This window comes from Monodelphis domestica, chromosome 3, assembly GCF_027887165.1.
Source record: "Monodelphis domestica isolate mMonDom1 chromosome 3, mMonDom1.pri, whole genome shotgun sequence".
Classification (NCBI taxonomy): domain Eukaryota; kingdom Metazoa; phylum Chordata; class Mammalia; order Didelphimorphia; family Didelphidae; genus Monodelphis; species Monodelphis domestica.
In genome coordinates this window covers 127,860,869-127,932,957 of record NC_077229.1, presented here as the reverse complement: position 1 = coordinate 127,932,957, position 72,089 = coordinate 127,860,869, and the positions used below count along the sequence as shown (strand labels likewise).

The window sequence follows — 72,089 nt, the reverse complement described above, 5'->3', positions numbered from 1 at the left end:
GGACCCTAAGATAAATGACAATCCCCATCAGGTGGGGGCCAAGCCCAAGCCAAGTGACTCTTTAGTGCAGTAGGCAGCATGTTAGTCTCCTAAGCTGAAGATCCTGAATTCCATCCTTGAAAGGAGGGTGTGATACAGTGGAAGAGACTTCTGGAGACAAGAAGAGTTGCTTGGGCTTGGCCCCACCTGAGGAAGATTGTCTTTACCTTAGGGTCCATTATTCAGTCTGAAACTGCTAGCCTGACTCCCTTCAGGGTGGATTCTCACCGGAACAGGGAAGAAGTACAAGTTTTGGGGTCTCCAACTTACAAGCTAGTCCTAAAACTTGGGGTTCATCAGATATTACTAGGGTACAAGTTTGGGGGCTTTTAGATTCCATGTTGACAGATTCTAAGACAGAAGGTACAGCTTTATAAAAAAATCCCATCTGTGGTGTGTGTGTGTGTGTGTGTGTGTGTGTGTGTGTTTGTGTGTGTGTGTTTGTATAAATAAAATATTCTACCTGGAACCATGTCTTACCTAAACTTTTTAATGTAATCTGTCTCAGTGGCCAATGCAATATTCTGTACAGAGCAACTGCATCAAAACATTGATTGAATAGAATTCAAGGTGTTTTTAAAAGATGTTGATTTAAACTAGGTTAAGGTCTGATGTTTATATGGATTAATACTCAGGTTCTCAAAAGAGATGCAGAGACAGAGACAGAACAAGAATAAGAATAAAGGAGAAAATAAAAAGAGGGAGAAAGAGAGAGGGGGAGAGAGAGACAGAATGAGAATAAGAATAAAAGAGAAAATAAAAAGAGAGAGAAAGAGAAAGGGGGAGATAGAGACAGAATGAGAATAAGAATAAAAGAGAAAATAAAAAGAGAGAGAAAGAGAGAGGGGGGAGAGAGAGAGAATTTCTGAATATATTCTAATGAGGGACTCACTGGATAGGGATAATGAGGCATTCTCATCTCAAAAGAAAGTTTCCACAAGAGGTCTTATCAAACCAACAAAGGAATTGAAGGTACCCAGGATGGAGTGAGAAGTGGAATAGAAAAAATGGAAGTGCACCAAAGATGAAGTTTTCCTCTTCCTCCGTTTTGTTTAAGGATTTTCCTTCCTTAGTGACTCAAGGAATTGTGATCTTTCCAAAGGACCATGGTCTCAGAGTAAAAATAATAACTTACCTTTATAGAATTCTTGTAGGTTGCAATGTGCATACTATCCCTTATGCCAACCTCTTGAGGGAAATTGGGCAAGTATACTTATTTTGCTGATAAGGAAAAAAGAATCTTAGAGAGGGAATTGCTCTGTGTCAAATAGCTAATATGTGCCAGAGTGGGAATTAGAATATTAGTCTTCTGACTTTAGGTTCTGTGAGCTTTTCACTACAAGACAATGTTATATCACAGAAAACCTTCATACCTCAAAAATCTGATTTAGTGAGTGCAATATTGTTCTAATTTTGGCCTGAAGGAGGCTCCCTACCTATTAGACTTACAGCTACTTAAGGAGGCAGAGATCAGGCACCATAGTGGGGAATGAATGGGAATAGACTCAGAGAAAATAAGGGTATGGATGTTTTTAAGAACCAGACTGGTGCCAGCAACACTTTGACTTCAGAATCTGACACCTTCCATGAATGCTTGTCAGACACAATCTGTTTGCTGGCTGTTAAGTCCTAGGCTAAACAATCCTTGTAAATACATGCATCTCTTCTGAGTCTCACTATTCTGATAGATTGCATTTTTTCTAGAGAATTTTTATCATTCTCGACAGATCCATGTAGTTATTGGGATCTGAAAGTCATAACTATATACAAAGCAAAGGCAAGAGCATTTGTTAAAAAATGTAGTCTGTCATCTATTAGTTAATTCAGCCATACCCGCAGAAGTTGATTACATTTGTACATTGATCTACGAATCTATTGATCCACTCATCCATCCATTATTTTAATAATATGTTTAATGTTAAATGTTAATGTGAAATGTTAGGAATCTTAGAGATAATCTAGTCCAAATCTCTCATTTTATCAGAGAAGAAACTGAATGAAGTCTAATTCAATCCAATAGATATTTATTAAGTTCCTACTATTTTTAGAACATTCTGCTAAATTCTACAGCAGCTGCAAATTTCAGATAACACATTATCCCTGCCTTCATAGAGCCTACAGTTCATGTAGAGAATAACAACAAATAATTAGTCATAATATTCAATGTTATATTTTAAGTGCCTTAGAGAAATACAAGAAAATTTTTGAGGAAGAAAGGCATTATTAACAAAGATCATAGAACTCTTCATAGAGGAAGTGGAATTTGAGTTCTGTTTTTAAGGAAAGACAAGAATTTGACAGGTAAAGAGAGGAAGATAAATGAAGGAAAAACACATATAAAGGCACAAAAGTGATAAAGCTCACAGCTTGTTTGAGTAATAGAGAGCATCTACATTACCTGTAGCATAAAGTAAGTGGTGAATAATATCTAATAAACATTTGTTAAGTTCCTATGTGGAATGGAAAATATACAAAATTCTCAAGAAATAAGCACATGGTCTGTTACCAGGCCTGCCCTTGAAGCCTTCCTAACTTGGAAAGAGCCCCCTAAACTTGTGTTCTTTGGTGCTGACAACACAAGATTACCCCCTTCATGTGGGTAGAATTTCAGAAGCATAAAAGTAGTTTAAAGACCTGTGAGGCCTGACAAATTAAAAATCAGCTGCAAATTAGATAGTGTAAGAGGAAGAAGAGATCAGAAAAACCTTTATAGTGTAAAGATTAAATTTTAGGGAATATGGGGAGACTGAGGCAGGTAGAAATTAGTTTCTGCAAGAAGTATTATATTTTTTAGAGGTTTATTAAAGGTTAAAGATTAAAGAATATACAAATAAGAAACATGTGCCTAGGCCAGAGGCCTAGACAAAATAACCTCACATCACACACGAGACTCGCCTGCTCCAAAACGGAAGTCCAAAAGAGCCAAGAGCGAGAGACTCCCAAAAGCCTTTGAATCAGCTTAAATACCTTTTCTATCTCAGCCCAGGTGAGATTACAAGGCATTCTGGGGAAGTGGAGCAAAGGCTCGTGGGGATTGTAGTCCTGTAGTCTATTTTTTTACAATAGGGAAGATGGCATTTGCATCGGGTCTTATAGGATGAGTGGGATGTCTGTGAGTAGAAATTGGGTAGATATGTAAAGGTTCAGTTATATATGCAAATAATGGGGCAACTAAATGTCACACTTGATAAAATCATTAACAAATACAATTGTTTGAATTTAACTCATTTGTGTGATTCCCTTCCATCTCACTGATGTTTCCTGGAATCCTTAGCTTCTTTTATAATATAGCTCAGGTATCCTTTCATATATAAGTCCTTTCCTCCCATTCCTACTTATTAATGATCTGTGTCTCTCTTGAAATCACTTTACATTATTCTGCATGTGCTTTTCAGGTATTTATTTATTTACATGTTGTATCACTCCTGTAGAGTATAAACTCCATGAAATGAAAGACTATTTCCTTCCTGCTTTTAATATCCGTAGCTGCCTAGAAAAGTGAATTGTACACAGTCAATAAGTCTTTACAAAATGTCTAAGTGTCAGACTCTGCTATTTGCTGGTTTTATAAAGAAAAAGAAAATACAGTCTTGCGCTAGAGGACTTCACAACCAAGTGAGGGAGTTTATTAGGTAGAAGAATAACATGGTCTGTATTATTGTGTGAATTTAATATAAATTATACCACTTTATTCCATTTGAAAGCCCTATTTTACTCCATATCAGCCCCACCTTTTGACTGGGCACCTCATGGCTCCCTGGCTAAAAAGATGACAACAATAGAGAATGTCCCCAGAAATCAAACATCCACTTTTATGCTCTCCATCCACTTTTATTTTTCCCTTGTGCTCTTTATTTTATCTTGTTTGTAAAACTGCCAAGAAAAGAGAATTCCCACAAAAGCCCCTTGTCAATGTACCTATCAACCATTTTTATGTTAAAAACCACATAAAATGTTTAAACTGTCCATGAAATGTATAATGTATAATATCTTTGGATGCTTATGTATCTTGATGAGACAATGCTGAAGTGTATAAATATTATTTATGGAATGATTCATTGGAGAAAGTAGCTTGTTAATCTCCCAAAGATTTATAGTGGGGAGACTAACATGTTGATCTCCCAAAGAATTAGAGGGGGGATTGTGTGAATTTAAGATAAATTTATAGTTCCTTATTCTATTTGAAAATCCATTTTGGTTGGTATCAGCCTCTCCCATTGACTGGGAACCTTGTGGCTCCCTGGTGGCTCTTAATAGGCTAGTTTTAGTCTTGAGTGACTACTGGTCTCTGGAAGACCAGGCTCTGACCCAGACTGAGGTTGTTTGTACAACCAGAGAGACACAGAAAAAGTTGCATAAAGTGACTTTATAAGAGAGGGGACTGAGGAAGCAACTTATTTTTGGGGTTCTTAGTGCACTTGGGCTGGAGATTCTTGCTGGCAAGAGCTGCTTTTGGCTAGTGAATGGCCATTGATTTTCTCTTTCTCTCTAACCTTTACTAATAAATAATTTTGAACTAATATACAGTCTCCAGTGAATTTTAATCATAACATTGTCAAGAAAAAATTACTTTGTCAGATGTGTGAAGAAAGAAATGACACTTGTGGTGAGATACTTGAGGAAGGGAGACCAGGTTATTGAAATAGTTCAGAAAAAAGTTAATTAGGACCTAAATTAGGTTGGTGACTGTTTGAGTGATGAGAAGTGGGTAGATGTGACAGATTTTTCAGAAGTAGAAACAAGTTTTGACAAGATGGTGGATGTTTGACAACAAAGAAGAGGCCATACTATTCTCCCTTCTCAGAATTCCTTTAGTCTTCAGTGTCCAAAGCTGAAAAAATAGCATTTGATACTAACCTGTGTTCTGTTACTCACTAATAGTTTCATATATTAGCATGGTACAGTGGAAACAGACTTGGATCACAAGTCATGAAATCATAAAATCAAAGAATTTCAGAGGAAAACTGTAAAGGATTTCAGGGCTGAAAAAAAAAATTTCCACTGCAGCATGCTTCTTAACTGGTTAATCTATCTTTGCTTCAGTGGGTGAAAGCTCACAGCCTCCCAGGGTAATCTATTCCAATTGATCTTTGGGCAGTTCTAATTGTTAGGAAGTTTTTCAGAACATCAGGCCTTAATTGGTCTTAGCAACTTCTGCTAATTGCTTTGATTTCTGTTCCAAGTTGCTAGGTAGGACAAATTTAATCTACCTGCCACAAGACAAAAGATAACCCTCAAATACTTGAAGACAACTATTATTCCTCTCCCCACTGACCTTCCATCCTGTACTAAATGCCCCACTCCTTCAACTGATCCACTTATGGCGAGAATTCAAAACTTTTTGCTCTCCAATTTATAAATGTTTTTCTTAAAATGTTCTACCTAGAACTGAACACTATTCTCCAGATATAGTCAGATGAGGGCAGAGTACAGAAGGACATCATCTTTTTTTTCTTGAGCAGAGAGAATAAACTATACCATGCTAAAGAACAGGAAAATTCTCAGTCTCTCTCTCTCTCTCTCTCTCTCTCTCTCTCTCTCTCTCTCTCTCTCTCTCTCTCTCTCTCTCTCTCTCTCTTTCTCTCTCTCTCTCTCTCTCTCTCTCTCTCATTTATTTATCAAGTATCTATCTGTCTGTCTATCTATTTCTCTATCTCTATTTTAAAAGGGAGATTTGAACCCTGGACTTCAATCCCCAGAAGTCCTTGGTACTTCCCAGAATTCCCTATAATCTCACCTGAGTCTCCACCTGGGTGAGCTCACAATTTAGTATTTAACAGGCTCTCTGCCTCCCAAGAGCTCTTCTTCCTCTTCTATGCTCGCATGTGACTCTCTCTCTTCCTCTACTATGGTCATTGCAAGATGTAGTGAGTAAAATGTGAATGGGCTAATCAGCCCTAGGCACATGGTTTATTATTTTGTATCCTTCATTTCTAATAATCTTTAATAAACCTCATAAAATATAATATTTTTGTCAGTAGAAACTATTTTAATTTTTACACTATCAATCACCTCTCTATTAGTCTATCTGTCTGTCTGTTTGTTTGCCTAGTTGTGCTCTTTTTCTGGTGACCCAAAATTGGAAACTAAGGGTATCTTCCTATTGGGGAATAGCTGAACAAATTGTGGTATGTGGAAGTACTGAAATATTATTGTGCCATGAAAATGATGACATGGACAATTTCAGAGGAAATTTGGAAGACTTTTATGAACGGAAACAGAGCAAAGTGATCTGAATGTGAAAAAACAACTTATACAATAATATTGTAGAGAAAAACAACTTCAAAAGACTTAGGGACTTTGATAAATGCAATAATAAACCATAAGGCCAAAAGAATGAAGTTGAAATATACCATTCACCTCCTGACAGAGTTTAAAATGCAGAATGTGACAAAAAATCTAAACCCTTACCTTCTCTCTTAGAATCAATACTGTGTATTGGTTTCAAGGCAGAAGAGCAGTAAGGGATAGGCAATGGACGTTATATGACTCACCCAGGGTCACACAGTTGGAAAATATTTGAGGCTAAATTTGAACTCAGAATCTCCTATTTCTAGGCTGGGCTCTCAATCCACTTAGCCACCTAGCAGATTCTAGGTTTTTGTGCATGGCTAATTTTGGAATTTGTTTGGGTGGACTATGTAAGTATGTATCTGGAGATTTGTTTTTCAGGTTGTTTTTCTATTATATTTTGCTTAATTGGGGGGATGGTAGTGGGGGGACAGGTCAATAAAAATAATTGTGCCTTTAAAGAGATAACTAATAAATTAATAAAAAAATTAAAATAAATAATAAAAATTTAGTAAATAACAATAAAAAAGATAAAAAACTAAAAGGCTTCAAAAGCCTTGTAAATTGACAAGGCTAATAATAGGAAGTCAATATGGAAAGATCCACACACTGATAACCTAGTTGGAGTAACTGTAAACTGGTTCAAAAATTATAGAAAACAATTTGTAACTTTGATCTAGAAAAATGATAGAAATATGCTAGAAAAGTGAATAAACTATTCATACACTTTTGCTCAGTGATACAAGTACTAGTTTAGGACCTAAGGATGTCAAAATCAGAAAAGTATATTTATAGCAGTACTTTAAAATGTGATTGCAAAAAGCTGGAAATAAAGGAGGTATGTAATTGAGGAATGGCTAAGCAAATCATGGCATGGAATATGGTAATGGAACTTTTTTTTTTCTAGTACAAAACAATGTAATGGCCACAATAATGTAAATGAAAACAACAGTAAAGTATATCAGAATTCAGATAAATGTAATTATAAGTAAAATAGTGAAACATACCTTCTATTTACAGCAGAAATGTGTTTGACTACAAGATCAAAGTGTGTCTGTTTTGCTTGTAGTGTATTTTTTATAGAAAATTTGATGTGTGAGGTACTGATTATTAGGAAATGGACAGAAATGTGTAAAAAAGCTTTAATTAAGTACTTTTTAAAGTTAAAAAAAAGGAATGAAAGGAGGAAAAATTAAGAAAGAAAGGATGAATAAAAAAAGAAAAACATACTGCCTACTTCCATTGGCAGCATATTCTACTTTTGGATAACTTTCATTTTTAGACAGATTTTTCCCAACATCAAGCCCAAACTTATCTTTTTTGTAACTTCTTTCTTATGCTTGTTCTATCAAGACTAATTCTTCCCCATGACCGTCTTCAAATACACAAAGTTAGCTATCGTCTTCCTTTGAAGTCTTCTCTCTAGATTAATCATTTCTATTTTCTCCAACCAATCAGGTTAAATTAAGGATTATTTCCCTGTCCTGCTGCCTTATGTATTGCTCATGCCTTTCCTGCCCCCACCCCCAATCTACTTTTTAGTGACTAACAATCAATCTAGCATTACCTTTACTACCATGAAGGGTTTGATATATTGTCCTGTGGATCTGTGAAGAGTCATAGACTAGCTTGAAATTTCCTCCTTGAGTACTACTTTCTGTTCTCTTATAAACATCTCTACATAAGCTCTATCCTTCACATTTATCTTTTTTTGTACTTTGTTTTATTATGAGAAAGTTGCCATATACATTTCATCTTTATGTATATGTTGGTCCCCTAGGGGAACATAAGTTACTTGAGAGTGGGTACTACTGTGTTTTGTCTTTATATTTTCAGAGCTTAGAATGATGGGGTAGTAAGGAAGAGGTTTAGCAGTAATTCCTTTCCTCTCTTTTATTTATATATTTATTTAGTCATCCAACTCTCTATCTATATCTATCTGTCTGTCTGTCTGTCTATATATCTATCGATCTATCTAATCTATCTTTTTTGGACCTTTTGTAAAGAAACTCTGATTGAGGAAATTTCCTCTGTCAATGTAGATTAGTGTTCTGCAACTTTTAATTTAAGACCTTGGAACACGGAAAGGTTAAGTGATTCTTTCAGATATGCCACACAAAAAGTAGGGTGGAATAGTAGATTGACTGAATGAGTGAAACATTTTAAAAAATGCTTATTATATGCAGGGCCCTGAAGTTACAACAGAAAAGTATCAAAAAGTTGGAATTCTAATGGGGGAGACAATATGTATGAAGACTTCAGGTGCAAGTCAGATGGAAAGGTCACATGATCCTTAAGGTCCAGAGGCAAGGCAGATGACCATGTCTCCTTAATGTCATATCCATTGTATGTGTGAAAATGGGATTAGTCTCCCCAGTTGATCATTTGGGGCATTGTGAAGATGGGATTAACTCTAAAATTTAATCTAAAAGTGGGAAAGAAGCATTAATCTCATCTTCATATATGTGTGCAGGAAACAGTTTCTGAGATGAACCATTTGGCTGTGTCAGGGACTTTTATGGCAAGAACTTTATTTTCTGCATTTTCAATAGATGTGGCTGTAATCCCTGTAGGAGTAGCCATGCTACATCTCCAAGGAGGTTGTTTTTCAGAATGATGGCTGTGGAAACTGGGCTGTGTATTAAAAAAAGATAAAATAAAGAGGGGTTTTGTACCTGAGGGAAGTTTGGACTTTTGGTATAGAGAGGGGGAAAGAGAGGAGAACCCCCTTATCAAAGTGGGGTTCAGGCGAGACAGCAGATGTAACGAGTTGGCTCAGAGAGAGGAGAGGGGGTTTGAAGATATTCTCCCTTCTGCCTTCCCTCCTTAGCTAAAGCCATTCTCCCAAATTCTCTCTTGTCCCTCTTGTCCCCCCTCCACTACTCAAGACCAAAAGGTCTCCCCTTGATCCATTCACTCACACTCAGCTTGGGGAACAGATAACTTAATGTTAACTCAATCAGGTAATACAAAAGTAATAACGGGCAGGGAAGAATGGAAAAAGGAAAGTGGGGAAAGGGAGTCCCTGTCTCTATCTAAACCCTTTCCCATCCCTCCTCGAGTTTGTGGGGTACTCAGGCCTTGGCAGCCTGATCCCCCTGAGAGAAAGTCAGGTTGACTCACCCCTGGGCAACAGAAGTGTAAGGATAATTTTAGGGTTGTGACCTGATCTAAATTAATTTTGGTCACCAGGGAATATCCCAAATAAAATACCCCAGTCAGTTTGGAGATTTATGGTGGTTTAATTAATGTAGAGGGAAGGAATTAAGGAGAAGAGAGAGGGAAAAAGTATAGGATTTCTCCAGCCTGGCCTGTGCCAGTATGGTATCAAGGAAAACTCACCGCTAAACCCAGACAATAGCAGCCACCACGCCAAGATGCCGACACGCTTAGCATGCTGCCACCAGCCACCTTTCTACCGCCGAAGAGCCAGGAGAGAGGAAGTGATGCAAAATATATAGACGGTTTTTACATCACTTTCCCATGTCTCACATGTACCAATGGTAGCTTAAGCTTGACTTAGGACAGCCCAGAGGTCTGTCAGTTGTTTCTGATTTGTCATTTGCTAGCACATGTCTGTCATAGGCCATCCTCCTAAATACTTTATCCTTAAGTATGGGTGTAAACATTTCTGTTTTTGTTAGACTAAGTGGGGTAAAGTAATCTAAAGTTCACAGGAGCTGAGGTAAAGTCTGTTCAGGTTCCTCTTCAGAAGTTCTTTCAATTGGGAAGTGTTGGGGGGAAAGATTTCCAGTCACCAGCAAGAAAAATGGACAACCCTCAGGAGAAAGTCTTTTCCCCAATTTCTCTCTTCAGCTTCTCAAGACTCTGAGACCCTCACTACTCTCCTAGCCAGAGTCTTTCCCTCTTCAGGATTTTACTCCTGGGACCCCTCCCTCATTGAGGTGATCAATTTCACATACTCTTCAGTATGGCACTTTTTCTCTAGTGCCAGCCTCTGTCACAACTGGAGAGCACTGACTCCCCAAAGTCTCTGATTGAGGATGTCAGGGATGTGTCTATTGAAGTCTGAGGAAAAATGGTGGTCATGGTGGTGATGAGGCTGATGTGCCCTGCTAGGTACCTGCTGCCTCCTATCTCTCTCTTGCAATGCTTTGCTTCTTTAATTAAGTTTGCTTAAGTGATCTGAGAGTGGCATTTACTTGGTAAGTTACTGGGTGTGGCTGGTCCCTTTTTCCCAAGAGTTTCCCAAGAGTTCCTTCATTGGATGATGGTTGGGAGGAATATGCTGAAAGCAGGACACATGGTTGGGGCTGGTGCCACTTTCGGGCACCCCTGTGCCCATATTCCTACTGGTGGAAGTTGGTCAACAGTTGCTGCTGGTGGTGATGAGGAAGATGGGCCCCTTCTCCACAACTGCTTCTTCCGTCAGTGATGGTTACAGTAGGGGTTGGTCTAGTAGTAGGACTGATCATTTAAGAGGCACCACTGCTCTTAAGGTTCTTGGGTTTAGGATGTTTCCAATGAGATTTAAAGAGAGATGGTGGTTGTGGTGGGGGTGGTTTGATTTCCCTGATTCATACTGCCTTTTGAATCTCTCATAGGGCTCTTTGTTGTTTCAACTAGACAGCTAGTCTGATCAGCGGGAAATCCTGAATTCAAGTCCATAATTTAACATAAGTAAACAAAATAGAGACTCAAAAATCCTGCTTGGTGATCATAAAAGGTTCTGGGTGTCCAGCCCAGGGAAATGTCTAGGTTATCCTTGGACTGTGATAAAATGCGGCTTGAAAGGTTTTTTTTTTTTTTTAAATATATTTTATTTGATCATTTCCAAGCATTATTCGTTAAAGACATAGATCATTTTCTTTTCCTCCCCCCCCACCCCCCATAGCCGACGCGTAAGTCCACTGGGCATTAGATGTTTTCTTGATTTGAACCCATTGCTTTGTTGATAGTATTTGCATTAGAGTGTTCATTTAAAGTCTATCCTCTGTCATGTCCCCTCAACCTCTGTATTCAGGCAGTTGCTTTTTCTCGGTGTTTCCACTCCCATAGTTTATCCTTTGCTTATGAATGGTGTTGTTTTTCTCCTGGATCCCTGACAGTTGTTCAGGGACATTACACCGCCACTAATGGAGAAGTCCATTACGTTCGATGATACCACAGTGTATTAGTCTCTGTGTACAATGTTCTCCTGGTTTTGCTCCTCTCGCTCTGCATCACTTGAAAGGTTTTTAAGTGTATAGATGTTAGGTTAAACTTGGGGATTAGACTGAAGAGGATGAAAGGAGACTGAAGAATATTTTTGGAATGTGCATGGAAGAAAGGATTGGTTGGACCCAGACAGAATGAAGCTCAAAGTTTGTTTTGAAGGATGACATTATGCTGACTTAAAATAAAATCCCTTACTTTCCATCTTAGAATCAATACTGTGCATTTGTTCTAAGGCAGAAGAGCAGTAAAGGTTATACAATGGGAGTTTAAATGACTTGCCCAAGGCCACACAGCTAGGAAATATCTGAGGTTAAATTTGAACACAAGACCTCCTTTCTCTGGGTCTGGCACTGAGACACCTAGCTATCCTCTGTGCTGAGTTTTAAGAAGAGAAAATTGATATTAGGCATGCTAAAAGTTAAGTATAAAAATACAAGAAAGATAAGGGCTCTTCTACTCTTAATAAGGAAATTCCATTTGATATAAGAAGTAGGTTCTTCTTTGCTTGAAGGGCTATAATTATGGACCCTTTGGTCCAGTAATACCAGTATTGGGTCTGTATCCTAAAGAGATAATAAAACAGGAGAAAGGACCTACTTGTACAAAAATATTTATAGCAGCTCTTTTTGTAGTGGCAAAGAAGGGGAAACTGAGGGCATAGCTATCAGTTGGGGAATGGCTGAACAAATAAGAAATGATGAACAGGATGACTTCAGAAAGAGCTAGAAAGACCTAAATGAATTGATGGAGAGTGAAATAAGTAGAACCAGGAGAACATTGTACCCAGTAACAGCAATATCCTATAATGATCAGCTGTGAAAAGTTGAATATTCTTAGTCTAGGACAATTCTGAAAGACTTATGATGGGGAATTCTATATACCCCCCAAAGAAAGAACAGCTAGTATTTGGATGGATGAGAATTCAGAGCACACTATCTTTTACAGTAGCATATTTATGGTTTTATTTTGGGGATTGGGTTTTGTATGAGAGTCCTATTACTACAATGAACAATATGGAAGTGTGTTTTGCATGATAATATGTATATATATTATGGCCCAGATCAAATTCCCTTCCCTTCCCTTTTCCCTCCCTTTTCCCTCCCTTTTCCCTCCCTTTTCCCTCCCTTTTCCCTTCCCTTTCTCTCCCTTTTCCCTTCCCTTTTCCCTTCCCTTTTCCCTTCCCTTTTCCCTCCCTTTTCCCTCCCCTCCCCGCCCCTCCCCTGCCTCCCTTCTTTCCTTCCTAGTTTAAATTTCACATTTCTATTTCTAGTATAAAGGTGGGGTTAAAACCATTACATCCTTTTTAACCTTGCTATCTTAACTAGTTGAGGATATCTCATTTACACATAAACCTTACACTAAGTGCTAAAAGCCTTTCAAAATGTGAATTGCATCAAAAATATGTTCCGTTAGACCCAGGAAACTTGGCCATGCCCCAGAAATCATCTATAAATTATCAAGTGAGTTGAGAATGGATAGGTTTCCAGTAACTGGAGCAAGTCTGAAAGGCTTTCTAGGGCATCTAAGAGAAAGAAATGCCTGGGGGGGAAGGAAACATCTTGACTATAGGAGAAATTTATGGGCTTCCAGGAGTCTGAAGATGTTAAACCTCCCATCTTCCCATCAGTATCCTAGAATCATCCTCCTGAGTCAAGAACATCTCCCATCTTCCCAATGGTATTCTAGCCCTGTCCCTGGAGTGGCTGGTGAAAATGTCTGCATTGAGAGTTAAGGACATTTTATATTCAAGGCTCTACAAGAACCCAGTAAAGCTTTTAAGGGAATCTCTTGAACAGCCTACAAAGGGGAGTAAAAGACTTTCAGCAATCAGGAGTTGTGTTATTCATTTGCCATGTGCTCTCTAAATTTTGAGTCCACTTTCCCCTGGACTCCTTTTGTGCTTGTGAGACTGGGCGCCACAGATATTTGGGGGGATATTTAGAAGGAGTTGTTCTTATTAAATTTAGTAAATTTTCTTTTCTAAGAACTACTTAAGACAAGCTGACAAAACATATTTTTCAGCTGATGATCTTGAGGGGAAGCATGATGGTGTTAGATTGAACTAATGGCATCAGAGCATTGCCCCTGACTCCTTAGGGGATACAAGGGATATCCTTAGAACCTTGAGAGGGAGGACAGAGCCAAGCTCTGTGGTCCTGACTCTTTGGTGGGAGTGGGAGTCGGACTTTGGGTCCCCTAGGCTTCATTTGTCATTCTGAACTTGACAATCACCAATAAACATGAATATTTCCTTATTTCAAAACAAACAAAATTGTACATAAAACTATCTTTTATACAAGCTTCTATTTTAAAAAAGTATATAATAGATTCAACATATGACTTTCTTTTCTTACCTTTACTTAAAAAAAAAAACAAAACCAAAACTCTTACCTTCGGTTTTAGACTCAATATTATGCATTAGTTCTAAGGTAGAAGAACAGTAAGGACTAGGCAATTGAGGGTAAGTGACTTGCCCAGGATCATACAACCAGAAAGTGTCTGAGGTAAAATTTGAATCCAGGATCTCCCATCTCCAGGATAGAGATTCACTGAACCACCTAGCTCTCCCAACATATGACTTTCAAAGCTGGGCATGTCTGTTTCTCCATCTGAACTCTTTTTCTGTTCTGTTCTGTGCATTAAAGATACTTCATTGCCATTATTTTTTTCTTTTCTTTTTGGGGGAGAGTTTCACTAACCCCATCCATTCTGCTAGATCTCCCACAATCTTCCAAAATAAACATAGTCAAGCAAAATAAATCATTATATTAGCTATACCTAAAAATGGATGTCTTATTCTGCTCCTCTACTCTACCACTTTTCTATCAGGAATGGCAAATCTGCTTTATCCTTGTTCCTCTGAGAAAACTTTAACAGTGGGCAGACTGCAACGGGTTTCACCGTGCCCTGAGTCCTTCCAAGCACTTCAGGCTTCTTGCAGGTTAAAAAAAATGATTCTTTGGGGGAGGGGGAAGGAAGAGTAATTGTTTCCCCCCCAAAAGATTGCACTTACTTATCACTTGCCCAGCAACATGACTTCCCCCCCCCCCTCTGCAGCACCAGCAGTGAATATGATAACTTAAAGCTATCTAATTATAATTCTCTGATTATTAGAGATCTTGAAAATGCTTTAATATGGGTATTAACACTGTATTTCTTCTTTTTGAGTTCTGCTTGTTCATATCCTCTGATTAGTCATTGGAAAATGTATATCATTTTATAAATATGTCAGTTCCTTATAAATTCTTATGTCAGATTTTTCTCAGAAATGCTTATTGAAAAACATTTTTACCCTGAATCCATTTCTTCCTTTTTGTTCTAGATGGATTGCTTTCTGATGCACAAAATGTCTATATTTTTATATAACTTCATCCATCCACTTGATCTCATAGTTTCAGCTATTTGTCAAATAGCTAAGAATTTTTTACTTATCCACAACTGCAATACCAGCTCAACCACAACAACCATTCCCTTATCTTCTAATTGTTTTATGATGTGCTTTTTAATATGTAGATCATTGACCCATTTGGAATTTATTGTGGCATATGATGTGAGATGTGGATCTAATCTATTTTTCATCATCCTGCTAGGCAATTTTCCCAACAGTTTTTATTGAATAATGAATTTCTTCCCCAGTGATTTGTGATCTTGGCTTTGTCAATGCAGATTGAAGAAAACAGAACCAGAAGAACAATTTGCACACAGACTACAGCAATAATAGCAACAAAAGCTTGATGCAGGCATTGAGCTGAAATTCAGGAGAGGGATCACAGAAAAAGCAATACAATCTTGATACTGTTTTATTAAGATGCACATCAGAAATAAGATTATTGATTCTCAGATAGTTATATTTTTGTTTCTATATATTTCAGTGGTGATGGAATATTTTTTAAAGGAATGCTATGCCAGGCATAGATTATATTTTGTCACTTTGCCAGCCTGGCTTGTGTCAGAGATGTAATAGGTAAAGAGGCAGAAAGTAACATTTCCAACTTAGTAGAAACTAGTATATTTGAATATCCTCAGATTTTGCGACTGCATGGGAGATGATCTGACTGCCGGTTACCTCTAATTGTGGAAGTGAGAAGATGGATAGACTCGAAGTCATTTCAGCTCTTTCCCAAACACAGACAAGACTGTATTTGCATGAGCTGAGATTAGGTGTCGTGCTAGAAAGGGCCCTGCTCTGAGAGTTAGGAAATCAGAATTCTAGCTCCAATTTTACCATTAGATTGCTGTGTGACCTTGGCTACATCACTTTCCCTCTCTGGGCTTCTGTGTCCTTTGTAAAGTGAAGAAACTTAGCTTGTGATTAAAAATATATATATATATATATATATAATACATTTCAGTTCTTTCCAGATTAATGTTAATACAATTTTTTCTAATATTTTGCAATCCATGTTCTCTCTGTCCCTTCCACCCTACCTCCGCAGAAAGAAGGTAATATGATATAGATTGTACATATATTTTCTTACAATATATATTTCCCTTTTTGTCATGTTGTAAAACAAGATACATATTGCTTTCAGTAGAGAAAAATTCATGGAGGAAATAAAGAATGTTATGTTTTAATTTGTATTTGAACTCCGTCTGTTCCTTCTGTGGTGGTGGATATCCTTTTTCTGTAGAGTCTCTTGGAGTTGTCCTGGATCCTTGCCTTGCTGATAATAGTGAAGTCATTCACGGTGAGCATCATATATTATTGCAAAAAACAATATCCTAATTCTGTTCACTTTAGTTCATATGCCTGGATGTAAATCTTTTTGAGTGTGTGCGATCATCTTTTTTACCATTTATTATGGCACAATATTATTCTATTATCAGTATATACCACAATTTGTTCAGTCATTTCTCAATTGATGGGCATCCCTTTAGTTTCCACTTCTTTGCCATCACAAAAAGAGCTGCTATACATATTGTTGTGAGGGTAGATTCTTTCCCCCTATCTTTAATCTCTTTGTAATACAGATTGCCGGGTCAAAGGTTATCCACAACTTGGGCATAGTTCCAGATTGCTCTCCAGAATGGTAGTGTCAGTTATTTTCCACATCCCCTCCAACTTTTATCATTTTCCTTTTTTGACATGTTAGCCAGTCTGATGGGTCTGAGGTAGTACCTCAGAGTTGTTTTAATTTGCATTTCTCTAATCAACACTAAGAGCATTTTTTCATCTGACTAAAGATAGTCTCAATTTCTTCATCTGAGAATTGCCTATTCATATCTTTAGACTATTTGTCAGTTGCAAAATGCTTTATATTCTTATAAATTTGACTCAGTCTCTATATATCTGGGAAATGAAACCTTTATAAGAGAGACTTGCTGTAAAGATTTCCCCCCAATTTGTTATTTCCCTTTTAATCTTGATTGGATTGCTTTTGTTTGTGCAGAAACTTTTTAATTTAATGTAGTCAAAGTTATCTATTTTATATCTCATAATATTCTTTATGTTTTGTTTTGATCTAAAGTCTTCCTTTTTCCATAGGTGTGACAGGTAAACCATTTTGTGCACCCTTAATTTGTTTATGGTATCGCCCCTTATATCTAAATCATGTATCCATTTTGACTTTGGTATGTGGCATGAGGTAAGGTGTTGTCCTATACCAAATTTCTGCCATATTGTTTTCCAGTTTTCTTAGCAATTTTTATCAAATAGGAAATTCCTTTTCCAAAAATTTGAATCTTTGGGTTTATCAAACACTACTTTAATACTGTCATTTAACATTGCATGTTGGATGCCTAGTCTATTCCTTTGGTTCTCTACTCTTTTTCTTAGTCAGTACCAAATTCTTTGGAAGGTTTCTGCTTTATAATATAATTTGAGATCTAGTATAGCTAAGCCACCTTCCTTCATATATTTTCATTAATTTCCTTGATATTCTAGGTCTTTTATCCTCTTAGATGAATTTTATTATTTTTTCCTAGCTCTATGAGATAATTTTGGGTAGTGTGATTAGTATGGCACAGAAAAAACAATTAATTTAGGAAGAATTGTTATTTTTATTATATTAACTTGTGATTTCTAAGGATTCTTTTAGTATTAGCCGTCTTTATTCTTCCCACTCTTAAATACCAGGATGTTGGCATCTTTGTAAACTCATTCTACCAGTATAAAATAGCTTACATTTTTATTGTGTTTTGTGGCTATCTCTATTATTTCACTTGAATCTTGCCACAACCTGTGAGAGAAAAACCCTCATATCTTATGGAAAAATATGTTTTAGAGAGAGGAGTTGACTTGCCCAACATCACATAGGTAGCATTTCAACCAAAGTCATATGATTTTCTACTTTGTGTTTTTTTCAACCATATCATACAGCCTTCCTATCTTGTCCAGTTCTCCTTCTATAGGCTTTGTCTATAAAAGTTTACTCAAGTTGAATAGAACCCAGGTCTTGGGAGCTCCCATTCAGTGCTCTTTCTACTATACTATGAAAGGGCTAATAATGGTAACCCAACATCTGGTGAATGACACAGGCAAGCTTTTCTGGGAAGGATGTGTAGGAGGAGAATTAGAAAGAGCAAGGAACAGAAGATTTTTATGACATTTAGGTAGTATATAACTCTTGTGTTAGAAGATCTCACATTGGCCTACTTAGGGAACTTTCTTACTTAGGGACTTAGGGGAATTTCTCATCTTTTTGGATCATTGCCATCCCTCTCTCCCTATCCCCTCTTACCCTCTCCCCAAACTTGGAACCTTCCTATAAGACCACTCAGTATGTTATTACCAATCCCATCCCTTATTTCCTGTAAACATATGATTCACAAATTTAAAGAACTGTTTTACTTATAGGCAGAAGAAAAAAAAATGTAACTCACAACAGGGATTATAAAAATAATGATACCTACCTAGTAGCATACCTTCACCTATGATCTGAATGGACTCATTCATGCTACCATCAGGTATTGACTTTTTATGTTCTTTATCATCTAGTCTCTACCTAGAGCTCTTCCAATGGTATCTGTTAGTGTTGATTATTGCTGCCTCTTCCTCTGTTTCTTCTTGAGTTCTCTAGAAGTTCTGTATAAGGTAGAGCACCAGCTGAGTACAATAGCCCATGCATATTTTGTCTGGCCATTGGTCTTGAATGACTCTGGAAGTCTGATAGCTTTGTGCAACTTTGACTCATTTAAATCCAACTTACCCCAAAGTCAAGACATTACTTATGGTACCACTGGTCTTCTTTGAAAAAGAAGGGCAACTTTGATCCAGCCATACCACTGCTGCATTTGTACCCCAAAGAGATAATAAGGAAAAATCCTTGTACAAAAATATCTATAGTCACACTTTTTGTGGTGGCAAAAAATTGGAAAATGAGGGGTGTCCATCAATTAGGGAATGGCTGAACAAATTGTGGTATCCGATGGTAATGGAATATTATTATGCTGAAAGGAATGATGAACTGGAGGAATTCTGTATGAACTGTAAAGACCTCTAAGAACTGATGCAGAGTAAAAGGAGCAGAACCAGGAGAACATTGTACACAGATACTGATATATTATGGCACAATCGAAGGTAATAGACTTTTCTACTAGTAGTGCAATGATCCAGGGTGATCCAGAAGAACTTATGAGAAAGAATGCTATCCACATCCAGAGAAAGAACTGTGGGAGTAGAAACACATGACTGATCACATGGTTCAATGGGGATATGATTAGGACTTTGACTTTAAAGGATCCTTCTACTACAAACATGAATAACATGAAAATGGGTTTTGAACAATGAGCATGCATAAACCAGTGGAATTGCTTGTCAGCTCTGGGAGTGGGGAGGGAAGAGGGATGGGGAAAATCATGAATCATGTAATCATGAAAAAATATTCTAAATTAAAAAAATGGCAAACAATAAAATTACAGGGGAAGTTGAGGATGGTGAATTGTTTAAGCTTGAGAGATATAACCTAGTGTGGCATCAATAAGTTAAGTCTATTGAGGTGGGGCAGGCATCCAGCTGAAAAAAGATGAAAGGGTCTAGGTAAGGAGCCAGTAAAAGCTTGACACTATTCACTGTACCACCTAACTGCCTCATAGTGGTAAATAGACTACAGTTGTTAAGAAAAATTATCAAAGAAGTATATGATCAGAAAAGATGGGCTGGTAATATAGCAGGAGAAAGGAGAAACAATGGATAGGAGAAATTGCATGATCATCATTCAATGTCTTAAAACCATAAGAAAGTCCAGAGGATGTGAAAGATGTGTGGGAGGATGTGACCAAGAGGAAGACAGGCTGAAAACCTAGGGATAATTTGTGATTTCAGTTCTTGAGGAGAGAACCCACTTTGGTAAGATTACAGAGTCATTGAAATGATTGATGTAATGATATGCTAAGAGGTAAGCTCTATGATGGGAAGGCTTCTTACTTAAATTTTGTATTTCATCTATCATGAAAGGAGATGGACTAGGGGAAGCTATATGGTTCAATGGACAGAGAGCTAGGCTTCAAGATAAGAGGTCTTGGGTTCAGATTTGATCTCAGACCCTTCTTAGCTATGTCACCTTGGTCAAATCACTTAACCCCAGTTATCTAGCCCTTATAGCTTTTCTGCCTTGTAACCGATACATAGTATTGATTCTAAGACAGAAGGAAAGAGTTAAAAAAAAGGAGATGGACTTGTAATATAATAATAGTGAAGGAGAAACAATGGACAAAAGGCTGAAGATGATAATAATAAGTCACTTATATTGCACTTTTTGGTTTGTAGATAATCAAGGTCTGGTTATTATTGTTAGCTTAATATAGCAAATGCAGAGGATCACAGAACATTAGATCTGAAAGGGACCTTTGAGATTGTCCTGAAGGATAAAAATGACTAATGAGGCTAGTTCTTTTTTAATTCTTTCATTAGGGTCACAAGACTTCAAAGAGTTTACAATTCACAATTCTTCCACAGTATTAATTCGTAGTCTGCAAAAACAAAACAAAAAAATCTCTCCCAAATCTCCTTGAGGAATAAACTGTGCTTGCTAAAGTGACACAAATTTAGTGTGTACAAGCAGGGAATGAAATGAGAAGAATAAATTCATTTTTTCCCATGAGTGCCAAGCAATGTGGGCTATTACAAATTTCATTCTTTAGGGACCTCATAAAAGAATGTTCCTTGTCAGCAAAACATTGCTGTGTTCATTGGTTCCTTTACCTCCAGAAAGGTTGACTTATCATTGCGCCATTTTCCTTATTGAACTGTCCTCTAATCCAGCTGTCCATGTGGCATGACAGACTGTTTATTTATAGGATGGTAGCAATGGGATGGAGAGGTCTGAGGCAATATCTAGTTTCATTTTGCCCAGGAAAAAAACTAAGGTTCATCTTAATTTTGGTTTAACAAATACATATTAAGTTCCTTTCTGGGGCAGCCAGGTAGTTCAGTAGATAAAGAGCCAGGCCTGCAGCAGGGAGGACCTGGGTTCAAATATGACTTTAGACACTTCCTAGCTGTGCAAACCTGGGCAAGTCATTTAACCCCATTAGCCTAGTCCTTGCCTTTCTGGCTTAGAGTTGTTACTAAGACAGAAAGTAAGGGTTTAAAACAATTCTTAAGATGTACAAGACTTTGTGCTATAGGGATGCTACAGACACAAAGATTCAAATAAATAGATTCTTGTCTTCAATGGGCTTTTAAGAAAAAAAAAATGGGTGTTGGATCTATAGTCAGAAAGTCCTGAGTTTTGATCCTGATTTGGACCTTTACATGCTGTGTGACAGTGGGCAAGTCACTTAATCTCTCTGGCTCAGTTTCCTCATCTCTAAAGTGGGATACTAGAATAACATGTACTTCACAGGGTTGTAAGGATCAAATGAGACAATATATCTAAAGTGTCTTGAAAACAAGTATTATTTAAATATTAGCTGTCCCTATTATCATTATTGTGAGGGACATATGCCATATACACACCAAGGTAATGACAGAATATGTATAAAGTAATACAACAGACAGATTGGGGGTGCAGTAGTTTAGGACCCTGGACCTAGACTCCGGAAGACCCAATTTCAAATCTGGCCTTCTATACTCACTAGCTGGGAAAGTAAGTGATTCTGAGTAAGTCACTTAGCCTCTGAATGCCTCAGTTTCTTTATCTGTAAAATGGGGTTAAGAAGAGCATCTGCCTCACAAAATTGTTACTAGGATAAAATGAGATAATAGGTATAAAGTGCTTTGTAAAGCTTACAGCACTGTATACACGATATTTGCTAATATCATAATTTTTGAGAGGAGTTAATAGAGAGTTATGTATGGACTTTGTCCTGTGGACAAAGTCCATACAGGTCCATAATAAAAGAGAGTTAATAGAGGCATCAAGAAAGGCTTTGCTTAGGAGCAGAGCCATAACAAGGGATTTTGGCACCTGGGGCCAATTCATTTGGCTCTTAAAATTCAAGTGAATGTTCGAGGTAGACTGAAGACAGGTCAGGAGAGTTAAGAAGACTGAGAAAGTGAGGTGCCAGAATATTCCACAGACAGGGATTAGGGTGGAAAAAATACTCTGAACCAGGTGTTGTATTCACTCAAGAAAAGAGAGTGATTTAGTGGCCCATAAATGAAGACAATAAGGATCTAGACAGAATCGAGTGCCCTTTGAAGGGGGAGAAGTGGTTCTGCAAGTCTAACATTGGCACTAGGCAGAAAGGAGGAAGTCAACCCCTTCTTTCTCTATGTATCTGAGAGTGTATTAGAAAGAGGAGCAAGCTTTGGAGAAAAATGTGAGAAATCTAGTGTCTGCCAGAGGAAGTGAAGGCTCAGTGAACACCAGAAGATGGAAGATATATGAGAAGAGATGTAGGATTATGGGATCATAGATTTGCATCTGGTCAGGAGCTTGAACTTCATGCAGTTCAATCTCCTTATTTTACAGATGAAGAAATAGAGGTTCAGGGAGGTAATCAACTGGCCAAAGTCCATACAGGTAGTAAAGAGCAGAGCTGGGATTCAAACTAGGGTCCAGCCATCTTCCCATGGCCACACAGTAAAAGAGGGTTCTAAAGGGCACATTACAAAAGGAGGATGTGGGAAGGATAGAAATTGAAGAGGGCTAAGGTTGAGTTACTGTAGGTGGGTGATGGTACTCTGAGTATAGTATTGTCTCTCTTGATTCCTTGAGCTGATCCTGGATGTGGGGGGATGCTGAGAATGCCCCTTTGAGACATAAATATTTGAAAAAAAAGCCCCTTCTACTCTGGGCTAATTTTAGCTATGTTTAGAAGATGGCAGCTGAGCTGAGTCATGAATGGAGCCAAGAGTTCCATAAGTCAGGAGTGAAGAGGAAGTGCATTCTATTTTAGGGAGACCACCTGTACATAGGTAGAGAGATGAGAGATTCAACAATTCATGCAATAAATTGCTAGCAAGATGGATGTTTGGAAAGAAGAGAGACTGAAGGAGAGAAATAGGATATAGAACTAGAAAGGCAGATGGGAGCTTCATTGTGGAGGATTTGCAATTCAAGGCTAAGGATTTTTTATTTTTTCCTAAAGGCAATAGGAGAGTAGCTAGGGATAAAGTCCTGGGCTTAGATTCAGGAAGACTTGGGTTCAAATTCAGCCTCAAACACTTACTAGCTATATAATGCTGAGTAAGTCACTTAACCCTGTTTGCCTCAGTTTCTTCACTTATAAAATGAGTTTGAGAAGCAAATGACAAGTTACTTCAGTATCTTTGCCAAGAAAATCCCTAAAAAGGGTCACAAAGAGTTAGATACAACTAAAAAAGGGACTAAACAACAACAAAAAGGCAATAAAGAACCATTGGACATTTTTTAGGAGATTGACATAGATCTATATCTTCCTTCCCTGATGCCTACAAACATACTTATGAGTCATTATTTTTTAAAAAAGCTCTCACTTTAACCATGCTCACTAATTATTTTATTGCCCTTCTCCTACAATATATGGGTAAATGCCTTAAGAAAGCTTAGTCTGTGCTTCCATTTCTTTCATTCTCTTCAAAGCCCCTCTTAATACAACCCCAAATCACATTAGCTTTTTTTGGCTGCCACTCATATTACTGACTGATATTTAGCTTTCAGTCCACTAAAAATCTCATGTTTCTCAGAGCAACTGCTTTCTAACCACATCTCCACCATTTTATCCCTGTGAAATTGATTTCTTATATCAATACTCTCCTGTTATCTCTTTTTAATTTCATATTATTACATTCAGTCCAATGCTCTAGATTGGCAAGATCCTTTTGGATCCTGATTATTGCAACCGGTGCATTAGCGATCCCTCTCACCTTTGGTCATTTGTAAAATTCATAGATATGTCATCTAGGCCTTTATCCAAGTCAGTGATAAAAATGTGAAACAGCCTACTGATTGCTCTATAGCACAGAATACCACAGTCTCTAATGAATTAAAGCTTCACATGGTTATGAGTGGACGGCAACACATTACCCCAAAGGGCTTGTGTAGAAGAAACAATGCAATAGGTACGAACAAAGAAATAAGGGACTGGAAAAAGATGTTGGCTGGCCAACTAGTCAAGGATAAGCTATTGGACAACACAGAATCCCAGGATCTGAATGTCAGAAGGGACTTCAGTGACAATCTAGTTCAAGCTATACATGAAAGAAATTCTAGCTCTAACATTCCTGATAAGTGATCATCTAGCCTCTACTTCCAAATTTCCAAGAAGGAGACTCTACCAGATCTTGAGGCAGCAGATCATTCTACTCTTGAATAGCTCTGAAGATTAGTAATATTTTTCTTAGCATTGTGCCTAAATCTGCCTCCTTGAAACTTCTCCCTCTTTTTTTCTGTACCTTCCCTTTGGGCCAAGCAGAACAAGTCTAATCTCTCCTCCATTTGGCATCCATTAAATGCTATCATGGTCTCAAAATATTCAATTTGTGTTTTCCATAGTTGTTCGTACAATATCTAGAAAGCTCAAAGAAATGCTCCAGTATGTTGTTCACATGTCCTGAGGAGAATTTATGAGAGGGTCTGAACTCATGTCTCACAGGATAAGTAAATTTGAATGGGTTGTGATCTGTACTTTTGGAAGGAATGTACATGGATAGGATCCATCAAAGAATGAGTCTTTATGTGCTTGTATCTTTCTGCTTTGTAGAATGGTAGAATTTTGTCTTCCATGTTTTCCTTAATACCTCACTAACCTCAGAATGCCATTCATACAGTAATGTCTTCTGATAGTAGTGATGAGAAAGATGAGGATATCTACTCTTCAGAGCCAAGGATGTAGGCAGTCCTGCTCTCTGTTTTTTTTTTTTTAATCAGCATGCATTTTTATGCCCTCAAAAAGCAAGTTATTATAATGAATAAGGAATAACATTTTGAGTGTCATATGTAGCATTATCTAATACAATGATCTCAGACATTTCAGTCAGGACTGTCTAAGCAAGGAGACAATGAAAGAGAGAGTTCTAATCTAATACTTAGAATAGTGAACAATGTCCTAAATATTCTGGGTAGAATAGCAATCACGAGGGCAATGACAGAGTGCTCAGGCCTAATAGGTGACTTTGGCACTTCCTGGCTACCAGATGGCTCAAGTACAGGCCTCAAGGACAGGAATGATCTCAAGTGACTGATTTCTGTGTCACTGAAAGAGATTCAGGGAACAATGATGAAAGAACAAAAATGACTCATGATTGAGTCCAGTAAGATGGTGCAGATTAGATTTACAGCTTGCCACTGAGAGAATGATGATGCTATGCTGGACTCATTGGAAAGAGGGGCAGCTGAGGAGGGACAAAGGGAAGGCACATGGGTGTCAGGATCTTTCTGTGCTCAGGTAATGAACTAGAAAATTTTTGAAATCTATGCTGTAAATTAGTCTGAGAAGCAGCTTCCTACCCAATGGGCCTGAGTGAGTTAGAATTTATGATGCAGGAACATTATAAAAAAAAGAATGATCACTCATTTCATTTGAGGTGTGTCTTTTGAGATGGCAAATGGACTGGTACAGTTTTTGTATTAGTATTTTCAAAGAGCTATCAATTTTTGGTTTTGACGTCATTTGGGGAGGAATGTGACTAGAAAGGGATTCTGATGCCCCTTGGGAGCTCAGAAGCAAATCCTTTTCACAAAGTCTGTGTCAGTTTGTCATAGGGCTAAAGAAAATAGAATCTCATCAGTATGTTTAGGGAATATGGGCAGAACTATCCTAGAATTGAATGCCTTTGGGCATGTGTTTTGAAGTCTCCCTACAATATTGTTGGGGTATAAAAAGCCCTGAATATGTGATAAGAAGACCTAGACTCCAATCCTGGGTCTGACATATAACTATGATTTGGGCAAATCATTTTAGCTTCTGTGGGGCTCAGTTTCCTTATTTGTAAAACAAGGAGATAAAACTAGAGGTAGCAAGGTGGTACAGTGGATAAAGGGCTGGACTTGGGAGAGTTAAGACCTGTTTTTTTTTTTTTTTAAAGATATGATTTCTAATCTTGCTGTAGAAACTTATTAGCTATGTGACCCTGAGCAAGTAAGTCTTGGCCTGTGTTTCTACAATTATATAAAACTAGTCTTGGCCTATGTTTCTACAATTATATAAAGCTAAGGGTTCAACTCAATGACCACCAAGGTCCCTTTTAGCTCTAAATCTCCACTCTCCTGGATTATATGATTCTTTATGGCCCCTACCAGTTGCAAACTATGATCCAATGAGAAAAATAAATTCCAACTCAGTCTTACCAGGGTTTTTATTGCTTTTGTTGAGAGGTGACAAACTCAGTGCTGAATTTGAAGTCAGGAAAACCTGGGTTCAAATTCTGCCTTCAATACTTTCTGCATATGAGAAGGTCACTTAATCTCTTTGTAACTCAGGCAAATCTTTAAGACATTAAATTAGAGATGGGTAGTGTGAAGGGTTAAATTTTTGGGGTAGGAGCTGGTTCATAAAACACTAATATTCTGAGATGTTTGGATAGAAAATAGGAGAGAGGAGAGTGAGATTATCATTCTAATATCTTATAACTATGTCTAAAATTCAAATCCTATACTAAAATTTCTAAGAAACCCTAAATCTAACTGCTTTCTTGGGCAGGATCTTCTTGTCTGGCAGAGCAGGCCTAACTTATCTACTTTGTCTAACTAAGATTATATTCACTATCTATCTACCTAAGCTAATTAATAATCGTCAATCATCAACAATCTCCTTAAGTAGTTCTTCCTCAACTGTAAATAGTGAAATTGCCTGTCACAGAGACACAGACACAGACTCCTGCTCCCTCAAAGTTCTGAGAAAAACCCTCAAAGACAGACTCCTTCTCCTTCAAAATTCTGGGGAGAAAAAGTCCAACTGTCACCTCATTCCTTCTTTATATACTTTCCTCACTTCCTAGGTGATGGAATCTTCACAAAAGTCTGTCAGAGCTGTTCTCCAAAAGTCTGTCAGAACTGTTCTCAGCTGTGAAATTCTTACTTAGAAATTCTGCTCTTAAAGAGACAGAGAGAGATTAAGAAACTCCTTTTAACATATCCCCCTCAAGATCCTTTGGGAGAGCCTTTTCCCCAATGAATCTTACAAACTAAACTATCTTAAATCTACGTTAGAAACAGGGAGAGGTGAAGAGAGAAAGAAAGAAAGCAAAACAAATCTTGCAACATGCAAGTTTCAAATTACATACAATTACATATACTAACAGTTACAGAATAACACAATTCTGACTATACAGAAATAAGAACCTAAAGATACTAATTAAAATTTACATTATAGTTACTATGTACAAAAAATATACAAGAACATTATATACACATTATATATATATAATATGCCCCTGAGGTGGATATATATATATATATATTTTGTGAGGAATATTTAATTTAATCCAAGAAACACTCATTAAGTTCATACTATGTATTGTTCACTCTTCTAAAGTTTAGGGATATGAGGAAAAAAGTAAATAAATCCTCTTTCCTCAAAGAGTCAATGACAAGCAAGCACATGTTAAGAACCTGTTATGTAAGGTTCTGTTCTAGGCGCCTAAAGAGTTTTAGTTTTAGTTGTCTTGGTAGAGGGAGTAGAAACTGTAGCTGCCTTGATTCTGAATCTTGATCTATTCATAGCGTTACCTCTCTTTATACTACTTTGCTGCCCTTGAAACAGGCAGTTTCACTTTTTACAGTTCCTAGATGCTACAGTGGATAAAGTGCTGAGCCTGAAGTCAGGAAGACTCCTCTTCATGAGTTCAAATCTGGCTTTAGACACTTGTGAGGTGTGTGATTCTGGGTAAGTCAGTTAACCTTGTTTGCCTCAGTTTCCTCATCTGAAATATGAGCTGGAGAAGGAAAAAGGCAAGTCATTCCAGTGTCTTTGCCAAGAAATCCCCTAATGGGGTCATAAAGAATCAGACATGCCTGAAACAATTGAAAATAACTAAATTAGACATAAGTTGCAATCTGGGTAGGCAAAATCCGAGATCCCTGTTTTGTTGACTGTACTTTCACTACCCAAAGCTCCAAATCTGTGGGATGGTAACATCTTCTATGCTTCTCTACCACTACTATCAGCCCTTGTCCTAGACCTCCAGGCATTCCAATTTCCCCCAAATTTTTGTCCTAAATAAGGTCACATTCTTTTCCCATCTCTAAGAGTGCTCAACAGAGTTTGGGTTTTTCAAATTTTACTAGAATTCAAGGGAAAAAATGTAGTGTAAAGAGAGGAAACATTATGAATAGATGAAGATTCAGTATCAGTGTCTTGAAAACCTGAATTCAAGATCCATATCTGACCTCAGTCAAGTCACTAACTTCTCCGTACCTCAGGCAACACTTAAAAACTATAAATTGCTAAGTTTTCAATCCTTATGGGTAGAAGTTCCTCACTGGGAATTTCCTAGAGCAAGGAAGTTATGGGGTACTGTGGCCACCTCTCCCCTCCCTAAAATAGCATGAAACAAACTTAAAGAGATTAGAATTGTTGAGTTAAACACTACAGAAATCTAAACCTAAAATATCCTATTTTGCTATAGGGATTGGTTGGCATAAATTTTTTCAATGAATTAGTTACCTTCCCATCTGGAAACAGGCCTTGCTTTTGCCTTCCTTTGTATCCTGGCACAGTGTTAAGTACATCGTACATAGTAGACACTTAATAAATTCATGTTTGACTGAATACCTAGTATTTGGGAGATAGGGGCAATATAATGGGAAAAAAAGATAGCCTTTCAACTCTGTTCTGCTGCATACTCAATGAATAAACTTGGGCAATCACTTCACTTTTCTGACCTTAGTTTTTTCACCTTTAGTTGTCCTATCTAGCTCCCTGGGTGGCACTGTGGTTGTTTATCCTTCATTTTATTTTTCTTTAAAAAAATTAAAATTTTTTGACATGTTGGTACAATTTTTTTTAAACCTTATCTTCCATCTTGGAATCAATACTATGTATTGGTTCCAAGGCAGAAGAGTGCAATGGGGGTTAAGTGACTTGCCCAGGGTCATACAGCTGGGAAGTGTCTGAGGCTAAATTCGAACCTAGGACCTCCCTTCTCTAGGCCTGGCTCTCAATCCACTGAGCTACCTAGCTGCCCCTTTGGTACAATTTTTAATAATCATTTTCTGACATTTTTTGATCCATGTTCTTTCCCTTTCTCCTACTCCTCCCTTCCCCAAGACAGCGGATAGATGATATGGGTTGTTTATGTGTTATCATACAATACACATTTCCACATTCATCATTTGAAAGAAGACACATATTGCTTACACTAGAAAAAAATTCATGAAGGAAATAAAATGAAGAATGGTAAACTTCAATCTGAAACTAGAACTATCCATTCCTTCTTTGGAGGTAGCTATCCTTTTTTTTTTTCCAGGAGTCCCTTGGAGTTGTCCTGGATGCTTGCTTGCATTGTTAATCATTCCCAGTTGATCCTCCCCATTCTCCATTTTTGAAGAGCACCATTGCCATCACAAGATCATGTCTTGACTTGTTCATGAATTGGATTTAAGTTTGGCTGAATTGCACAAAGTCAACAGCTTCACTCTCTCTTTCAGAGTCATTGGAGGAAACTGAGAGGCAAGACAAAAGTCATGATGTTGCATATTTGATGTCTGGCCAAATTCTTAGCGTTCCACAGTGTCGATTTCATCTATCTCCATGGCTGTGGGAATAAACTGTTCTCATCCACCCCTTCTGCCAAGGAAAGTCTTCACATGCTTAAGGCAGACATCCCCCTAGCTCACTAATGAACTTGAGGCTTAACCTCAACCTCAACCCTCAACCAGAGTTAGCCCATCTGCTGAGATGGTTTTACTGAGATGTGGCCGCTGCCAATGCTATAGCTTCTTGGAGACACAAGTGAGAGTTGGATGACAGATGGATACCGAAGGTGCATAAGCTGCCCTGGAAAAGGAAACCTTCATGCTTGTCCTACCTAAACACATTCCTACTCCTTGTAGTGAGGATGAAAATAGGTGAAGTAAATGCAAAGCTTTATAAACCTGAAAGAGCTATGGAAATACTAGTGATAGTTATCTGACCCAAGACCTGTCCCAGGGTTCATGGCCATTTTGGTTCTGGGTCATGGTCCTTAGGCAGGAAGGAGACTTTCTGGTTGTCTCTAATTGACTTGAATTGGTGGACTAAGCCTGGCCTCCCTCCTTCCTCTTCTGGGATGCTATTTTCCTTACATAGATCAGGCAGCTAGGTCATTGGCTTAGGGAAGCAGTGAAGAAAATGGTTCTTTCAAGCTAGAAGTGAGTCAGATCCAAAGTAATTGTGAGTTGCCTGGCAACAAGAACCCCTCCACCAGCTATTCTACACAAGCCCCTCAGGAGGCCTGAGGCCCTTTTGAGTTATCCTCTTCCCTTTGATTTTCCCTTGTTCCTCTGCTCACTATAGCCAGATGTCTATGTTTATATGAGGTCTGAGACAGGATGATTTGTCCTAGTAATGGCCCTGGAGGGAGGTTGGGATGGTTCTAAAAGTTGTATGAAGGACCAGGGGCTAATGATATAAAAATATGAAGTATGAAGAACAATATGTGACCAGGTCTATACTGGCAAAAGGAGAGGACGAGAGCACTATAAGAATTATCTGAATCATTTGTTCATTAAGCCAATATTTTAAAATGCTATTAATTTATAAGGCAGAGACAACAAGACAGAGTAGATAAAGAGCTGGTCTTAAGACCTGACTTCATGTCTTACTTCTGGTAGATGCTGGCTGTGTGACCTGAAACAAGTCTCAATCTCCTTCTCTCCTTCTCTCCCTCCTTCTCTCCTTCTCTCTCTCCTTCCTTCCTTCCTTCCTTCCTTCCTTCCTTCCTTCCTTCCTTCCTTCCTTCCTTCCTTCCTTCCTTCCTTCCTTCCTTCCTTCCTTCCTTCCTTCCTTCCTTCCTTCCTCACAGAAAGGACCTTAATATTATGGATTACTACAGAGTCTTGTTCACAACTTTTAACCTTTCAGTATCCCAGAGCAGGAGATGGCATGCTTTAGTAGAGGGGAGTTCTCTATACCAGTCAGTCAATCAGTCAGCCAAGAAGTATTTATTAAGCACTGGGTTAAGTGTTGGAAAAATAAGAAATTCTAATAGGGGTAGGAAACATAAAAAAGAGCCCAAGGGAGGGGGTAGGGGAGGAAGCTGGAAGTCATGATTTTATTATCATAAGAAATGAAGAGTTAGCAGCCTTCCTAAAATGGAAGTTCTGAGAGGAGCCACCCAATTCAGGAGAGGGAGTGGCAAATGGTGCTTCTAAGATGTGGATTTCAGGTCTAAAGTGATATTCCAGGATGAAGAATTTTGTGGGGCATGATGAAGAAGTCTGGATTGCAACTTGGTGAGAATGTTTTATACATCTTTACCTATATCTATCTATATCCTCACTGCCTCTCTCTGTCTTTATCTATGGCTGCCTCTGTCTCTCTCTGTCTCTCCTCCCCGCCCCTCCTCCCCTTCCTCTCCATCTCTCTCTCATGGTCCACTTATTAGTTGTATGACCCTGGGGATGAACCACTTAATTTCTGTTTGCCTCAGTTTCCTCCTCAATCAAATGGGGATAATAGTAGCTAACTCCCAGAGGATCAAATGAGATAATAATTGTAAAGTGCTTAGCACATAATAAGCACTATATAAGTGTAGGCTATTACTATTGTGATTTTTATTGTTTCTCTCCATCTGCTTGTCTGTCTCCTTTCTCTCTCTCTCCTCTCACTTCAGGGAGCATTGTGTTAATCCTGTAAGCATTTAGCTAGGGAGACAAAGACAAAACTGGAAACTGCCTTCCCTCAATGAACTTACCTTCTATGGAAAGGGAAGGGAGATATTTCCATAGATAAGAGAAGACTAATTATTGAAATTTGCATTGAAATCAATGCAAAGTAATTTCAGGGGTTGGGGTGGAGGAACAACTAATAAATTAAACCCAACACCACCTAGGCCCTACTTTCAAAGAAGTTTAAGAGTGGAAAGGATAAACATGTAACTATGATCTAAGGACACATGAGATAAATTTGAATGGAGGGGAAAACCAAACTTGCTCAAGTGGTCTAGGCATTCTGAAAAAAATCTTGCTGCCATTTTCTATTTGGATTTGAATTAGGTACTAAATGACTTCTGTTAATTATCCTTCCTTGCTTGGGTAGAATGGCCTGAATCCTCCCATCAGGCCAGTGATTTGCAGTGGGGAAACCTAATCTCTTCACTTCTGTTTCTCTTTATTCCATGAAAAGCACCTCCAGGTGTCCAACATAGCACCTGACTGTCCAAGTGGCTTCAGAGGAGAGTAGAAGGTGAGTCATTAAGCTTCCTGAAACAACCTATATTTGGCTGAAACAGAGTTTATCTCCAGCTTAGGTTAGTGGTTAGAGGCCTTGGCCTGTGGACAAAGGTTCACATGTAGATCACAGGGGTACACAAGGGATGATTAAAATGTACTTAACCAATACCAAGGCTTTGACCTCATTCCATACAAAAGATCAGGAGATGAGTACAAAGTAGGAGGAATGTGGAATGGTGAGGCAAAACTACCAGGAAAAAACCCAAACTTTCTAGATCAAACTGGGAAAAGGCTTGTAAAATAGTTTGGGGTTAGGATGTAGCAGACCAGTGATGCCAGGATGGACTTTATTCAGGGGGCAATAGACAGCCTAATCTCTTGAATCTACATCTTCTTCCTTTATTGAAACCATCCTGATTTAGGTCCTGTTTTCTTCTCACCTAGAAGAGTATTGCCACAGCCTCCTAACCAAGAGGTGTACAGTGGAAAGAATGCTGCATTTGGGTTCAAATCCCTCTTCTGCTAATTTAATCCCTTGATTTTAGCCAGATCACTTAATCATTGTGAATCTCAGTTCTCTCATTTATAAAATGTAGGGGTGGTAAAACATTTTACTAATTCTAGTCAATAAGAACCATGCTACCTTGTGGTAAAAGCAAGACCATTCCATCTGCCCGAAGTTCCATGGTGTAAAGGTGAAAATTAATGGTTGGATAATAATTTTATGAAATTATGTGGTTGCCAATATTTATTATATCTCAAGTCAGAAATTTATTTACAAAATTTACAAATAGAGAGGAAACAATAAAGAAGAGAAATGTGAGGGGGATAGAGAATTTATCTATCCTATCTTAATCCAGGCAAAGATTAATTTTGGCTCTCAATCAGGAAGACTGGCAGTGAGTGATCATGCAGCCTCCTCCTAGATGGAAGCTAGTCTCTCCAGAAACTAGGAAAGAAGTCAGCCTTTCACTTACCCCATGAAGCAGTCCATGAGTCAGAGTCCAAGTTGAAGCTGCAGTCTTCAGCTAAGCTCCCTTGGAGGCTCTGCCAGTCAGGAGACTATCTCCATAAGACTGACCCAAGCCACAGGATTCATGGCTTTTTGTAGTGACTTCTTGTCCCTGCCCCTCTTCACAGGGGCCAACCACAGTTTCCAAATTGTCTAGCACTGCCCAGGGGCAGTGTTTGTGGGAACCAGTTCTTGCCTTCTGGAGGGGTGAATACTCATCAAAAGGGTTCATAGATTCCTGGCTGATTGAGTTTCTGAGGATGTAAACTCTGATCTAAGGATTCACAAGTTTGGGACTGAGTTAAAATGGTGCAACTCTAAGTAAGTGACTTATGAGTTCTCTAAGTAGCTCTAGCTCCTCACATAGTACTAAGTAGGGTGTTCAATCTTTTGTTGATTCAATTCAAAAGTAAATAAAGGAGAGTTAATCCTATCTTCACAATTGAAGTAGGGATACTTAAGTTAGTGTTAACTCAAAATAGACAAAGGGAATAAAGGATTCCCTTTCACAAGTGTAGACTCAGAGAGAACAAAGAATTCCTCCTTACGACAGTCAAATCCTGGCTCTTGGGCAGTGGAGGAATCAGAGATCCTTTCTAGTTTTATATCTATGTTTCTATTCCATTTCTTCTCTAGTCCTTCAATGATTAAGTATCTTTCCTAATTCACCAAGTTGACTGCACCATTGCTCTACTCAAAAAACCTCTAGTAGTTCCCCATTGCCCATACTATTACACCCCGCCCCCCCAATCGGATTGAATTTTATAAAATCAAATAATTTTGGAGGGCTTACTCCAGAGGTATTATACTTGCCTCTTGGCAATTCTCAGTCTTCTAAACTGGGAAATATAGAGTTGAAATTCAGACCAAGAATGTAAGGCTGTCTCTAGGCTGCCCATGGAATGGGAGGAGCCAGAGACCTGTGGTTTTTGGCCCCATTGTGATCACTGATCTCTGTCTTTAGAACAAAATCTGGGACTATGTGTTTTTGCTAACCCTTTATCATTATGGTAGGAAGGGCATTCCCACCAGGGTTCACTGTAGCTCTAGAGGTCAAGACTAGGGCTCTGAATTTTTAATTTATTCTGTCCTTGCAACTATCTCCTCCATCCTTCTTTAATTCTGTTGGTTGGTATATCCCTGAGTTTGCTAGAGTAGTTTTATCTTCTTCCATTTCCATCTCCAATGGAGTGAGTTGAGCAGATCATTTACATTCTTTGGGCCTTAGTTTCCTCATCTCTAAAATGAGAGGATTAGATCAGCTGACCTCAAAAAAGATTTGGTCAGTTTCAGTTTTAGGATGATAAGGTAGTTGGGCTGGAAGACCTCTAAATTCTTTTGTCTAGTTTTAAATCCTACTTTCCTAAATTCTGTCCCTCTGAGAAAGGAGGGCAAAGGCAGTGTAGCACAGGTGAAACAATATTGGATTGTAGTTAAAAAATTGAGTATGGATCCTAGTTCTGTCATTATCAGCTGTATGACTTTGGAAAAGTTGGTCAGTCACTATGAGTCCTAGGTTGTTCATCTCTAAAACAGAGACAATAAAACTTATACTATCAACTTCACAAGGCAGTTCTGATGGAAGAACTTTATAAACTGTAAAAACACTATATGAAGTGAGATATCCTTAGCAATACCCATTTGGCCTAAAAGGGACTAGGTCTATTTTAACCATTGGTGAGACCACTAATATTTACTGATCATTGATTATTTTCTTTAAAATAAAATTATTGCTATAATAAACCAAGAATTTACTGACTAACTAGTCAATGAATCAATAAAACACACTTTCATCTCTTAAGTAAAAGTCCTAATTTTATTCCATTTTCAGCTTAAGGAGGGAACATGGCCTGGTTGAAAGGGCACTGCATGTTGAGTCAGTGGATACCGATATCTTAGCTCTGCTACTCACTACCTAGGTAATTAAGGCAAAGTCACTTTGTCTTTCAAGTTCTTAAATAACTTACCTGTAAAATGTGAGGGTTGGAAGAGATGATCTTGAAGGTCCCTTTCAGCTCTAAGTCCATTTTCCTTATTGGATAGGAACAGACAAAAAACAATATGATCCTAGCAGCATGGCATAGAGAGCAAATCTCCAAATTGGAAAGAATTGGATTCAGTTCTGGTCTCTGATACCTACTGACTGGCTGACTTACTGTGCAAGTCTTACTGTTATGCAGTAAATCAAAAGTTGCAGAAGTCTTTCAAATATGCTTTGGTAAAGAGGGGCTCCAGACTACGAACTCTCTATGCCTACAAAATGGCAAGTGTACATGAAAACAAAAATGTTAATGTAATGCATGAGGTTGAAAGTCCTCCCAAAACCTTGGGTACCACCATTCAAGTCACCCCTAGGTTCAGAGCATTATGGGTTTCCTTCTACTCAAAAACTGACAGTCCATAAGCTCGGTTTACTTCTATTAATCATACAAAAGGTGCTTTTAATGAAAAGCAAAAGCATTTAGTAATATATAACAGTAAGAAAAATGGTTATTAAATGATCCCCTCATAAACTTGAGGCACTCTTACACAAATACCCAGACCATAGAAGAGTGGACATACCCATGGAAATCCTGTGAAGTGATAATTCAAGGCTAATCCTTGATTAATCCTGTGGGACTGCCTGTATCTTCTGGTGGTGCAATCCCTACCATTTCTATTGACTCTTTTTCCTTTGGGTGTATAATCTTTGCCAGATGATGTTTAAATGCTCTGGTTGTATTTCTAGATGCTGGTCTCATGGTCACTAGTAGATATTGCTATGCTGAGCCTGTGCTTGTAAGAATTTTCAACTGCTTTGAGTTTCTGGATTCCATTGGAATTCTTTGTCTGAGATCCTGTGGGCTCTATCATCTCTCTTTAAGCTTAGCATCCATAGAAATAAGTTTCAGCTCTTCACACGGCTAGCTACATTTCTCCCATTAACAGGAAATCAGTCAGTTTCCAGGAGCCTTGGATTTTTTTTTCCTCTGGAAAGAGAACCATTAAATCCTAGGTACACTCTTCAAGTACACAGAAAAGTCAGTTAGATAAGTACAGCCTGAAAACCTTGAATATATCCTTGAATCCTATCTATCTACTCAAGTGAGGTCAACAACCCTGAATCAAAAGCTGTATTTGACTTAGAGTCAAAAAGTCATAGAATCATAGGATCAAAGATTAGAGATGAAATGAAATTTATAGCCAAGTCATTTAGTCAAACCCTCACAATTTACACTGAGGAAAGTGAGTGTCAGAGAAGCTTAAATAACTTGCCCAAAGTCACACAGGTAGAGAGTGGCAAAGCTAGGATTTGATTGTAGGTCCCCAGATTCCAATCCACTGTTCTTTCTACTATTCTACATTGTTACCTTTTCCTTGGGACTTTTTACTTTATTTATGGGAATTTTGTGCTCCCAGATTCATTTCAGGTGGGATATTGCCAAATAAGGCTCAGAAAGGTTATGTGGCTATCTGGCACTTTAGTTATCCTTCAGCCTAAGATTCAGTCTTTTTTCAAGGGAAGGAAATGGAGAGAGGTAAGGACAAAGCCACCAAGTAGGTGGCTATGATAGGGGCATCCCACTTCACCTCAACCTTTGCTCCACATTCCTGCTTTTTAATTTTATTTGTGTTTTTGTTTTTGTTCTTCTTGAGTCATTTTAGCCGCATCCAACTCTACCTGATACCTTTGAGAATTTATTTTTCATCTACAAAATTTTCATACATGGGGAATTACTGCATATTTCTCTATCTGGGATCAGATACTATGCATATTCCTCCTTCCTCCCCCATAGTGGCCACACATCAGATGAGATTCTCCCCTGTGTCAATGTGGAAACCTAGAAGTCCCCAGTTTATTTAGTTGGGAGATAGAAACCCCCGGTTTTGACCTTGTCACAGGAGAGTTTTCCCCTTGAGGGAAGGTCCTACTTCACAGAATCATATCACCTTGCTCTATCCTCTATGGAAGATGTCTGGCATCAGCTTTGAGTGAATGAATGAAAAGGCATTTACTCAGTGCCTACTATAAGCCTCACCTGACACCCAGCTCTCACTTGTGGCTCCTAGTAGCTACTGGCATGTGGCAGTGGCCACACCCCAGGCAACAGGCCGGCTAAACCTTGTGACAGTAGCCATTGGGTCATAGACCCCTGGTGAACTAAGGCTTTGCTCACCCAGCATGTGAAGACTGCTTCAGCTGAACAGATGGAAGAAACCAATAAGAAGGTAGAAGGTTCAACGGCTGAGAGGGCGACGCAGCAAAGCACTGTGGAGTACTTAGGGCGTGTTGGAGCACAAAAGACAACACGGCCATCCAATGCAGCTGAGGAAGTCTCCAGGTGTAACGACTTTTCTTGCCACTGGACCCAGGCTTTCAACGCTGAGAGAGTGGGATTGTCTCTGTGCACCGACTTTTCCACTTAAATCTCCTTCATGCACAATTGTCTTTGTGCACACTCATCTACATCACAGATGAAAGCACACAAAGACATCATCATCCTCCATTACCGATTGACTACTACTACTAGTTATGCTATATTTTGTAACAAAATATTAACTATTTATGAGCAATTTTTGGACTAGATCTGTGATTTATTGGTATAGAGGGCTCCTAATGAGGAAATAATCTTTATTAATTCAGATTGACAATTAACTCTGTAACTTGTCTGAAATAGAACAGTCAACTGACTTTGGGTCATATGATCAGTGCATGTTAGAGGTAGGACTTGAACTCACTTTTCTTTCTCCTTTACTTCTCATACCAGGTTGTACATATTTCCAGAACCCTTCCAGAGTGGTCAGATAATAGAAAGACTCATCACTGGAGAGCTGGCCCCCATCCCCCTTCTGCATTATTGATTCAACCACCTGCTAACAGGGCTTAGATGTGATGGGAGTCAATAAATTCCTTTCCCACCATAGAAATGAAAGAACATTAGGTCTTACCATTTGTCCTGCTCTTGGGTAGTTATAGTCCTCCAGGCCTTCCCATTGGATTTGCCTCTAATATTTGTAGTAACCTAGTACTATCACTTATGTGTCTTCAAGATATTTGGATGTTGCCAATCACCCCAAGCTATACCCTAAGGATTTCTGGAGCTTTCCATTTTCCTTGCAGCTAAATCTTCTTTAATATATTGTCTCCCCCAATTAGCATGTGTTCTCCTTGACAGCAGGGACTTTAGATTATTCTGTCTCCATAGCTCTTAGCACAATGCTTGGTACAAAGTAAGTAATTAATACTTTTTTTTAATTCAATAAGTCATTACAGACTCTGAGGTTTAGCTCTCTATCCACTATTCTACCTCTCTAGTTTTTCCACAATTTTTGACCATATGCACACATTTATTAGTCTTTATATAGATATTTGGAGTTTCTAAACCACTTCTATGTCTATTTATTTAATTTTCATATCAGCATTGGGGGATAAGTGAGGAAAAGTATTATCCTCTCCATTTTACAGGTAGAAGAAGAACATAAATTGAAGAAATCATGAATTCTTGAAGTATTGATGTTTATACACACATATCACATATTATGAAGTTTGTGTGAAATTGAAAAAACACCTCAAATTCCAATTTCTTCCCCCTACTCCCATCACTGTTCCAAGCACAATAACTTTAGATTGTATCACATGATGGGCCAGGAAAAATAGTTATCCCTCTGCTGATTTATGATTTTGGAACCTGGACCACCTACAAAGTCCTGGCTTGGAAAACGTTTGACTTCAATTTTCACAGTAACTCTGAAAGCCGCCTGCCTGCCATATGTCTATAGCTATCACCTTCTCTATACCAGGAAATCCACCAACCCTGAATAAACTCATATTTCATTTGATGTTGCTGCTGTGTTTATGAGAAACAGGAGAGAGAATGACCTGATGACCATACCCAATTTATAGGCAGCCCCCCTTTTGCCCAGGAGCATTAGCCCCAGTTCTTGCTTCTTGGGAGGGGAGACCACCTCAACAAATATTCCCTGGGATTTCAGGGTAGTTGCCCATCTCTGGGTTAGATTGGAGAATCACAGAATCTCAGATAAAAGAGACCTTAATGGCTGCCCAATGACCATCTAATCTAATGTACAAGTTTTTAAGTCTAAATTAGTCTCTTTGTAATTTCCAGCTTTTGTTCCGAGTTGTGATCTTCTGGACCAAGGAGCGTCAGTCTAGCCCCTCTCCCAAATGACAGCCTTTTTAATTTTCAAAGATGACTTTCCTTAAAATAAGTCTTCTTTTGTGACTTGTTCTGTCTTCTCATCATCCTATTCACACTCTTACAGAACTTTCTACCTTATCTGTGGTGCACCTAAATTGTGGTGTCTAGAACTGCACTTCTTTTTTTTCTCTTGTTAAAGTCCTACTCAGTTCTTGAAGCTCAAATAAAATACTACCTCCTTCAAGAAGCCTTCTTTGATTCCTATGTTGGGGACTGGCTTCTCTCTCTTCCCTTTCCCTTTGGGGAGGTATCCTGGCATGACACAAAATATGATGGCTTTGGAGTCAATGGGCTTGGGTAGGATTCCATCTTTGCTACTTATTACTTAATTTGTGTGACCCCTCAGTTTTTTCATCTATAAAATGAGGGGTTCTCTTTTAAATCCACTGTTCTATGATCCTAACATGAAACTGTTTTAAAAAATCTTTCCATTGTACTTATAATTGTTTATTGTAATTGTCTGAGTAGATGCTTTATTCCTGGGCTAGATCAGAAACTCCCTGAGGTCAGGGAGCATGCCTTCTTGAACATTCAATTTTTCTAGCACTTAATGTACGGGTTTGCATAGAAGGGACTATTTATAAATAAATGAATGAATGAAAATCTGAGTCAGGACTAGAACCCAAGTCTCCTGACTTCCAGATGAGTGTTCCTTTTGACACACTGAGTAAAAGCACCAGCATGGGAACTCTTCCTTTAGGCGGCCATTGTAAAAATATCCTTGTGCTACCTACTTTTATAAAGGGCCTCCCTTTTATGAGAACATTAGTAAAGATGAACCATCAAACAGTCGCCTGTCAGTACTTCAGAAAATATCCTGAGCCAGTTGTGAGAAATGCAGGCAGATAAACTTCACTGAGGAAAGAAGGAGTTGGAAAAGGGAGGGAATATAGTTATAACAAACTCCAGGTTGCACAAAGGGGTTCTAATCCAATGAAAACAAGTCTGAATCATAGCTTGCCTAAGGCTGATATTGGGGGAAAAAGAATTCTGAAACCAGGGAAGGGTTGTTGAAGGCACTTTAGACTTACTTCACAATTTTTAACTAGGGCTGTCTTAGATTAAGGCTCCAGGATTGTGGTTAGCTCAGGATCAGGAGAAAGGAGACTGAATTCTAGTCTTGATCCTGCTACTAACTGTTTAGGTCATTTATCCTATACATACCGTTTCTTAATTCACAAAATGGGGATCATAGTACTTGTTCTACCTATGGTGAGAGTCATTATGGTGAAGTGGCTAGCAAGCTGGATTTGGAGTCAGGAGAACCTGGATTTAAGTACTACTTCTGTAATAAACTGGTTATATGCTTGTTATTCGGTCATTTTCAGTCAGGCCTGATTCTTGGTGACCCCATTTGGGGTTTTCTTGGCAAAGATACTGGAGTGGTTTGCAATTTCCTTTTCCAGTTCATTTTACAGCTGAGGAAATCGAGGCAAGGAAAGTTAAGTGGCTTGCCCAGGGTCACACAATGATATGTGTTTGAATTTGAACTCATGTCTTCCTGACACTTGGTTTGGCACTGATTGGGCAAACCATTTAGTCTCTAGACTTTAGGCAATTCTTTGAGACTTTAAGATGCAGAGAAGAAGATGCTGGTTTGCACTGGTAGGCAAATTTACCTCTAATAGGATGAAATCTCCTCAAGTCCCATCTCCATTCCTATTCCTACTTATGTCATAGGTTAGTTGTAAGAATTAAATAGAAATGTAAAACCCTTCGGAAAGTTTAAAGAACCACATTAAGGTAAGGTTAAAGATGATCACTCTACTTCTCTATAGCTTGGGTTCATAGAAAGTGTGACAGATAATATTCTTATTGACCTTTAGAAGCCATGTCTATTCAGATTCACCCAAACTGCTCCATCCTTTCAGTAGGAGAATCATGGAAGGAAAGAAAACAGAGGAAACCTTAGAATGAAGGATGTCAAAGATTGAAGGGATTTTAGAATTAAAAATGTTCAATCTGCTGATTATTCTTGAAGATCTTTATCCTTTTCATGTGAGGGATCACAGAAGATCAGAAGAGGGAAGGGATCTCATTGGAATTCCTTCTATGACATGCTTGAGAGGTGGCCATCCATCCTTCACTTAAAGACTTGCAAAAAGGGGGAACTCACTGCTTTCCAAGGGAATACAAATGCCACTTTGGGATAACTCTAATTGCTAGGAAGCTTTTCCTATAAAAAAAATGTAAACCTTCTTTGCCACGTCTATTCACTGTTCCTAGTTCTGTCCCATAAGTCATGACTACCCCCTCAAGTCCCTCTTATTGAAAAGGCAAGCAATATGATATCAGTTATGTATGTGAAATTGTGCAAAACACATTTTCATGTTAACCAAGTTACACATTTTTAAAAAGCAAGAAAAATAAAAGTGAAAAATTATACTTTAATCTGCACACAGATTTCATCAGTTCACTTTCTGGAAATGGATAGCATTTTCATAATTCCGGGGAATTATATTGCATCAGAGGAGCTAATTTTTTCATAGTAGATCATTGTTAAAATATTGCTGTTGCTATGTACAGTGTCCTCCTGGTTCTGCTTACTTCAATAAGCATCCATTCATATAAGTTTTGCTTGGTTTTTCTTAAACCATCTCATTCATCATTTCTTATCGCACAATTGTATTCCATCACAATCATATACCACAACTTGTTTGGTCTTTTTTCCACTTGATGGACATCCCATTAATTTCTAATTCTTTGCCACCACAAATAGGATTGCTATAAATATTTTTGTACAAGTAGTTCCTTTCCCCCATTTAAAATATCTTTTTGGGATATAGACCTTGTAATGGTGGTATTGGATTAAAGGGTATGCAGCGTTTTATAGCTCTTTGGGCATGATTCCAAATTGTCCTCCAGAATGGTTGGATCAATTTCCAACTCCACCAACAATGTATTAGTGTCCCAATTTTGCCCCATCCCCTCCAACATTTATTACTTCTTTACTATCATATTGGCAAATCTGGTAGGTGTCTGGTGGTACCTCAGAGTTGTTTTAATTTTCATTTCTTTAATAAAGAGTGATTTAGAACATTTTTTCATATGATTATTGATAGCATTTATTTCTTCATCTGAAAACTGTTCATATCTTTGAATCCATCTTTTTTCTAAACAATTGCAGGTCTTTAGAACTGAGATGTTTTGGAAGAGGTAGAACATCCGAACAGTAGTCAACAATGGTATGCTGGTAAATGTTTTACAACCAGCTCTTCTAGGAGGAAAAAAGTAAACTCAACCACATACAGATTTCATTTATATTAAAATTTCTCTATCAATTTTTTAAAAGTTTAGATAATCAACTAAACAAATCAAGTCCTTATTTGTAGCATTTTCCAATTTCTGAGGTGTAAATGCTTACACTGAAAATTTAACAATCATCTCTCAGGGCCCAGTTTGAACTGGGTCTGATATGCCATTGCAGTTAGCAGTAGATTTTACTTATGGACACATTTTAATTCATATGAAGAAGAGTTCAAGTTTTAAACAATAAGTAACATATAATGCTTGCAATATGATAAGTGCTTTATAAATATCTCGTTTTATTAAAGCTTACAACAATCCTCGAAGACAGGTGCTATTATTCTCTCTGTTTTACAAATGAGGAAACTGAGGCAAGCAGAGATTTAAGCATTTGCCCAGGGTCATACAGTTAGTAAGTGATTGAGGCAGAATATGAACTTAGGTCTTCCTGATTCCAGGGATGGTACTCTATCTACCAAGCCGCCTCCACCCAGGAGCCTGCCAGACTGTAGATGTAATGATCTTCAGGTTATGGGAGGAAGAGACAACTAATTAATGGCTATTCTGTGAGAGACTTCCTTTTGGACTGGTCACATCCAGGTTATACCAAGTCCTTCTCTTCTCAGTCTTCCTGGTGTAGTGCTTGGGAAGCCTGCGTACTTCATCTTTAACCTATTTAGGGCAGCTTAGTGACCCCAATAAAGGAGGTTTTATAGAGACCAATGGTATCTTATCCCACTTCACTAATCATTGTCTTATTGATTTCTTATCTTGGCTGTCACAGGCAAGGAAATATCACCAGTGAGGCTTTTTTGGGTCCAAACTGGGGCTAGAAATCATCATCATGGGAGATTCTACATATGGGAAGTTTCAGAAAAGGGATCATATGTGAGTGCCAAGAAAGAAGTAGCAAAGAGTATGTTTCGAGAAACATTAGGCCCCCCAAACCAGAGAGTTTTTGTGGCCCACGATATGCACTTTGCTATCCTTCTCAACTAGACATCAATCAAGCATTTTATACGCATCCATTTATGGTTTTACCTGAATCACTGACCAAGAAAAAATATTAGTTAGTACAGAACCAAGCAGAGGGCTCTGGCCCCTCCATTGGGCTTAAAACTTGGAGGAGTTCAGTGACTTTCTCAAGGTCATACAGCTATTAAATGAGAACATCAAACTTAAGTTTCCTGACTTCCTGTCTATTACTCTCCCTATTTACCATATTCTTCTGGCTGGGCTCTGGGGAGATTTCTTAATAGGAAGAAGTCCACGTAGCATCCTTCACCAGGAACACAGCTGTTATCTGCTGCTTATACCAAGTACTTCAGGGTCCAAGGAGCCCCACTGGCTGTGTGCTTTGCATTCCATCTGCCTTTCTTGAAGTCGAGAGTATGGGAGGTCTCATCATAGAGAGATTTGCTGGCAGTGGAACTGGGTTTAGACTTGATGTGTTGGAAAAGTCCTGGGGCTTGGAAACTAGAGTCTGTACCTTTCTTCTTCTTAAGCCTCCCACTAAGGTGAAAAATAAATCCACCTTTTCCGCTCCTCCCCTTTCCCCTGGACCTCTTCTAAAGGCCTAATGAGCTCCTTACAAGTCGATTTCTTGGCTAAACTGGGGCTCTTCCATATTCCATATTTAAGAGGTTTTGACACCAGTCCTTTAGGAAAACGTATTTTTTTCCCCTTAGATTTCTAATGATTGGTACAAAGCACAGGAACTTAGTTGAACAAATGGGCTATTAGAAATAGAAACATTTAGAGCTAAAAGGAAGCATAAAAGGGAAGGGAAGGGAGAACAAGCATTTATTAGGTACCTAACGCATGCCAGGTACTCTTCAAAGCACTTAATGAATATTATTTCATTTGATCTCATAATAACCCTGGGAGGGATGTGCTATTATTATCACCATTTTAGAGTTGAGGAAACTGAGTCAGACAGAGGTAAAGTGACTTGTCTAGGATCAAATAGCTAGTAAATGTCTGAGGACAAATTTAAAGTTGGATGTTCCTGATTCCCTATCCAGTGCTTTATTTACAGCATCACTTAGCTACCTCAGCAGCTAGACCATGTAATGTTAGAAAATAAAATTTTAAGTTGGAAGAATCCTTAGAAGAGAATTAAAGTGATAATTTGCATTTATAGAGTGATTTGAAGTTTAGAAAGTACCTTCTTTGAAAAATTAACTTTCTCATCATTTCCTTTCTTTATTATCATGCAAAACACACTTCCATATTAGTCTGTTGTAAAAGCACTCTCATACAAAACCAAAACCCCCAAATAAAACCATAAATATATTGATGTGAAGATAGTTTGCTTTGATTCACATCCATGCAATTCCAACAGTTCTTTTTCTGGAGGTGGAAAGCATTTCCTACCATAAGTCTTTCAGACTTGTCCCAGATCACTGCATTGCTGAAAATCTCCTTTTAATTTCTTACAGAATAGTAGTATTCCATCACAATCATAAGCCACAGCTTGTTCAGTCATTCCCAATTAAGGAATCCCCTAAATTTCTACTTCATTGTCATTACAAAGAGAGCTGCTAGAAATATTTTAGAATATATAGGTTCTTTTCCTTTTCTTCTTGATCATCTTAGAAAATAAACCCAATAGTGGCATGGCTAGGTCAAAAAGTATACACATTTTTATAACTCTGAGTATAATTCCAAGTTGCTCTCCAAAATGGTTGGATTAATTTACAGTTCCACCAACAATGTATTAGAATCCTCATTTTTCCATACCCTCCAATATTTGCCATTTTGCCCTTTTATTACTTTAGTCAATCTTAGAGGCCTCACAACAGTCTTGAGACATACTTACTATAGTAATTATTTTATAGATAAAGAAATTGAGACCTTGAAAGGTTTTGGAATTAGTCCAAAGTCCCACAAAGAGCAATAGAGCCAGGATTTGAACCTGTATCCTCTGACTTGAAATTCAGTGCTCATTCCATTTTATCATACAATCTTGGTAGGGAAAATAGCTATACTAGTGAGAACAGAGATACATAAAAAGCAAATGGCACAATTAGGATTTAGGCTTGTGTCTTTTGATTATAAACCTAATACTCTTTTCACTACATAAATCACAATGTTTTTCTTCTTTGAAAAAGTTTGCTAACTTTAGAAGGAAATATAGACAATAAGGATACTTTAGAAAGTAAGATGGTGAATTTATTATGTATATGTTTAAAAACAAGCTGTACATAATAGATTTGTGGTTTAACATATAATCTTTCCCTCCCTTCTGCTTTGTATTTAGAAATGTTCTCTTTTATGTGTTTTTAAAAATAAGAATAAAAAGAAAAAAAAAGAAAAACTTCCTATATTTGCTACTTCCATTCCTTTCTTTACTCCTCAAATCCTTGCAACATAACTTATTTTTTAAAAAAAATTTAATTTTATTTCATCAATATAGAACTTTGGTTACAAGAATCATATTCTTTCCCTCCCTCCCTCCACCCACCCTTCCCATAGCTGACGCACAATTCCACTGGGTATTACATGTGTCCTTGATCAGAACCTATTTCCATGTTGTTGATGTTTGCACTAGGATGATCATTTAGAGTCTATATCCCCAATCATATCCCCCTTGACCCATGTAATCAATCAGTTGTTTTTCCTTGCTGTTTCTATTCCCACAGTTTTTCCTCTGAATGTGGATAGTATTCTTTCTCATAGATCCTTCAGAGTTGTTCACGATCACTGCATTGCCACTAATGGAGAAGTCCATCATATTCGATTGTACTACAGTGTATCAGTCTCTGTGTACATTGTTCTCCTGGGTCTGCTCCTCTTACTCTGCATCATTTCCTGGAGGTCATTCCAGTTACCATGGAATTCCTCCAGTTCATTATTTTATTCCTTTGAGCACAATAGTATTCCATCACCAACATATACCACAATCTGCTCATCCATTCCCCAATTGAAGGGCATCCCCTCATTTTCCAATTTTTTGCCACCACAAAGAGCGCAGCTATGAAGATTCTTGTACATGTATTTTTCCTTTTTATCTCTTTGGGGTACAAACCCAGCAGTGCTATGGATGGCTCAAAGGGCAGACAAGTCTTTTAGTGCCCTTTGGGCATAGTTCCAAATTGTCATCCAGAATGGTTGGATCAATTCACAATTTCACCAGCAGTGCATTAATGTCCCAACTTTGCCACATCCCCTCCAGCATTCATTACTTTCCTTTGCTGTCATGTTAGCCAATTTGCTAGGTGTGAGGTGATGCCTCAGAGTTGTTTTGGTTTGCATCTCTCTGATTATAAGAGATTTAGAACACTTTTTCATGTGTCTATTAATAGTTTTTATTTCTTTAACTGAAAATTGCCTATTCATGTCCCTTGTCCATTTATCAATTGGAGAATGGCTTGATTTTTTGTACAATTGATTTAGTTCTTTATAAATTTGAGTAATTAAACCTTTGTCAGAGGTTTTTGTAATGAAGATTGTTTCCCAATTTCTTGCTTCCCTTCTAATTTTGGTTGCATTCGTTTTGTCTATAGAAAAAACTTTTTAATTTAATGTAATCAAAATTGCTACCTAACTTCTGATCTTGCCATTTACCTGAAATAGCTCTCTCTAATGTTACCAATGATCTCATAATTGTCAAATCTGATGATCATTTCTCAGTTCTTTTCTTTTTTAAAATTGCCATGGCATTTGGCACTGCTGACTGTCCTCTTCCCTCTTTTGCAAGTATGCATATGTGTCCATGTTGTCTCCCCCAATAGAATGTAAACTTCTTGAAGGCAAGGACGGTTTCATTTTTGTCTATGTATTCCAGTATCTTGCATAGTGCTTAGCCCATAGCAAACTTTTGCTTGTTTATCAACACTGTTCCTTTCTCTACTCCCCCAAGAGACTTTTATTATTTATGGACATGTTCAGAGACTTCCCTGTCAACACCCACTACCCCTTGGAATTCTGAAAGATCTTAAAAAAGAAAAATAGCTCGATCTCACAGAAGGGTTGGAAGTCCCTTATCTAAAGGAAGCAGAAGGGCTATTTGCTTGAGGAAACTAGAGATAAACAGATTACAGGATTTGTGGAAGAAAACTTTCCCTCAGCCCTTGAATCCCCACTTGGGAAATCATAAGTCCATAGAATCTCAGGATTGGAAGAAATCTTAAAGATCAGTGAATTCAGTTCATGCCTGAAGGATGAATGTCTTCCCTAGCATCCCAGACTTTTAGTGCCAGGAAATTGTAGTCCTAAAGCATTTGTTTCACTTTGGGAAGCTCCAGTTAACTTGGATTTTTAAAAATGTTGACTTGAAATCTTCCTTCCTTGTACTGCCTCTCATTGTTCCTACTTTGTCAATTGGTTATCCATCTCTGATTCAATATAATTTGTCAATGTCTTTTTGAAGATTAGGAGCTTAGGACTGGACACAGTAGTCCATGTATGTTCTGCAGGGTAAAGAACAGTAAGAATATTACCTTCATGAAATCACAGCATTTTGGAATAAGAATGGATTAAAGAATCTGGGATAATACATCAATATTTTCCATATGGGAAGTATAGTTATTTGGGTTCCTCATGAGAAACAAGGTAAGAGTTGCTCACTCCACCAGTCTTCTCCTTGCCCTTATCTGGTTTGCTTCATAGATGACTTAAATGGCAAGTAACAAATGAAACTATGTGGGTTGACATAAATCTTTAACTCTGGAATCTCTGAAGCTTTTCTAGGTGGAGTACTAAGGACAATATTTAAGGAATCCAGGTTTTTCACTCAAAATAGGAATGAAAGGAAATTTCATGCAATAATTCATTAATTGAAAGAATGAATGAATGAGTTTGGATAGTTCATTAAGAGTAGGAGTAGGCAAAAAGTAGTTCAAAAGTCAGATAAAATTGCCTAAAGACATTTCTAGCTGATGGTTGGTGCAAGTAGCTGGGGTTTGCATCACAAATGATCATAGGAGAGCTAAAACGTTTCTCCTTTGGTTAGAGAAGAGGATACATTTATTTATTCAAAAAGGCTTTTTTAAAAATAACTGCTTCTTCCCAGGTATGGTGTTTGCTGCTGGGATTACAAAGACAAAAATAAACCAGTCCCTACCCTCAAGGGGCTTATATTTTATTGAAGAGAAATACATGTAGATAGAAAAATAAATGCAAGATATATACAAAGTAAATTATAGGTGTAGTTCATTAGTAAGGGAAGGGGCAAGATAAACTTCCAACATTTGAGTTAAGGTTTGAAGAAAGCTTTGGATTCTTTTAGTCAAAGATGAGGAAGAAGTTCTAGGAGACATTTGGTATAGAGTCACTGAGATGAGATATGGAATCATATTTAGCAAATAAATGATGTATTACAATCTGGAATTCCAAAATTCCAAATAAAGAAATTTGACTTTTTGAACCTCTTTTGTTATTTTAAAAACACAACAGCTCAAAGATGATCTGGTCATAGTTTCATTACCCTTTCCCAAAGACCTTTAACCATGGTATATAAACTGTTTAGTTACAGATCTTTTTGTTCTTCCATTTGTTTTCTGTTCCCCCTTAGGACGGGGATAAGGATTAGCTTACTGGCTCCTTTTCTGCACAATTTGAGCAAATCAGCTTGTGATGGCAAGAGTAGTATCAACTAATCAGTCCACACACCTGGCCAAGCAATTTTGAATTTGAGAATCTAGATGACGTCCTGATTTTGCAATGCATTTATTTCAGCACAAATCCATGAGATAGTTCATATGCAGGGAAATGCAATTAGATCATTTTGAAGTATAGATTGGTGTCATGCTATAAAGAAACACTTTGGAGGAATTTGAGTTTTAATCAATAGGCAATAAAGAGCCATGGGAGTTTACTGAGTTGTAGAAGGTGATATGGTAAGACCTGTGCTTTCAAAAATTTCAATTAGGGAAGATATGTGGGAGATAGATTGAGAAAGTATGAGACTTGAAACAAGGAATTTGATTAGGGAGCTATTACAATAGTTCATGGTAAAGGTTCTGAAGATATGAATTAAGATGGTGGCTATGGGAGTAGAGAAGGAATGTAGAATGTATATTGTTTTTTATAGCTGAAGACCAGCTGGTAGCATCACTGGGTAATGTAAAAGGGGATTCTTTGTTCTCTTTGAGTTTATACTTATGAAAGGAAATCCTTTATTCCCTTTGTCCATTTTGAGTTAACACTTTGTTTAACAATAAATTAAGTACCCTACTTAGTACCTTACTAGATTGTGAAGACAGGATTAACTCTCCTTTGTCTACTTTTGAATTGAGTCAACAAAGGATTAAACACCCTACTTAGTACTAGGTGAGAAGCTAGCAAGGTACTTAGAGAATTCATACCCATAGAAATTCAATGAGCAGGAAATCTGTGAATCTTTTTGATGAGAACTTAAACTTCAGAAAGTGAAAAGTTGATCCCACAGATACTGCCCCCTGGGCAGTACTAGACAATTTGGAAACTGTGATTGGTCCCTGTGAAGAGGGGAGGGGACAAGAAGTCACCATAAAAAAAGCAAGCCCCAAACTCCTTCAGAGAGATTGTCTTCTGGGGATAGTCTTAGATAGTCTTCAAGGGAGCTTTGCTGGAGACTACAGCTTGGATAGTGGGCTTGGAACTCAGCATCTACTTGGACTCTGACTCCTGGATTACTTTATTTGGTGAATAAAAGACCCCTTTCCTAGCTTCTGGAGAGACTAGTTTCCATCTTGGAAGATACCATGTGGTTACTCACTACCAGCCTTCCTGGCTGAGAGCTAATTAATCTCTGCCTAGATTAAGCAGATCTGGAGCAAAACATTTAAGTGGATAGGTTAGATAACTTCTCTATCCTCCTCACATTTCTCTATTTGTAAATATGTGTAAATACATTTATGACTTAAGATATAGTACATACTGGCAACCACATAATTTCATATAATCATTGTCCAATCATTAATTTTAACCCTTAGAAGGGTTATGAAGAAGAAGAATGAAGAAACTGCATCACAAATGTAGACTTTTTTTTTTGTAAATAGAGAGCAGCAACAGTTCAGTACAGTTGACTAAAAGGGAGCAAAACAGTGAAGATTTTCAGAAGAGAAAGGAGATATCATTTTGGTGACATCTCTAGAAGACATTGGTCACTCTGTAGCATTGGAGGGATGAATTAGCTTAGTCACTTTGGTTCTTTGTCTATATACATTTACTTCATTTACTCTATGCATGTTATTGATAACATGTTTTATGTGTAATAGAAACAGTGTGGTTACCTTTGAGAGAGTAAACCTGTGTGTATATGGGTGATTCTTTCTTCACAATTATTTTTGCTATGGCATTTGATAAAATATTTTTTCTTTGGCCTATGTATCCTCTGTTTGGTTTAATAAAAATTAACTTAGCTGTAGAAGCTTACCAGCTATGGTTTTGAGTGGATGATACCACAAGGTAACCTTTGGGAAGTTGATGTATGAAGTACTTCCCCCTCAGCCCATTTTCAAGGCATAACATTGTGGGGACTTCTCTGAAATTTCCATTTTGGATATTTTAATATTGTAAGGATTGGTTTAATATTTTTTCCTTTTATATTTTTCCTAGATGGAGATTTTCTGATGTGATTCTAATTAACCAGACCAATTTTTATATAATAAATGTGGCACTGTTATATATCAAGGTGCCATTGAAATGTATTACTTAACATTGTTGAATTACTATGGTACAGTATGATTGAAATTTAGTTATTATGGCTGTTCAATTATTGGGAAATTGGTGCTCTCATTGGAAATGACTTTCACTAAAGATTATTAACTTTAGAAGAATACTAGAGTCATGATGACAGTGATTAAAAAAAAACTAAATATTATTTTATTTTGTGAAGATACCCTTTTCTTCTTTCTTTCCCTTTTCTCCCAGAAGGCAGAAAAATTATAACTCCTATTACAAATCTATATAATGAAGCAAAATATATTTCCATGTTGACCTGGTCAAAAAAAGTCTCTCAATTTCTACTTTTTTACCTTTTTATCAGGACATGGGCAACATATTTCATCATGAGACCCCTGGAATTGTGATTGGTCATTGACAATGATGTTGTATAGGATTTCTGGGGACCCATTATGTTGCATTAAATGTTCTTTCCACTGACATAAATCACAATTACTTTCCATATTTTAATATATAATTCTCTTGAGTTACTGTGGCAGAGAAACAAAAGTATTATATAGTTGCTAACCTAATGGTTGTAAACCTCTTTGATTGATCCTTAGCAGGATGAGTTTACTGGGTAGAAGGATGGTGTGATGACCATTAGTGATGAGAAATTTCCTGAAGTCTTACATTATCCTTTTTCTTCTGCTCTCACCTACCCCCTAACTATAAAGTGGTCCTTATAAAAGAGGTTTACAATTTTTTGCCATCCTATGCTCAAAACCTTTTCAGCCCAGTAGACCCTCCAGCATTTCTATTCTCCTTGATAGCCTTGGAGGACCTTAGGCTATGTCCATTCTGAAATAAAGCATTAGAGAACTTTAGTGGGGGACTCTGGGAGCAATGATATTCTGAACAATGACAGCGCATAGAGCCTTTCTCAGATTTTAGACTCACCTTTGTTTTTTGTTTTGTTTTATTTTATTTTTAATTTTATTTAATTAGATGATTTAGAAGAATTTTCCATGGTTACAAGACTTATGTTCCTTCCCTCTTTTCCCCCCAACCACCTAGACTCACCTTTGTACAATGAGTGCCAAGGATTAGGACAGCAGAATCTTGTGCAACTCTTCTGTTAGAGATGTCAAGAATTTGTGAGCTCTTAGACTGCATTTCCCATCTCCAAAGGAAAGCCTTAGATTGAGTAAGGAGTTAGGGGTCACAGTGGTTAAGAGTACTGCACTTGGAGTCAGGAAAATCTGAGTTCAAATCCTGCCTAAGGCATTTACTGGCTTATATAACTTTGGGCAAGTCACTTAACTTTTTTTTTTTTGGCTCAGTTTCTTCATCTGTAAAATGTAAATAATAATAGCACCTACTCTCAGACTTGTTGTGAAGATCAAATGAGATAATTGTGAATTGGTTTGTAAACTTTAAAGCATCATATACATGCTAGCTAATATATTAATGCTTGTTAGTGTTACTCTTATTTGACTCATTTCTTTCAGATGACAGAAACTGTAATGAGTTGTGAGAATCTTTCAGAATGAAGAGCATCAAACAAGCAAAGTAGGTGGATGAGAACAGAAGAAATAAGATGAGGGAGGCATTCAGGAAATTTCTTATCACCAATGCTCCTCACAACATCTTCTGCTGAGTGAAACTACCCCTGCTATTATCCGTAGGGCTGGACCACATTTCTATTTGCCGTTCTTGCTTTTTTGGACTTCAGACTCAGCTGCAAAAATTGGCTTCAGGTGAGGAGTTTGCATGAAGTGAAAGGGGATGGGGTAAAAAGGGAGGAAGAAGGAAAGATGGGAAGAAAGCAAAGAATGAAGAAAAAAGAGAAGCGAAGAAACAAAGAAAAAGAAAGAAATCTTGCAATAACAATGAAAATCTCCACCCCAACAAATCTAGGAGGGTTTGGTGGCTTTGGGGGTGAAAAAGATGGGGCCCAAATGAGACATGGCAGGCTTTGGAATCTTTTTTTGGTTGTTTTTGAAAGCATTGCAGTAGGTCCAAAATGACTTTAGTTCTGAAAATGAAATGCTAGATAGAGTGTCATGGATTCCTGATGAATGTGGCCCAGATGTTTCGGAGCGATTTATTTTCTTAATGGAAAATGGCTGAGCTAATAACCTTTGGAAGACATTTTTGCAGCCAGGGCCCAGTTCTGCTTTTCTTTTGTACTTCTTGTTCATGCTTGTGTGTTATTTTTTCTTTCCCTTGCTCTGCATTTCATTTTAGGGAGTTGGGGTGGGGGGGAGGGATGAGGAAAAATTGAATGTAAAAAAAAAAATCAACCACAGCCTGTCTGAATAACCAGAACAAAATCGCAAAGCCAAGACATTTTGACCTGAATTCCAGATTTGTCCCTGACTCACCCTGTTGGTGCTACAGGATTGCAGAGGGCCTGGAGTCCATGTGTTTATGTCTTTATCGCAGAGACACTCCAAGGAGGATACTGTGGTCTCCAGTGTTCACAGATCATAGAACTTAGAGTTGGAAAGGACTTTAGGGATTCACTTTCTCTAACTTCTTCACTTGCAAATGAGTAAACAGTCCCCAAGTGGTTAGATGACTTTCCAAACCCCCATCTTCTGTTTCCAAATATACCATGTAGATTGACCCCTACTAGATGTTCTTTGGCGGAATTTATGAGAGGTGGTGAGTGGGTGGCCATCAGTTTTATGGGAATTATTGCCTTTATAATGTCTTAATTTAGTGGCTTTTTACTATAGCACCCCCCATCCTTCATACGACTGACAAAGTGGTGCTGTCATTTAGTTGTTCTAGTCATGACTCACTCTTTGTAACCCTATTTGCGGTTTTCTTGGCAAAGATACTGGAGTGGTTTGCCATTTCCTTCTCCAGTTCATTTTACAGATGAAGAAACTGAAGCAAAAAGGGTTAGGTGACTTGCTCAGGGTCACACAGCTAGTATGTATCTGTCAGATTTGTACTCCAGAAGAGAAGCCTTCCTGACCCCAGGACTCTCTCCACTATACATAGATTTTGTCATGTCATTCCTGTACTCAACCAATTCCAGTGGCTCACTACTATGCCTATGCTCTAATATAAACTCCTTGGTTTAACTTTTATATTTGTGTTCAGTTGTTTCAGTTGTGCCTGACTCTTTGTGACCTCATTTGGGCTTTTCTTGGCAAAGATAATGGACTAGTTTGCCATTTCCTTTTCCAGATCATTTTACATATGACAAAACTTATCTTTTATAGCCTTACAGAAGCTGGTCCCAATGTAGCTTTCCAAACTCACTGGACATTACTCTCCCTCCAACATTTTGTGATTTAATCAACTAGCTTTCCTTTTGCACAGCACACACAATATTTTGTCTAGCCTCTATAGGTCTGGAGTCAGGAAGAGCTGAGTTCAAATCTGGATAAGACCCTTACTTGCTTTGTGACCCTGGGCAAGTCACTTAACCAACCTTGTTAACCTCAGTTTCTTCTACTGTAAAATGGAGTTAATAATAGTACTTTCTTTTCAATGTTGCTATGAGGAAAAAATGAGATAATATTTGTAAAACCGTGGCATCTAATATGTGTCTTTCTTCCCCTTTTTTCTCTCCCCTTCTTTTCTTTTTTCTTCCTTACTTCCAACTCATAAAGCTTTTCTCTTCCTTTAAGATGCACCACAAGTACCATTTCCATATGAAGCCTTTCTTGGTTTCCTCCAACTGCTAGTGCCCTCACCTTGAACTACGTTATATTTGTAACTACTGTGCATTTATCCATATTTATTCTTCATCTTTATTTGGAATAAGCTTATAGATATACTTATCTCTTCCATTAAAATATAAATTCCTTACAAGTAGAGACCATTTCATTTTTTGAACTTGTGCCTAACATATAGTAGGCCTCTAATAAATACTTGTTAATTAATTGGTAAAATGAAAATTCCTGGCAATCAGAACCTTTCATAACCCTAACCCTTCTCTTTTTCCAACTTAGTCTTTTTTGGTCCCTTCACACACTTTATATGCTAGCTTATTTGGACCACCATTGGTACCTCAGACTCAAAACTGTGCTTCTAGTCTCTGTAAATTTTTGCTTGGGCTCCTTTGTACTTAGAAAACCCTGGTCTTCCCAGCTCTGATTGGTGAATTTTTATCCATCCCTTAAAGTCCATTTTACATGCCATCTCTTTGAGTAGTCATCTCTACCTGATTTCCCTAGTGGGCAATATCCTTCTTCCTTAGCCTATATAAAGCACTTTGTTTTGAACTTTCTAATATACTTATGGAATCTTGAGTATTGTAGGTAAGTTTATATTTTATCCTTTTCTTAAGTTACCATAAGGGCAGGTACCATGTCTTATTGAGATTCTGTTTACCCCTACTGTCTAGTACAGTAATCTGCACCTAGTGAGTGCATGATAAATGCTTGTCCATTAGATTCTGTGCATTCCATTCCCACCACACTAACCTCACTTCTCTTAAGGCCTGGGCTATCAGACTGCCAGATTAGAAGAATGCCACAGAACTATTATAACCTGGTGACCAAGATGGAGAGACATGGATTGGATGATAGTATATTAAAGATGGATTTGGAACAGAGCGAGCAACCCAAGGGAATGAGTGGTGATAATCAGAGTCCTAATCAACTTGGAGGGATGTCTGGAGTAGAGTGCTTCAGGGCTCTATCCTTGCTTGTTTGTTCTTTTAACATTTTCATCAGTGGCTTGGATGATGGTCAACTGGCCAGTGGCCATAGCATGCTACCACATGCTGCAACACGATAGCTTAGTTTGTAATGGTGTGTGATGGAGTGGTTTGGGGCTCTACTTTGGAACATGTGTAGGCTTTCCATGCCTGCTTCTAAATGCTGATCGATAATGGAATGTGCTATAAAAGACATTAAATGAGCACGTGACCACTTCTCTTTCCATGTGGTGAGCAACACAATAATAGCTGTTAACCTCTGGGTGTAGTGAGAGAAAGTGGAAGGAGTTTCAGGGGTCTCCAGCTGGGAGTTGCCTAATGTCCTGCCCAGGCTGACAGGTAGCCTCGAACATGGCATCCTTGATTCTTCTCCTCTTTGTTTTTGTTGTTTTCTTTTAGGTGAAGGAGTATTGGAGACAGAAGAGAGTAGACTGTGATCTTGTGAGCTCCAAAAAGGCAAGGAAGCCTCCTCAGGGGTCCAGGAACTGCAATCTGTCCCAGAGTTGGTGTCCAAGCCCAGATGAAGTACCAGCAAAGTCCTGAGGAGTGAACAGCTTGACTCAGCCCTGCAGTTGTTTGACATTGAGCACAGAGGCAACAGCGTCCTACAGTGATGGGGAAGGGATTGACGCTGCCCTTCAGTTACATTTCATTCAAAAGTAAATTTGAAAACAAACAAATAAAATAACTTTTATGGGGAAAGGGAAGGAAATGAGCGTTTATTTAGCACCTACTGTGTCAAGCACTGAGCTAAGCATTTTACAAATGTTTATCATTTGATCCTCACAACAACCCTGGGAGACAGATACTGTTATTGTTCTCATTTTACAGTAGAGGAAACTGAAAAAGACAGAAGTTAAGGGACTTGCCCAAGGTCATATAGCTAGTATCTGAGGTTGAATTTGAATTTGAATTTTTTCTGACTCCAGGTGCAGTGCTATATCCATTGTGCAACCTAGCTCCCTCATTGGTGGGGCAAATGCTTTGCAGCATCCACATTAAGTTTGTGTCCACTCTCCCCAAGGACCCACATGATATGGGAGAGAATGTACTATGATTTAATGGGATGTTTTGTACTTCTATGTATCATCTTAATAGTATTAATAGTATTTTTTAATAAAAATTAATTGATTTTAATTGATTAGATCATATTATGGCATTAGACACTGCGTCAATCAGGGAGATGCTAACTGTAATCTGTGATTTATATTAAGGAGATAGTTATGGAATAGGATTTGAATGGACCATCAGCTAATCTGAGGCATCCCTTAAACACTAAATAGGGAAATGTTGCCTTACTCTGGGAGCCCCACCTGCCCATGAGAGGGGGAATTGTGCTAAAGGCATTTAGGATTATAAGCCAACTGTGCCACTGGGGATTGGATTTGCCAGTGAAAATGAGAGTTGGGATAATGACCCCAGAATCTATGTCTAGTCTTGCTCCTGGACCTAATTAGCCAGTGAGAGTGGGAATTGGGATGAGGAATCCCTAGGGCTCATCATTCTATGTTTAGATAAGTGATTTGCATATCAAATATGTAAATTATGTTAAGATAAGAGATATAGCTTACATGTTGGATGATGGTGTTAAGATCCCAGAAGATAATAATTGGCTAGAAAGAATTTTAGACAGAAGTCCTGTTAGAAAATTAATTGTTACACCTAGAAGAAACCTTAGAATGAGAGTCAGATTTCAAAAGATGACATTTAAAAGAGATACATGTAAAATCCTATAAGATGAACCCAAAAGAATCAGCTTCTTAAGTATGGTAGTGGGGCAACATGGCTAGTGAGTAGTAGTTTGTTAAAAAAAAAAAAAGCTGTGTTTTTTAGTGGACCACAAGCTCAATATGAGTCAACAGTATGCCTAAAAACTTATGTAGTCCTTTTTTTAGCCCTTCCCTTCCATCTTAGAATCAACACTCTGTATTGATTCTAAGGCAGAAGAGTGGTAAGAGCTAGGCAATGGGGGTTAAGTGACTTGCCCAGAGTCACACAGATAGGAAGATTCTGAAACTAGATTTGAATCCAGAACCTCCTGTCTCTGGGCCTGGCTCTCAAACTACTGAGTCACCCAAATGCCCCCAAAGCTAATGTAATCTTAGAGTGAACTAACAAGAAGAGCATTCAGAAAGAGGAATGTTAGTACCATATCATTAACTCTGGTCAGAACATGCCTGATAATATTTCTAAGCAACATATATTAAAAAGTATATTGACAAACTTCAATGAATCTTGAGAAAGCTTACTAGGAGAGAAAAGGGACTAGAAACTCTTCTAAATAAGGATTCCTAGAAGAAACTGGGATGCTTATGCTGGAGAAGAAAATGCTTGGGGTAAGCTTGAAGTCTAGTCAACAAGTATTTAGTAAGCAGTCATTGTGCTATAATAGTCTGAGTATACAAATATAAGCAGAAAGAAAGAAGTCCTTGCCTTGGCTTGTTTCCATGTCCAAAGTCTTGCTAATACTCCCAAATCTACTCTTCAAGACTGACTCATATACTGCCTCCTCTGTGAAGCCTTCCTTGACTCGGTTGGAAATGATTTTTCCTTTCTTAAGACTTTGCCTATCACTTCATTGATATCTCTCTTATACACTTAGCATATTTGGTTTTGTATTAGTTATTTTTAAATATGCCATGTTCTATCCAGAGGTAAATTTCATTTGGGCATGTATATTACCCATTGGTAATATATATGGAATATTGGTAATCTTCCTTCCCTTCCTTCCTTCCTTCCTTCCTTCCTTCCTTCCTTCCTTCCTTCCTTCCTTCCTTCCTCCTTCCTTCCTTCCTTCCTTCCTTCCTTCCTTCCTTCCTTCCTTCCTTCCTTCCTTCCTTCCTTCCTTCCTTCCTTCCTTCCTTCCTTCCTTCCTTCCTTCCTTCCTTCCTTCCCTGTACTTGCTATCAGAAGGAATGATCATGTCAGTATTTTGCTATACTATTTGTGGATTTTTCCTTCATTGACCTTAAATAATATACCCCATAATGGGAAAGAATATGAAGACATTAGTGACTACACAGGACACAGGTCTCTTCATAGATAGGCAGCAATAAGACAGATAAGGGAATCTCATGAATATTTTCCTCTCTAAGAGAAGAACCTAGTATCCAACCCCTCAGGCCACATGGAAGATCCTCAGAACTGAGTGTATTGCAGCAATGAATTCATGCAAAGAATATATTTGAGCAAATCACTAGCAAATCTGCCTGCCTGGTCTCTCCAGCATGCTAATGCAGTCTCTTCTAACATCAAGGTTAGAGGTAGGGACACTGACATCACTTTGTTTGTGTTCCTGAGTCCTTGGTGAATTGGTTCTGCTGGCTATCTGCCATCCTGTTAGATCAGCAGCAAACAGGAGCCGCCAAAGTATTTGACAGGAGAGGATAATTATGGAGATGGAGAGAAAAATGGCTTTAGATGTCTTTTACCATAATCCTCATCATCTCTTTGTTGTATCTTGACAGAACTGGAGGGTTATTGGAAAGGACATTGGACATGAAGACAGAGGATCTGAATTTATTTTAATGTGTAAGAACTCATATGAACATAAAATTCTATGAATACTAATGCATTTTCCTCTCTACCAAACCTACAAAATAAGTGGCATAAGAATTATTAGTCCCATTGTACAAATGAGATAACTGAGTCTCAGAGAGTTAATGTGATTTTCTCATGGTCACACATCTCATGTAGGTCATGTGGGATTTGAAACCAGATCTCCTGCCTTTAAACAAACAACATTATATATACATATACACCTACACTCTGCCTTATATACTGCTGACTCTGCCACTATTGAACTGTTAAGAGATCTTGAGCCAGTCACTTATCCTCTAAAAGTCTGTTTCCTCATCAGAAAAATGGGCACAATAACAATAACAATAATAATATAATATAATAATAACCCATCTCAAACCATTTTAACTTTTAATCTATAAGCTTAAAGACCAAGAAAAGTATCTTCTCCTTGCTAACTTTATGTGAGTTCCATATGGTCATAAAATACTAAATGTTACTTTTGATTAAAAAATAACAGTAAAGCCTACATATATTCATAATTTTCATATCTATCATCTCACTTGATGTTTGCAACATGGCATAATATATGGAGGTGAACTTTATTCCCATTATTCAGATGAGAAACTGAGGTTCAGAAAAGCTTTGTGCTTCAGGCCAGGTAACTCTTGTTAACAGTCAAAGCCAGGGTTATTGAGTAACAATGTTGGTACTTAGCATAAGTACTTTGAAAAATGTCTAGGCAGGCAGCAGGAAATCTGCCCTGAAACTCTTTGTGATTTATGATGTAAAAATAACATAAGTAATTTAAGATAAATTCCATTAAGTGGGAAAAGGCATTACATACTAGAGTGACTTCTATGATGCTGAATTATGCATAAGTTAAATTTTGTTACCCTTTAAATTTTGATGCCTTGTGGCAAAGCCCTAATTGGCCTCCCCTAGTTATAGCTCTAGTCAGTTGAGCCCTGTTCTTTTGACTTCAGTGGTCTTTCTTTCAAATCATGCTGCATTTACATATATATTTTGCTATATTCAAATATACATATATACCCGCACACATATTTTTACTGAGTTTCACTTGTTAGCAAGTTGATTAAGATAGTAGAGTCAGAATAATAAAGGATTGTGCTTGAAACTCGGACTAGGAGCAGTTAAGCTCCTATGACCTCTAACAGACCCAGACATGCCATTGTGAAGAGGAAAAGGCTCAGCAGATGTGAAAGGTACAGCTATTGCTGATACCACAGCTCTCCAAGTGTTCTCAGTGTCAAGAACTCAGCAACTCTTGGCACTGGATTTTCTTAAGGAAATAAAATCATAGGGAAGCCCATTCAGGAAGACCTAACCCCTATAGATATATTGCTCTCAAGTGAAGAGTTCTTGCTTGGCTTTCTATTCATCAGAATAATGAACTAGCCCAGATTATCATGGAAGAAATCTTACTTCTCCCAGCTATTCTTTGCTGGTGGCCAGTAACCCCAGGTTAAAAAAGTATATTTTACTTCTTTGAGGTTATTGCTTAATTTGATTCCTCCTATTTAGGCTTCATTGATTTCATTATTTTGTTAAAAAGGAGCAGGATTATAGATCTAGTGCTGGAAGTGATGTCAGAGGTTGTATAGTCCAATCTTCCCACTTTACAGATAACAAAACTAAGGCTCAGAGAAGTTAAAAGACTTGTTCAAAGTCACAAAGGTAGTATAAGAAGCATGATTTAAATTCAACTCATCTGACTCCAGAGCCAGTGCTCATTGTATTATGCCATGCTGCCTTCTTACTGGTCAGCTTTAGTGCCCAAATGATCAATGTGTAGCCATTTTTAGGACTAAGAAAGATTAGTGGCAAAGATTAGTTAGAATATGGTAAGAGTTATAAAACTGAAAAATCTAATATTTCTGGATTAAAAAAAAATTAGAACAAATAGGGGCAACTAGGTGGCTCAGTGAATTAGAGCCAGGGCCAGAGATGAGAGGTCTTGGGTTCAAATCCAACCTCAGATACTTCCTATAACTTGTGACCCTGAGCAAATATTTAACTCCCATTTCCCAGCCCTTGGAATCAATACATGGGGTTGATTCTAAGACAGATGGTAAGTGTTTTTGAAAATAAAATTTAGAACTAATGCATTATGATTAGATTGAGAAGGGAGGAGACAATTTCTTGGTCACAGAATCATGGAACATTAGAGTTGCAAAAGACTAACGAGGTCATCTTGTCTAATCCCAATCGAAATTGATACTTAGCCTGGAATTACCCATCAAGAGGTTGCAGCTTAGTCACTTATTTAGGAAGGGAGACACAAAAAGAATCTTCCAAAACACAGGCTTAGGCTTTCCTCCTGAAGGAACGTACCTTAGTGGCCATGTGCTTTCGGTGACAAAGACATCTGGGTTGAAGAGTGACAGCAACTCTTTTTTTTTTTTGCCTCAATTGAGTCCCAGGATATGCTTCACAGCCAGAAAGGAAAAAAGGGGGTCCAGCTCAGTGGATTGAGAACCAGTCCTAGAGATAGGAGGTCCTAGGTTTAAATGTGACCTCAGATACTTCCTAGCTGTATGACCCTGGGTAAGTCACTTAATCCCCATTGCCTATCCCTTACCACTCTTCTGCCTCTTTATTAAATATTTCCTATTTATTCTGTATATTGTTTGTATGTAGTCTGTCCATTAGATTGTAAACTCCTTGAGTTCAAGGACTATCTTTTGCCTCTTTTTGTTTTCGTAGCACTTAGCAGAGTACTTGGCACATAACAGGTGTTAATAAATGCTAATTGATTATTGATTGATAGAGGTGGCGTGGGGCAGTGGATTCCTTTTGTATATCCATTGGGTGATCATTTCTTCTGGCTTCTCGTCCAGTTATGAGCTTCTCATCTCTCAGTGCAGGCCTCTCAGTGATGAGTGGTTAGAAGCTGCTTCCAAATCCCAAGTGATGTTCTAGAACCAAAAGGGGAAGTTTTGAGCATGTTTTATAGGATGTTTTGTCATGATAGGACCATAGTTGTGGAGCTGGAAGGGAATTTAGAGCTCATTCAGGCCATCCCCAGGGCAGCTAGGTGATTTAGTAGACAGAGTGCCAGGTTTCAATTTAAGAAAACTCATCTTCATGAGTTCAAATCTGACCTCAGACATTTGCTAGCTGGGTGACCCTGGGCAGGTCACTCCACCCTGTTTGCTTCAGTTCCTCGTCTATAAAATGAACTGGAGAAGAAAATGGAAAACCATCTCAGTATCTTTCCAAAGAAAAGCCCAAGTTGGGTCATGAAGTGTTGGACATGACAGAAATAACCAAACAATATCAAAAAAGATCAACTTCCACCTTTTACAAGTGAGGAAATGGATCCAGGATAGTTCAGTGATCTGTCCAGTTGCATAGGTGAGGGATAAGCAGCAGAGCAGGATGCAGCTGATGTCCATGCAAGAGTAGCAGATCCAGATGTGAGATATTAGCCCAACTCTTTCTGGAGTCTTAATCCAGGACTCTTTTCAAGGAGGGTAATTCTTCTGTGGACTCTGGGAGAACAACTCCCTTTTGGTTGATTCTTGTCCCTCTGGGATATTACCTTGCCAAACTAATTCTGTTTCTTGTTGCAATGCTTAGTTTTATGTTTCAATTTAGATATTACAAAGGATGTGCCTGCCACAGTTTACTGGCAATTAGGGAGGCAACTTGATTTACATCTGGAAAGACTGAGCAGCTTCAAAGAGGACACTTTTTCTTTTTTTTTTTTTTAATTTGGTTTGAGAAATTTCACTCAGAGGACAGTATATATAAATAGGCAGAAATCATTGTCTTGGAAACCAAAAGGAACAGTTTCTGCTTTCTATTAGCTGTGGGACATTAGAGGTGTAGCAACTTCTTTGAGCATCAATTTTCTGATCTGTACACTGGTGATCATAGTACTTGTTCTGCTTTTCTGTCTTACAGGGTTATTGAATTAATCATATGTAATTATAAAGGCTGAGGTGAATGTGGCTTACTAATTAGCTGTGGTCATTTTAGACTTTTAAAAGAATAACATATTCACTGATTCTCAGAGAGGCAAACTATTTTGCTTATGTCTACTCAAGTTATAAGTAGCAGAGAAGGATTTAAATCTAATAAATCCTCCTGAGTACAAGAGGGGGAAGCTAGATGACTCAGTGGATAGACTGCTGGGCCTGGAGTCAAGAAGAGTCATCTTCCTGATTTCAAATCTGACCTCAGACATTTACTAGCTCTGTGACCCTGATCATGTCATTTTACCTTGTTTCCTTATCTATAAAATGAGCTGGAGAAGGAAACAGTAAATTACTCTTGTATTTTTGCTAAGAAATCTCTATTGGGATCACAAAGAGTTGGACATGACTGAAATGACTGAACAACAATAACTGCTTTTGGGGCCAGTGGCCTTTATGATCTTGGGGTTCATCATCCCCTTTGATACTGATTTCAATAATAATTGAGGCAGTTAGGGGTAGTCTGATAGAGAAGAAAGAGACCTTGACTTGAAGTAGAGAAAACCTAGTTTGAAATACTACAATCCTAAGATCTCATCTCATATGTATCAGATTGGCTAAAAAAATAAAAAGATAAAATGACAAATGTTGGAGGGGAGGTGGAAAAAGAGGACATTAATACATTGTTGGTGGAACTATGAACTGATCTAACCATTTTGGAGAGCAATCTGGAATTATACTCAAGGAGTTATAAAACTGTGTGTACCTTTTGACCCAGTAATACCACTATTAGGTTTATTTCCTAAAGTGATTAAGGAAAGATGGGAAAGAAACTATATGTTCTAAAATATTTATAGCATCTCTTTTCGTGGTGGCAAAGAACAGGAAACTGAAGGGATGTCCATCAACTGGGGAGTGACTAAACAAGTGGTAGATGATTGTAATGGAATACTATTGGGTTACAAGAAATGACAAACAAGATGTTCACAAAAAACCGAGCAAGATTTATATGTTGTGATGCAAAATGAAGTGAGCAGAACCAGGAGAATGTTGTACTTATAACAACAATAATGTATGATGATCAACTGTGAATGACAACTATTATCAACAAGGCAAGGATCCAAAACAACTGCAAGAGACTCATGATGAAAAAGGCTTTCTGCTGCCACAGAAGGAACATATGGAGTTTGAATGCAGATTGAAACATACCATTCTCCACTTCATTTCCTCCATGAATTTTTCTCTGGTGCAAGCAATGTGTATTTTGTTTTATCATAACAGGAAAACATGCATTATATGATAACATATGTACAAAATACATAATACTACCTGGCTTTTTGGGGAGGGAAGAAGGGTAGGAAGGAGTGAGGAAAAAGAATGAGACAGATTTTTGGATGTAACTAATGTGAGAATTTGTTTCTCTTGGATAAGCCTATTATAATTTATTACATATTTATAATAAACCATATATGTTATACTGCTATGCTACATATTATATATAAAAATAAATATCTCAAAAGAGTCTGTCTTAGTGTCTGACTGAAAATCATTTCCATAATCTTTACTAGCCTCTCCTCTGCAAGTTGGGCATAATAAAACCTATTGTAAGAATTAAATGAAATGCAAGCCTTATACTGCTATAATATTAACTATTAATTCTGGACTAGGAAAATTCAGATAGGAGAGGTAAAAAGATTCAGTGGAAACTGTGAAGCTTCAGGAATCTCTTAAGTGTGCTAGTTATTATCTGTGTGACTTTGAGCAAGCAATTTAGTCTCCTTTGGCCTCAGTTTCTTCATTTGTCAAATCAAGGGGCTGGACAAGATGACCTATAAGATTCTCTCTGCCTCTAAATCTATGATTCTATTGTAGATGGAAAGGAAAAGGCAAGGTTTCCTGGAGGAGGAGGAATAGCATTAGAGAAAATTTCTTTTAAGTATGTTTGCTCTTTAGCATTTTACTATAGCATATATCCAGGTATCCTCACTTATATGGAAACATTGACTGGGATAGAGGCAGAATGTCTCTGGCAGAAAATTAGAGGCAGGTTTTTTCATGAGTTATAACAGTTCTGTGAAATGATCAGGGATTTTAGGGCAAAAATAGAACCATGAAAAGTCACCTAGTGCCCTGTCTCTAGGAAGCAGATGAACTAAGCCACATCAATGGCTGTTGTCTTTCAGGGAAAGACAAGGCATTCTGGGCTGAGTACATGGACAAGGCTGCTTTGGCTTCTTGGATGGGAGCAGCTCTCATCCTCTGGTATTCTCAGCTACATACTTAACATTGAATAATAATGCAAACTCAATGTCCTTAGATCAAAACAATCATCCTTTTTACTAAAAAAAAAAAATAAGCTTTTCATGCTTAAGATGTTCTGCCTTCTTACTTCTACCTCTTAGAATTTTGGCTTATGACTCATCTCAAATGCCACTTTCTGCAGGAAGTCTATCCCTGTCCCCTCTTCTACCCACTCCCATTTTCCCTAGTGGTGGTGTGCTGGTACATCTTTAACAGCTAGATCTCTGGGGGAAAAAAGAAGTATGTAGGACATATTTTTATGTTTAATCTGCATTATTAAATTTTCTCCAATAAAATAGATCTTGATCAATGACACATGTAAAGCCCAGTGGAATTGCTTGTTGGCCACGGGAGGGGGTGGGACGAGGGGAGGGGAAAGAACACGAATCGTGTAATCATGGAAAAATACTCTAAATTAATTAATTAAATAAATAAACTTAAAAATTTTCTCTGTTACTTTCTTAAGTCTAGAAAACTAGCACATTAATAAATCAAGAACTCATTTGCAGCATTGCCAATTTCTGAAATGTAAATGTTAATGCTAAAATTTAACAGTTGAACCAGTTCTAGTAGATCTAGTACATTCCTGCATCCATGTAACTTGTATAAATTTCTTTCTATGTAAATATTTATGCATATATATGTTCATATATATACATAAATAGGTTCATATATACATATATTTTCCCCAACTAGAATGTAATCTTATTGAGGGATTGTTTTTTTGTTTTTCTTTGTATCCTCAGCACTTAGCCCAGCACCTGGAATGTAGTAAACATTTGCCTGTTCGTTGTTTGATTTTCCACTTTATTTTCATGGGAGGTTTCAACCATTTCTTTTTCATGACCCATATGATTCAATGTTCAGTCCTTATCTATTTTTCCCTTGTGGTATGTCTTGTACACTTTTCCATCTGCCCATTTCTATTGCCAATGTGCTAATTAAGGACTGTGTTAACATCATCCTTGGATTACCTCAACACTGCTCTTCCTGACCTCATTAAATCCATACTCTTCCCTCACCAATCCATACAACATACTTTCCAGGTTTACTGCCTTTGTGTATTGTTTTCATTGTGTCATTTATCTTCTCAAAAAGGTATAACTCTACTGAGTTAGTATCAGGAAGCATTGGGTTCAAATTCAGCCTCTTGTAATCAATCAGTGAGTATTTATGAGGCAGTTATATGCCAAGCACAGTTCTGGATGTTGAAAATGCAGGTATAAAGAAAGGACCCCTCTCACAATGAGTTTACATTCTAATGGGGTGGTAACATGCATAGAAATAGCAAATATTGTGTTAATACAGTGTTAATAATTACAGATTCATACAAAGTAGCTAAATATAAGGGTGTTTGGTAGGATGGGTACTAACTGTATGTGTGTGTATGTGGGAGAGAGAGAGAGAAGGAGGGAGATGAGGAGAGGAAGAAGGAGAAGAGGAAGAAGGAGGAGGAGAAGTAGGATGGAGGATGGAGGAGGAGATAGGAAAGATTGAGCTTGTGTTGCATCTTCAAATAAGAGGTAGTCTAGACTAAAATCTCAACTTCTGCAAGAAGCCTTTTCTAGTAGTCCTTAATCTTAATGTCTTCCCCCTGAGATTTTATTTTTTAAATTAATACATAGTTGTATACATATATATATATATACATATGTGTATATATTTTTACAGATACAGATCTTGTTTGTAAATGGTTATTTGCATATTGTCCTTCCCATTTGACTGTGAGCTTCTTGAAAACAAGGAGTGTCTTTTGCCTTTGAATCTCCAGAGGTTAGTATAGTGGTTGGCATTTAGTAGGTACCTGATGTATGTTAGTTGGCTCACTAAATGAGATTGACTCCATGCATTAGAGGTAAAGGAATAAGGGTATGTCAGGGATGGGGATGCCCAGGCAAGGATATGGAGATAGAGTGTTGCATACAAGATACAGAGTAAAAGCTGGTTTGATTAGATTTAGAATGAGAGAGAGTAGGAGGAGTAATATCCAATGGGGATGGAAAAATATATTGGGGTCAGGTTGTAGTGAGTTTTAAAAACTAAAGAGTTTACACTTTATCCCAGCAGTAAGCAGAAGAAGCTATGAGAGTTGACTGAGTAGGGGAATGATATAGTCATATCTGCCCTTAAGGAAAATTGCTTTGACTAGAGTATAAAATGAGGTGTTTGGACTAAACTGTACCTAACATGGCTTTTAGGTCAAATTCTATGATCTTATGAGGTCAGAGATTGTGTCGTTCGCTTTTATATTTCTCTTAGAATCTTGCATGTAGGAGTAATTAACTAATAGTACATTGCAATGATTCAATTGAATTCTTCTTTTCTGAGTCTCTGTATTATTCAAGACATAATCCTTGGACCAAATCTCAGTCTTTGTTTTTTAGACTAGCAATGTAGCCTTTTCCACATTTCAGTTCTGATGTACATTCAATTCCCTGGAATCAGTGCCAAGCACAGTCTTGTCTAAAGAAAAAATGTAGCTGCCAACTGGCATCAGAAGCATCCAGGGGAGAGGCAACACATTGGCAAACCTGGTCAGCTGGAAGCTGAGTCTTGGATATGTATCTGCACTAGTATTTATACATCACCTGTTACCTCTGGCATGTTTGTTGCTAATTGAGCAATTCCCCTAGTTCTGGGAACTAAGTTGCTTTCATTTTTTTAGGGTTATGCTGATGAGGTACAGAGGAGTCCAGGAAAATGGAATAAGGCAACACAAATTACTTCATTCATTCATTTCTTTTAGCAAACATTTACTTAGAACTTTTAAAGAAGCTACCTTTTTTATTGATTGGGCAATATTCTTGTTCCCTATCCTACCTTTCATGGGATGAAGGATTAATGAATATCTTCAGGTTGAGACGTTGAGACTCTTTTGGTTTTAGATTTGTTGCTGGCTTTTGTTTTTATGTTTGTTTGTTTTTTGGTATCGAATACTCAGAGGAAAGCAGATGGAATGAGTTTATAAAATGACAGTTATTCAAAGTCAAGCTTCAGACCTGGGTTACTGGGAGGACACTGTTATCCCCAAAAAGGAGAGTATGAAAGTTTTACATCTACCTAGTCCATTTCATCCTCTATCTTCCACTGCTGATCTGCAATTACCTATTCTTTTTTTGATGCTTGAAGTTCAGTTTGTGATATGCTATCCAAGAAGAGAAGTCCAGAAGATAATTGGTGATTAGATGCATCATTTTAGGAGTCATGTGTGAAGAGATTATCATTAAACCCAAGGAATCTGGTGAGATGAAATGAGATGAGATAAGATGAGATGAGAGATAGACAGAGACAGAGGCAGAGACATATAGGACATGCCAAAAGCTTGAAGACTATCCATTCTTGGTGGATAAACAAATGAATGAAAATAGAATTTATTAAGTACTTACTAAGTGCCAGGCATTGTGCTAAGCACTTAGGATCCAAACTTTAAAAAAAGGAACCCCAGTTCTTAAGGAGCTTTCATTCCAATAAGGGATGACAATACATATAGCTAACTGGTAGATAGGGAAGGGAGGTAGGTGTTATTACTATTCTCGTTTTATAGATGAGGAAATGGAGGCAGATAGAGTTTAAGTAATTTGTCTGGAGTTACACAGTTACTGAGTTTCTAAGGCCTGATTTGAACTCAGCTCTTTCTGATTCCAAGTCTAGCTTCCATGGATCCAATGATCATGATATTATCAGCTCAGACTGATACTCTCTAGCTGCCTAGGGAAAAGAGAGACTCACAGAATCATAAGTCTGGAATTAGAAAGGACATTAAAAGGCATTTAATACAATCACCTCATTTTACAAATGAGGAATCTGGGACCTTGGGAGGTTAAGTGACTTCCTTCAATTCACACAGGTTAAAAGCATAAGAGACTAAATTTGAATCCAGATCTGCTGAAAATAGAGTTGATCTGCCTTTGTAGAGGGAGTATTTATGCTGGTAAGGGTGCAGATCTTTGAAAGGATTAAATGCAAAAAAGGTGTCATCAGTTTAAATTTGTGTCCCACAGGATGTAGAAAGGAGATGGCTTTCTTGCATACTACTACTGCATTTTCTTTTGGGTTAGAAGTATCACTGCTCTGGTGTGGCAAATTCTAGAAGGTGGCATCTCTTCTTTCTTATTGGGTTTGCCTGGTGTCTTTTTTCTGGATTTGATTTCTTGACAGGCCAGATGTGGGAACTTGGTTCTCCATGTATAGGTCATGTTGTCAAGTGTTACTCTGATTTCATTCCTGAGTCCCAGCAATTGGTCAATGAGAAGCAGTTAGCCTTGAGCAGAGAGAGATGGCCCTACCAAAAGTGGCTGTCCAAGGTGCTAGTTCTCTTTTATTTGCCTCATCTAGGAAGAGTTGAGAGATCCAAGAGGCCTCAAGATGGGACTTTTTCAAGCACAATATCTAGCACCCCATACATTTTATGGAAATTAATGAAGGTAAGGGCACTACAGAGGTAGGTTCAGCTAATAAGAGTATATTCACTACCGTGTAATTTCTGGGTAAATCATGGCCAGACACAACAAGTAGTTCCTCAGATGAAAGGAGTTTGGGCTACCTGGGGAAATAAGGCACGTTAGTAGTTGGGCTTTAACATATGCTTATACCAGTATTTCAGTTTGGTAAATGACATTTACATTCTTCTCTAGCTAGATGTCCTGCTCATCTCCCACAGTTGAACTTTTATAGTCTGAAACCTTGACTTTAACTCTCATTACACCCATAATTATATCTTGTGACTGGTTTCCACACTGTTGTCCCTTGTGGTATGATTTCCTACCATACACCCTTTTTAGCTAATATCCCACTCATTTCCTGGTAATAATTTATTGCTCAACCTGCTCTGGGTCTCTTGTTATACTTCTTTTACTGTTTCTGGAGTAGGAGAAAGTCCCTTCTACAATATGAAACTACCTTGAAGGGGAGTTCCCTTGAAATCACAGATCTTGTCCTTATTCTATAAACTCAGAACTAGATGAGAGTTTAGGACAGAATATTAGATCACAGAATGTTAGGACATAGAAATTTAGAATTAGAAGGGATCTTAGAGAATACATAATGAGACTTTTTAATTTTACAATTAGGAAAAAAGATCTGGATAGAGGAAGTTTCATGCCCAAAGTTAAACAATCAGGTTATGACAGAAAAAGGACTAGAAACTAGGTATCCCGACTCCAAACTCACTCTACTTCTCCCTATATCATGCTATGTCTAAGTGAAGGGAAGTCAGGGAATTGAGAGAATAAATCTGGAGGATAAGAACATTTATAATCAATCCAATTTTAATATCACCAGACAATACACTCTCATATTAATATTGTGATTGGGAGGACAATAAGTCAGACAAGGTCCAGTCAAACTTTGGCAATAAAACTGATTTATTAGCACCTTATGTCAACTTTCCTGTGCCCCAACCAGATTCCAAAATCTACATCAAAAACAGAACTACTGCTTTTGTAGATAATTAGCTTTTCTCTTCAGACTAAAAGCTACCTAATGAAGTACAAAGAACATTAGATGAGGAATTAAAGAATCTGGGTTCTGGTGCTGGTCCACACTAGTCTGGTGTGCAACCTTGGGGAAGTCACTCTCTTTTCATAGGACCCGGTTCCTCTTATCTGTAAAATGAGAGTGGTTGTACTGTTAGATTGTCATGACCATTTCCAGAATTCCAATTTTGTTTCCTTGTGTGTGACCTACATATATCTCAGCAAATTTCTAAACTTGGTCTTCAAACCACTCACTGATTTTTTAATTTTCTCTGCAGATACTTATTAGAAACCACAATTCCTTTGGGCTCTTGTCCCTGGTCCACCAAAGCTTGAATTCCAGAGTTAGATAATTGTGTTAGAGAATAGTCTCTGCATTTGCAGCATCATCAGTGCTCAGGTCATGGTAAAGGATCTCTTTATTTACTTTCTTGCAAATAGCCACTTCATATAGTAGTGATGGGGAATAATTTGTTCCGAGTTGGTGTTAATGAATGCCTATCCTGTTTATAGAACATCATCTCCATGGGGAGGGGATAGCCATGAATAACTGCTCTTGACATAAACTCCTTTGGTACTTTTGCTCATTTTATTTCCATAGCTCTTTCTCGTTTAGTGCTCTTCCATTTCTTCTTATTATACCTGTGATACAGTATCAATTCAGGATTATGGGTATCATTGGTAGTACGCCTTTAAAATCTGCTGCTATCTCTTTTCATCAAGCTCTGGACAGTCTTTTGGAAGGAATAGAAATAGTATCTAGAAACCATTTGCTTTCATTTAGCACATGACGTTAACAGGTGTGGTGGTCTTCTTTGTAATCTCCTTGATGAGAAGCCACAAATTAGTAAGAAGGAGAATAGCTGCTCCAGGTAAGCACCCCAATTGACTAAGAAATGACAACTAATAGGTAAAAGGGGGAAAAGAAAAGTTATTT

At 37.9% G+C, this 72,089-nt stretch overlaps 1 long non-coding RNA gene across 1 annotated transcript; it reads left to right on the top strand.

The window, feature by feature from the left end:
* The first annotated feature begins 29,962 nt into the window (after positions 1-29,962).
* On the top strand, positions 29,963-56,786 carry LOC103106640 (uncharacterized). The gene is made up of 4 exons (XR_001629190.2): positions 29,963-32,009; positions 32,140-32,199; positions 52,745-52,993; positions 56,317-56,786. It is a non-coding gene; the product is annotated as an uncharacterized LOC103106640 (long non-coding RNA).
* The last annotated feature ends 15,303 nt before the right edge of the window (positions 56,787-72,089 follow it).